We start from the raw sequence: 55,138 nt of genomic DNA, 5'->3' as shown, positions 1-55,138 counted from the left end.
CGCTCTCTGCCGCGCGCACGCTCTCTGCCGCGCGCACGCTCTCTGCCGCTGCGCACGCTCTCTGCCGCGCGCACGCTCTCTGCCGCGCGCACGCTCTCTGCCGTGCCCACGCTCTCTGCCGTGCGCACGCTCTCTGCCGTGCGCACGCTCTCTGCCGTGCGCACGCTCTCTGCCGCGCGCACGCTCTCTGCCGTGCCAACGCTCTCTGCCGTGCGCACGCTCTCTGCCGTGCCAACGCTCTCTGCCGTGCGCACGCTCTCTGCCGTGCGCACGCTCTCTGCCGTGCCCACGCTCTCTGCCGTGCGCACGCTCTCTGCCGCTGCGCACGCTCTCTGCCGTGCCCACGCTCTCTGCCGTGCGCACGCTCTCTGCCGTGCCCACGCTCTCTGCCGTGCCACGCTCTCTGCCGTGCGCACGCTCTCTGCCGTGCGCACGCTCTCTGCCGTGCCCACGCTCTCTGCCGCTGCGCACGCTCTCTGCCGTGCGCCACGCTCTCTGCCGTGCGCACGCTCTCTGCCGTGCGCACGCTCTCTGCCGTGCGCACGCTCTCTGCCGTGCGCACGCTCTCTGCCGTGCGCCACGCTCTCTGCCGTGCCAACGCTCTCTGCCGTGCGCCACGCTCTCTGCCGCTGCGCACGCTCTCTGCCGTGCCCACGCTCTCTGCCGCGCGCACGCTCTCTGCCGTGCGCCACGCTCTCTGCCGGCGCCCACGCTCTCTGCCGTGCCCACGCTCTCTGCCGCTGCCACGCTCTCTGCCGCGCCACGCTCTCTGCGGCACGCTCTCTGCCGTGCGCACGCTCTCTGCCGTGCGCACGCTCTCTGCCGCTGCGCACGCTCTCTGCCGCGCCCACGCTCTCTGCCGTGCGCACGCTCTCTGCCGTGCGCACGCTCTCTGCCGTGCGCACGCTCTCTGCCGTGCCAACGCTCTCTGCCGTGCGCCACGCTCTCTGCCGTGCGCACGCTCTCTGCCGTGCCACGCTCTCTGCCGTGCCCACGCTCTCTGCCGTGCCACGCTCTCTGCCGCGCGCACGCTCTCTGCCGTGCGCCACGCTCTCCACTCTCTGCGTGCCAACGCTCTCTGCCGTGCGCACGCTCTCTGCCGTGCCAACGCTCTCTGCCGTGCGCACGCTCTCTGCCGTGCCCACGCTCTCTGCCGTGCGCACGCTCTCTGCCGTGCGCACGCTCTCTGCCGTGCGCACGCTCTCTGCCGTGCCCACGCTCTCTGCCGCTGCGCACGCTCTCTGCCGTGCGCACGCTCTCTGCCGTGCGCACGCTCTCTGCCGTGCCCACGCTCTCTGCCGTGCGCACGCTCTCTGCCGCGCCCACGCTCTCTGCCGCTGCGCACGCTCTCTGCCGTCGCGCACGCTCTCTGCCGTGCGCACGCTCTCTGCCGTGCCACGCTCTCTGCCGCGCGCACGCTCTCTGCCGCTGCGCACGCTCTCTGCCGTGCCCACGCTCTCTGCCGTGCGCACGCTCTCTGCCGCTGCGCACGCTCTCTGCCGTGCTCAACGCTCTCTGCCGTGCGCACGCTCTCTGCCGTGCGCACGCTCTCTGCCGTGCGCACGCTCTCTGCCGTGCGCACGCTCTCTGCCGTGCCAACGCTCTCTGCCGTGCGCACGCTCTCTGCCGTGCGCACGCTCTCTGCCGTCGCGCACGCTCTCTGCCGCGCGCACGCTCTCTGCCGCTCGCACGCTCTCTGCCGTGCGCACGCTCTCTGCCGTGCCCACGCTCTCTGCCGTGCCACGCTCTCTGCCGTGCCAACGCTCTCTGCCGTGCGCAACGCTCTGCCGTGCGCACGCTCTCTGCCGTGCCCACGCTCTCTGCCGTGCCCACGCTCTCTGCCGTGCACGCTCTCTGCCGTGCCCACGCTCTCTGCCGTGCCCACGCTCTCTGCCGTGCGCAACGCTCTCTGCCGTGCCCAACGCTCTCTGCCGTGCGCACGCTCTCTGCCGTGCGCACGCTCTCTGCCGTGCCCACGCTCTCTGCCGTGCCAACGCTCTCTGCCGCGCGCACGCTCTCTGCCGTGCCCACGCTCTCTGCCGTGCGCACGCTCTCTGCCGTGCCCACGCTCTCTGCGTGCCCACGCTCTCTGCCGTGCCAACGCTCTCTGCCGTGCGCACGCTCTCTGCCGTGCCAACGCTCTCTGCCGTGCGCACGCTCTCTGCCGTGCGCACGCTCTCTGCCGTGCCCACGCTCTCTGCCGTGCCCACGCTCTCTGCCGTGCCCACGCTCTCTGCCGTGCCAACGCTCTCTGCCGTGCCAACGCTCTCTGCCGTGCGCACGCTCTCTGCCGTGCCACGCTCTCTGCCGTGCGCACGCTCTCTGCCGTGCCCACGCTCTCTGCCGTGCCCACGCTCTCTGCCGTGCCAACGCTCTCTGCCGTGCGCACGCTCTCTGCCGTGCCAACGCTCTCTGCCGTGCGCACGCTCTCTGCCGTGCCAACGCTCTCTGCCGTGCCCACGCTCTCTGCCGTGCGCACGCTCTCTGCCGTGCCACGCTCTCTGCCGTGCCAACGCTCTCTGCCGTGCCCACGCTCTCTGCCGTGCGCCACGCTCTCTGCCGTGCCAACGCTCTCTGCGCGGCACGCTCTGCCGTCGCCACGCTCTCTGCCGTGCGCACGCTCTGCCGTGCCAACGCTCTCTGCCGTGCCCACGCTCTCTGCCGTGCCAACGCTCTCTGCCGTGCGCACGCTCTCTGCCGTGCCCACGCTCTCTGCCGTGCGCACGCTCTCTGCCGTGCGCACGCTCTCTGCCGTGCGCACGCTCTCTGCCGTGCGCACGCTCTCTGCCGCTGCGCACGCTCTCTGCCGTGCGCACGCTCTCTGCCGCGCGCACGCTCTCTGCCGTGCCAACGCTCTCTGCCGTGCGCACGCTCTCTCTGCCGTGCGCACGCTCTCTGCCGTGCGCACGCTCTCTGCCGTGCGCACGCTCTCTGCCGTGCCACGCTCTCTGCCGTGCGCACGCTCTCTGCCGTGCGCACGCTCTCTGCCGCTGCGCACGCTCTCTGCCGTGCCACGCTCTCTGCCGCGCACGCTCTCTGCCGTGCCCACGCTCTCTGCCGTGCCACGCTCTCTGCCGTGCCAACGCTCTCTGCCGCGCGCACGCTCTCTGCCGTGCCACAGCTCTCTGCCGTGCGCACGCTCTCTGCCGTGCGCACGCTCTCTGCCGTGCCAACGCTCTGCCGTGCGCACGCTCTCTGCCGTGCCACGCTCTCTGCCGTGCGCACGCTCTCTGCCGTGCGCACGCTCTCTGCCGTGCCAACGCTCTCTGCCGTGCGCACGCTCTCTGCCGTGCCAACGCTCTCTGCCGTGCGCACGCTCTCTGCCGTGCCACGCTCTCTGCCGTGCGCACGCTCTCTGCCGTGCGCACGCTCTCTGCCGTGCCCACGCTCTCTGCCGTGCGCACGCTCTCTGCCGTGCCAACGCTCTCTGCCGTGCGCACGCTCTCTGCCGTGCCACGCTCTCTGCCGTGCCCACGCTCTCTGCCGTGCGCACGCTCTCTGCCGTGCCACGCTCTCTGCCGTGCGCCACGCTCTCTGCCGCCTGCGCTCTGCTGCGCACGCTCTCTGCCGTGCGCAACGCTCTCTGCCGTGCCCACGCTCTCTGCCGTGCCCACGCTCTCTGCCGTGCGCACGCTCTCTGCCGTGCCAACGCTCTCTGCCGTGCGCACGCTCTCTGCCGCGCACGCTCTCTGCCGTGCCACGCTCTCTGCGTGCCCAACGCTCTCTGCCGTGCCCACGCTCTCTGCCGTGCCCACGCTCTCTGCCGTGCCCACGCTCTCTGCCGTGCGCACGCTCTCTGCCGTGCCAACGCTCTCTGCCGTGCGCACGCTCTCTGCCGTGCGCACGCTCTCTGCCGTGCGCACGCTCTCTGCCGTGCCCACGCTCTCTGCCGGGCGCACGCTCTCTGCCGAGCGCACGCTCTCTGCCGTGCCCACGCTCTCTGCCGTGCCACGCTCTCTCTGCCGTGCGCACGCTCTCTGCCGTGCCCACGCTCTCTGCCGTGCGCACGCTCTCTGCCGTGCCACGCTCTCTGCCGTGCGCACGCTCTCTGCCGTGCCCACGCTCTCTGCCGTGCGCACGCTCTCTGCCGTGCGCACGCTCTCTGCCGTGCGCACGCTCTCTGCCGTGCGCACGCTCTCTGCCGCTGCGCACGCTCTCTGCCGGGCGCACGCTCTCTGCCGTGCGCACGCTCTCTGCCGTGCGCACGCTCTCTGCCGTGCCAACGCTCTCTGCCGTGCCAACGCTCTCTGCGTGCGCACGCTCTCTGCCGTGCCCACGCTCTCTGCCGTGCCACGCTCTCTGCCGTGCGCACGCTCTCTGCCGTGCCACGCTCTCTGCCGTGCACGCTCTCTGCCGTGCGCACGCTCTCTGCCGTGCCAACGCTCTCTGCCGTGCGCACGCTCTCTGCGTGCGCACGCTCTCTGCCGTCTCTGCCGTGCCACGCTCTCTGCCGTGCCCACGCTCTCTGCGTGCGCACGCTCTCTGCCGTGCCAACGCTCTCTGCCGTGCGCACGCTCTCTGCCGTGCGCACGCTCTCTGCCGTGCGCCACGCTCTCTGCCGTGCGCACGCTCTCTGCCGTGCCACGCTCTCTGCGTGCGCACGCTCTCTGCCGTGCGCACGCTCTCTGCCGTGCGCACGCTCTCTGCCGTGCCACGCTCTCTGCGTGCGCACGCTCTCTGCCGTGCGCACGCTCTCTGCCGTGCGCACGCTCTCTGCGTGCGCACGCTCTCTGCCGTGCCCACGCTCTCTGCCGTGCGCACGCTCTCTGCCGTGCCAACGCTCTCTGCCGTGCGCACAGCTCTCTGCCGTGCGCACGCTCTCTGCCGTGCGCACGCTCTCTGCCGTGCCCACGCTCTCTGCCGTGCGCACGCTCTCTGCCGTGCGCACGCTCTCTGCCGTGCGCCACGCTCTCTGCCGTGCGCACGCTCTCTGCCGTGCCCACGCTCTCTGCCGTGCGCACGCTCTCTGCCGTGCCACGCTCTCTGCGTGCCACGCTCTGCCGTGCGCCACGCTCTCTGCCGTGCCACGCTCTCTGCCGTGCACCGCTCTCTGCCGTGCGCACGCTCTCTGCCGTGCGCACGCTCTCTGCCGTGCCCACGCTCTCTGCCGTGCGCACGCTCTCTGCCGTGCCAACGCTCTCTGCCGTGCGCCACGCTCTCTGCCGTGCGCACGCTCTCTGCCGTGCCCACGCTCTCTGCCGTGCGCAACGCTCTCTGCCGTGCGCACGCTCTCTGCCGTGCGCCACGCTCTCTGCCGTGCCCACGCTCTCTGCCGTGCGCACGCTCTCTGCCGTGCGCACGCTCTCTGCCGTGCCAACGCTCTCTGCCGTGCGCACGCTCTCTGCCGTGCCCACGCTCTCTGCCGTGCCACGCTCTCTGCCGTGCCACGCTCTCTGCCGTGCGCACGCTCTCTGCCGTGCGCACGCTCTCTGCCGTGCCAACGCTCTCTGCCGTGCGCACAGCTCTCTGCCGTGCCAACGCTCTCTGCCGTGCCACGCTCTCTGCCGGCCAACGCTCTCTGCCGTGCCACGCTCTCTGCCGTGCGCACGCTCTCTGCCGTGCCACGCTCTCTGCCGTGCGCACGCTCTCTGCCGTGCCCAACGCTCTCTGCCGTGCCACGCTCTCTGCCGTGCCACGCTCTCTCTGCCGTGCCACGCTCTCTGCCGTGCGCACGCTCTCTGCCGTGCCCACGCTCTCTGCGTGCCACGCTCTCTGCGTGCCCACGCTCTCTGCCGTGCGCACGCTCTCTGCCGTGCCAACGCTTGCGGCACGCTCTCTGCCGTGCGCACGCTCTCTGCCGTGCCCACGCTCTCTGCCGTGCCCACGCTCTCTGCCGTGCGCACGCTCTCTGCCGTGCCCACGCTCTCTGCCGGTGCCCACGCTCTCTGCCGTGCCACGCTCTCTGCCGTGCCCACGCTCTCTGCCGTGCGCACGCTCTCTGCCGTGCCAACGCTCTCTGCCGTGCGCACCTGCCGCCACTCTCTGCCGTGCCCACGCTCTCTGCCGTGCCCACGCTCTCTGCCGTGCCCACGCTCTCTGCCGTGCGCACGCTCTCTGCCGTGCCCACGCTCTCTGCCGTGCCCACGCTCTCTGCCGTGCCCACGCTCTCTGCCGTGCGCACGCTCTCTGCCGTGCCAACGCTCTCTCTGCCGTGCGCACGCTCTCTGCCGTGCCCACGCTCTCTGCCGTGCCCACGCTCTCTGCCGTGCCCACGCTCTCTGCCGTGCGCACGCTCTCTGCCGTGCGCACGCTCTCTGCCGTGCCAACGCTCTCTGCCGTGCCCACGCTCTCTGCCGCGCGACGCTCTCTGCCGCGCGCACGCTCTCTGCCGTGCCAACGCTCTCTGCCGTGTGCACGCTCTGCCGTGCCAACGCTCTCTGCCGTGCCCACGCTCTCTGCCGTGCCCACGCTCTCTGCCGTGCCAACGCTCTCTGCCGTGCCAACGCTCTCTGCCGTGCCAACGCTCTCTGCCGTGCGCACGCTCTCTGCCGTGCCAACGCTCTCTGCCGTGCCACGCTCTCTGCCGTGCCCACGCTCTCTGCCGTGCGCACGCTCTCTGCCGCGCGCACGCTCTCTGCCGCGCCCACGCTCTCTGCCGCGCGCACGCTCTCTGCCGTGCGCACGCTCTCTGCCGTGCCACGCTCTCTGCCGTGCGCACGCTCTCTGCCGTGCGCACGCTCTCTGCCGTGCGCACGCTCTCTGCCGTGCGCACGCTCTCTGCCGTGCGCACGCTCTCTGCCGTGCCAACGCTCTCTGCCGTGCCAACGCTCTCTGCCGTGCCAACGCTCTCTGCCGTGCGCACGCTCTCTGCCGTGCGCACGCTCTCTGCCGTGCCCACGCTCTCTGCCGTGCGCACGCTCTCTGCCGTGCCAACGCTCTCTGCCGCGCGCACGCTCTCTGCCGCGCGCACGCTCTCTGCCGCGCGCACGCTCTCTGCCGTGCCCACGCTCTCTGCCGCGCCCACGCTCTCTGCCGTGCCAACGCTCTCTGCCGTGCGCACGCTCTCTGCCGTGCGCACGCTCTCTGCCGTGCGCACGCTCTCTGCCGTGCCCACGCTCTCTGCCGCGCGCACGCTCTCTGCCGCGCGCACGCTCTCTGCCGTGCCCACGCTCTCTGCCGTGCCCACGCTCTCTGCCGTGCGCACGCTCTCTGCCGTGCCCACGCTCTCTGCCGTGCGCACGCTCTCTGCCGTGCCAACGCTCTCTGCCGTGCGCACGCTCTCTGCCGTGCCCACGCTCTCTGCCGTGCCCACGCTCTCTGCCGTGCGCACGCTCTCTGCCGTGCGCACGCTCTCTGCCGTGCCAACGCTCTCTGCCGTGCCAACGCTCTCTGCCGTGCGCACGCTCTCTGCCGTGCCCACGCTCTCTGCCGTGCGCACGCTCTCTGCCGTGCCAACGCTCTCTGCCGTGCCAACGCTCTCTGCCGTGCGCACGCTCTCTGCCGTGCCCACGCTCTCTGCCGTGCGCACGCTCTCTGCCGTGCGCACGCTCTCTGCCGTGCGCACGCTCTCTGCCGTGCCCACGCTCTCTGCCGTGCGCACGCTCTCTGCCGTGCCCACGCTCTCTGCCGTGCGCACGCTCTCTGCCGTGCCCACGCTCTCTGCCGTGCGCACGCTCTCTGCCGTGCCCACGCTCTCTGCCGTGCGCACGCTCTCTGCCGTGCCAACGCTCTCTGCCGTGCGCACGCTCTCTGCCGTGCCAACGCTCTCTGCCGTGCGCACGCTCTCTGCCGTGCCAACGCTCTCTGCCGTGCGCACGCTCTCTGCCGTGCGCACGCTCTCTGCCGTGCCCACGCTCTCTGCCGTGCGCACGCTCTCTGCCGTGCGCACGCTCTCTGCCGTGCGCACGCTCTCTGCCGTGCGCACGCTCTCTGCCGTGCCCACGCTCTCTGCCGTGCCCACGCTCTCTGCCGTGCCCACGCTCTCTGCCGTGCGCACGCTCTCTGCCGTGCAACGCTCTCTGCCGTGCGCACGCTCTCTGCCGTGCGCACGCTCTCTGCCGTGCGCACGCTCTCTGCCGTGCCACGCTCTCTGCCGTGCCAACGCTCTCTGCCGTGCGCACGCTCTCTGCCGTGCCACGCTCTCTGCCGTGCGCACGCTCTCTGCCGTGCCAACGCTCTCTGCCGTGCGCACGCTCTCTGCCGTGCCAACGCTCTCTGCCGTGCGCACGCTCTCTGCCGTGCGCACGCTCTCTGCCGTGCCAACGCTCTCTGCCGTGCCAACGCTCTCTGCCGTGCGCACGCTCTCTGCCGTGCCAACGCTCTCTGCCGTGCGCACGCTCTCTGCCGTGCGCACGCTCTCTGCCGTGCCACGCTCTCTGCCGTGCGCACGCTCTCTGCCGTGCCCACGCTCTCTGCCGTGCCAACGCTCTCTGCCGTGCGCACGGTCTCTGCCGTGCGCACGCTCTCTGCCGTGCCCACGCTCTCTGCCGTGCGCACGCTCTCTGCCGTGCGCACGCTCTCTGCCGTGCGCACGCTCTCTGCCGTGCGCACGCTCTCTGCCGTGCCCACGCTCTCTGCCGTGCCCACGCTCTCTGCCGTGCCCACGCTCTCTGCCGTGCCCACGCTCTCTGCCGTGCGCACGCTCTCTGCCGTGCCAACGCTCTCTGCCGTGCGCACGCTCTCTGCCGTGCGCACGCTCTCTGCCGTGCCCACGCTCTCTGCCGTGCGCACGCTCTCTGCCGTGCCAACGCTCTCTGCCGCGCGCACGCTCTCTGCCGCGCGCACGCTCTCTGCCGTGCCCACGCTCTCTGCCGTGCGCACGCTCTCTGCCGTGCCCACGCTCTCTACCGTGCCCACGCTCTCTGCCGTGCGCTCTCTGCGTGCGCACGCTCTCTGCCGGTGCGCACAGCTCTCTGCCCGTGCCCACGCTCTCTGCCAGTGCGCACGCTCTCTGCCGTGCGCACGCTCTCTGCCGTGCCAACGCTCTCTGCCCGTCGCCCGCCAGCCGCTGCCAAGCACTCTGCCGTGCCGCACTGCTCTCTCTGCCGTGCCAACGCTCTCTGCCGTGCGCAACGCTCTCTGCCGTGCGCACGCTCTCTGCCGTGCGCACGCTCCTCTGCCGTGCTGGCCCACGCTCTCTGCCGTGCGCACGCTCTCTGCGTGCGCACGCTCTCTGCCGTGCGCACGCTCTCTGCCGTGCGCAACGCTCTCTGCCGTGCGCACGCTCTCTGCCGTGCCCAACGCTCTCTGCCGTGCGCACGCTCTCTGCCGGCACGCTCTCTGCCGTGCGCACGCTCTCTGCCGTGCGCACGCTCTCTGCCGTGCGCACGCTCTCTGCCGTGCCAACGCTCTCTGCCGTGCGCACGCTCTCTGCCGTGCGCACGCTCTCTGCCGTGCGCACGCTCTCTGCCGTGCGCACGCTCTCTGCCGTGCGCACGCTCTCTGCCGTGCCAACGCTCTCTGCCGTGCGCACGCTCTCTGCCGTGCCACGCTCTCTGCCGTGCGCACGCTCTCTGCCGTGCGCACGCTCTCTGCCGTGCCACGCTCTCTGCCGTGCCCACGCTCTCTGCCGTGCGCACGCTCTCTGCCGTGCCAACGCTCTCTGCCGTGCCAACGCTCTCTGCCGTGCGCACGCTCTCTGCCGTGCCAACGCTCTCTGCCGTGCGCACGCTCTCTGCCGTGCCCACGCTCTCTGCCGTGCCAACGCTCTCTGCCGTGCGCACGCTCTCTGCCGTGCGCACGCTCTCTGCCGTGCGCACGCTCTCTGCCGTGCCAACGCTCTCTGCCGTGCCACGCTCTCTGCCGTGCCACGCTCTCTGCCGTGCCAACGCTCTCTGCCGTGCGCACGCTCTCTGCCGTGCCAACGCTCTCTGCCGTGCCAACGCTCTCTGCCGTGCGCAACGCTCTCTGCCGTGCGCACGCTCTCTGCCGTGCCAACGCTCTCTGCCGTGCGCACGCTCTCTGCCGTGCGCACGCTCTCTGCCGTGCCAACGCTCTCTGCCGTGCCAACGCTCTCTGCCGTGCGCACGCTCTCTGCCGTGCGCACGCTCTCTGCCGTGCGCACGCTCTCTGCCGTGCCACGCTCTCTGCCGTGCGCACGCTCTCTGCCCGTGCGCACGCTCTCTGCCGTGCCACGCTCTCTGCCGTGCGCACGCTCTCTGCCGTGCGCACGCTCTCTGCCGTGCGCACGCTCTCTGCCGTGCCCAACGCTCTCTGCCGTGCGCACGCTCTCTGCCGTGCCAAGCTCTCTGCCGTGCGCACGCTCTCTGCCGTGCCAACGCTCTCTGCCGTGCGCACGCTCTCTGCCGTGCCCACGCTCTCTGCCGTGCGCACGCTCTCTGCCGTGTGCACGCTCTGCCGTGCGCACGCTCTCTGCCGTGCCCACGCTCTCTGCCGTGCGCACGCTCTCTGCCGTGCGCACGCTCTCTGCCGTGCCCACGCTCTCTGCCGTGCGCACGCTCTCTGCCGTGCCCAACGCTCTCTGCCGTGCGCACGCTCTCTGCCGTGCCAACGCTCTCTGCCGTGCGCACGCTCTCTGCCGTGCCAACGCTCTCTGCCGTGCGCACGCTCTGCCGTGCCAACGCTCTCTGCCGTGCGCACGCTCTCTGCCGTGCGCACGCTCTCTGCCGTGCGCACGCTCTCTGCCGTGCCCAACGCTCTCTGCCGCGCGCACGCTCTCTGCCGTGCCCAACGCTCTCTGCCGTGCGCACTCTCTCTGCCGCGCGCACGCTCTCTGCCGTGCGCACGCTCTCTGCCGTGCCAACGCTCTCTGCCGTGCCAACGCTCTCTGCCGTGCCAACGCTCTCTGCCGTGCGCACGCTCTCTGCCGTGCCAACGCTCTCTGCCGTGCCCACGCTCTCTGCCGTGACCACGCTCTCTGCCGTGCGCACGCTCTCTGCCGTGCCAACGCTCTCTGCCGTGCCAACGCTCTCTGCCGTGCGCACGCTCTCTGCCGTGCGCACGCTCTCTGCCGTGCGCACGCTCTCTGCCGTGCGCACGCTCTCTGCCGTGTGCGCTCTCTGCCGTGCCAACGCTCTCTGCCGTGCGCACGCTCTCTGCCTGTGCGCACGCTCTCTGCCGTGCCAACGCTCTCTGCCGTGTGCACGCTCTCTGCCGTGCGCACGCTCTCTGCCGTGCGCACGCTCTCTGCCGTGCGCACGCGCGTCTGCACTAGATACACTGTCATATGGAGACAGGTATTTCTCATTGACGCGCCATGCGCACTGTAATATAGGCCTTACTCTGTCTTTCATCTTTGCATGTCTTTAACAATCTCGCTCTCTCTGCCGGTCTCTCTCGCTCTCTCTGCCGGTCTCTCTCTCTGCCGGTCTCTCTCGCTCTCTCTGCCGGTCTCTCTCTCTATCTGCCGGTCTCTCTCGCTCTCTCTGCCGGTCTCTCTCTCTCTCTGCCGGTCTCTCTCGCTCTCTCTGCCGGTCTCTCTCTCTCTCTGCCGGTCTCTCTCGCTCTCTCTGCCGGTCTCTCTCTCTCTCTGCCGGTCTCTCTCGCTCTCTCTGTCGGTCTCTCTCGCTCTCTCTGCCGGTCTCTCGCTCTCTCTGCCGGTCTCTCGCTCTCTCTGCCGGTCTCTCGCTCTCTCTGCCGGTCTCTCGCTCTCTCTGCCGGTCTCTCACTCTCTCTGCCGGTCTCTCGCTCTCTCTGCCGGTCTCTCTCGCTCTCTCTGCCGGTCTCTCTCGCTCTCTCTGCCGGTCTCTCTCGCTCTCTCTGCCGGTCTCTCGCTCTCTCTGCCGGTCTCTCTCGCTCTCTCTGCCGGTCTCTCTCTCTCTCTGCCGGTCTCTCTCGCTCTCTCTGCCGGTCTCTCGCTCTCTCTGCCGGTCTCTCGCTCTCTCTGCGGTCTCTCGCTCGCTCTGCCGGTCTCTCGCTCTCTCTGCCGGTCTCTCTCGCTCTCTCTGCCGGTCTCTCTCTCTCTCTCTGCCGGTCTCTCTCGCTCTCTCTGCCGGTCTCTCTCTCTCTCTGCCGGTCTCTCTCGCTCTCTCTGCCGGTCTCTCTCGCTCTCTCTGCCGGTCTCTCGCTCTCTCTGCCGGTCTCTCGCTCTCTCTGCCGGTCTCTCTCTCTCTCTGCCGGTCTCTCTCTCTCTCTGCCGGTCTCTCTCGCTCTCTCTGCCGGTCTCTCGCTCTCTCTGCCGGTCTCTCGCTCTCTCTGCCGGTCTCTCTCGCTCTCTCTGCCGGTCTCTCTCGCTCTCTCTGCCGGTCTCTCTCGCTCTCTCTGCCGGTCTCTCTCGCTCTCTCTGCCGGTCTCTCGCTCTGTCTGCCGGTCTCTCGCTCTCTCTGCCGGTCTCTCGCTCTCTCTGCCGGTCTCTCTCTCTCTCTGCCGGTCTCTCTCGCTCTCTCTGCCGGTCTCTCTCTCTCTCTGCCGGTCTCTCTCGCTCTCTCTGCCGGTCTTTCTCGCTCTCTCTGCCGGTCTCTCGCTCTCTCTGCCGGTCTCTCGCTCTCTCTGCCGGTCTCTCGCTCTCTCTGCCGGTCTCTCGCTCTCTCTGCCGGTCTCTCGCTCTCTCTGCCGGTCTCTCTCGCTCTCTCTGCCGGTCTCTCTTGCTCTCTCTGCCGGTCTCTCTCGCTCTCTCTGCCGGTCTCTCTCGCTCTCTCTACCGGTCTCTCGCTCTCTCTGCCGGTCTCTCTCGCTCTCTCTGCCGTCTCTCTCGCTCTCTCTGCCGGTCTCTCGCTCTCTCTGCGGTCTCTCGCTCTCTCTGCCGGTCTCTCGCTCTCTCTGCCGGTCTCTCGCTCTCTCTGCCGGTCTCTCGCTCTCTCTGCCGGTCTCTCGCTCTCTCTGCCGGTCTCTCGCTCTCTCTGCCGGTCTCTCTCGCTCTCTCTGCCGGTCTCTCTCGCTCTCTCTGCCGGTCTCTCGCTCTCTCTGCCGGTCTCTCGCTCTCTCTGCCGGTCTCTCTCTCTCTCTGCCGGTCTCTCTCGCTCTCTCTGCCGGTCTCTTTCGCGCTCTCTGCCGGTCTCTCTCGCTCTCTCTGCCGGTCTCTCGCTCTCTCTGCCGGTCTCTCGCTCTCTCTGCCGGTCTCTCGCTCTCTCTGCCGGTCTCTCTCTCTCTCTGCCGGTCTCTGTCGCTCTCTCTGCCGGTCTCTCTCTCTCTCTGCCGGTCTCTCTCGCTCTCTCTGCCGGTCTCTCTCGCTCTCTCTGCCGGTCTCTCGCTCTCTCTGCCGGTCTCTCGCTCTGTCTGCCGGTCTCTCGCTCTCTCTGCCGGTCTCTCGCTCTCTCTGCCGGTCTCTCGCTCTCTCTGCCGGTCTCTCTCTCTCTCTGCCGGTCTCTCTCGCTCTCTCTGCCGGTCTCTCTCTCTCTCTGCCGGTCTCTCTCGCTCTCTCTGCCGGTCTCTCTCGCTCTCTCTGCCGGTCTCTCTCGCTCTCTCTGCCGGTCTCTCGCTCTCTCTGCCGGTCTCTCGCTCTCTCTGCCGGTCTCTCGCTCTCTCTGCCGGTCTCTCGCTCTCTCTGCCGGTCTCTCTCGCTCTCTCTGCCGGTCTCTCTCGCTCTCTCTGCCGGTCTCGCTCGCTCTCTCTGCCGGTCTCTCTCGCTCTCTCTGCCGGTCTCTCTGCCGGTCTCTCGCTCTCTCTGCCGGTCTCTCGCTCTCTCTGCCGGTCTCTCGCTCTCTCTGCCGGTCTCTCGCTCTCTCTGCCGGTCTCTCGCTCTCTCTGCCGGTCTCTCGCTCTCTCTGCCGGTCTCTCGCTCTCTCTGCCGGTCTCTCTCTCTCTCTGCCGGTCTCTCTCGCTCTCTCTGCCGGTCTCTCTCTCTCTCTGCCGGTCTCTCTCGCTCTCTCTGCCGGTCTCTCTCGCTCTCTCTGCCGGTCTCTCGCTCTCTCTGCCGGTCTCTCGCTCTGTCTGCCGGTCTCTCGCTCTCTCTGCCGGTCTCTCGCTCTCTCTGCCGGTCTCTCGCTCTCTCTGCCGGTCTCTCGCTCTCTCTGCCGGTCTCTCGCTCTCTCTGCCGGTCTCTCTCTCTCTCTGCCGGTCTCTCTCGCTCTCTCTGCCGGTCTCTCTCTCTCTCTGCCGGTCTCTCTCGCTCTCTCTGCCGGTCTCTCTCGCTCTCTCTGCCGGTCTCTCTCGCTCTCTCTGCCGGTCTCTCGCTCTCTCTGCCGGTCTCTCGCTCTCTCTGCCGGTCTCTCGCTCTCTCTGCCGGTCTCTCGCTCTCTCTGCCGGTCTCTCTCGCTCTCTCTGCCGGTCTCTCTCGCTCTCTCTGCCGGTCTCTCTCGCTCTCTCTGCCGGTCTCTCTCGCTCTCTCTGCCGGTCTCTCTCGCTCTCTCTGCCGGTCTCTCTCGCTCTCTCTGCCGGTCTCTCTCGCTCTCTCTGCCGGTCTCTCTCGCTCTCTCTGCCGGTCTCTCTCGCTCTCTCTGCCGGTCTCTCGCTCTCTCTGCCGGTCTCTCTCGCTCTCTCTGCCGGTCTCTCGCTCTCTCTGCCGGTCTCTCGCTCTCTCTGCCGGTCTCTCGCTCTCTCTGCCGGTCTCTCGCTCTCTCTGCCGGTGTCACGTAACGGTACTGAGCAGACCCCGCAAATTCGTTAGATCGCCATCGCAAGACACGGAGTGCAGGAAACTGTGTTTATTTGCAGGGAGAATAGAAGCGTACACAGACGCACAGAAAACGCACAGAAAACGCACACTTATCCGCTTTGTGACCCGCCTCCCTCCTGGGAAGGGATTGGGTTTCTCCCCACGGAGCAGCTTGCCCGGAGCTGGTGCCGGGGGAGCCGCATTATCCCTGTGTTTCCGGGTTGGGGAAACAGTCCGTTATGGGGTACAGCAATGTCCTGGGGGCCGCATGGAGAGCGGGCGCACAACAGATAAAACCAGTCCTTGGCGCAGTTACCGGTAGAGGCTGTCCCGCTATCCGGGGACCGACCTCCACTGGTTAGTTGGTGCAATTGGTAAAGGTCTCAGCTCTCTGTGGCAGCAGGAGGAATTATTCAAAGAGACTTGGTTTCTTGTCCCAGGAGGGAACCAGCGCGTATGGAACCGGCCCCTCACACAGACGGGATTTGTTCCCATAGTCCAGTCAGAGTCCTGACCCAGGAACTTAGTCTCCCGGAAGAGACCCCCAGTACACCCCGCGCGGTATGCAGACCCAGTCCCCTCAGGAACCGGGTGCAGAGACAGTCTGCGGCAGGCTGAGCTGTTCTAAGACACACAGGAACCGGGTGCAGAGACAGACTGCGGCAGGCTGATCTGTTCTAAGACACACAGGAACCGGGTGCAGAGACAGACTGCGGCAGGCTGATCTGTTCTAAGACACACAGGAACCGGGTGCAGAGACAGACTGCGGCAGGCTGAGCTGTTCTAAGACACACAGGAACCGGGTGCAGAGACAGACTGCGACAGGCTGAGCTGTTCTAAGACACACAGGAACCGGGTGCAGAGACAGACTGCGGCAGGCTGAGCTGTTCTAAGACACACAGGAACCGGGTGCAGAGACAGACTGCGGCAGGCTGAGCTGTTCTAAGACACACAGGAACCGGGTGCAGAGACAGACTGCGGCAGGCTGATCTGTTCTAAGACACACAGGAACCGGGTGCAGAGACAGACTGCGGCAGGCTGATCTGTTCTAAGACACACAGGAACCGGGTGCAGAGACAGACTGCGGCAGGCTGATCTGTTCTAAGACACACAGGAACCGGGTGCAGAGACAGACTGCGGCAGGCTGAGCTGTTCTAAGACACACGGGAACCGGGTGCAGAGACAGACTGCGACAGGCTGAGCTGTTCTAAGACACACGGGAACCGGGTGCAGAGACAGACTGCGGCAGGCTGAGCTGTTCTAAGACACACAGGAACCGGGTGCAGAGACAGACTGCGGCAGGCTGAGCTGTTCTAAGACACACAGGAACCGGGTGCAGAGACAGACTGCGGCAGGCTGAGCTGTTCTAAGACACACAGGAACCGGGTGCAGAGACAGACTGCGGCAGGCTGAGCTGTTCTAAGACACACAGGAACCGGGTGCAGAGACAGACTGCGGCAGGCTGAGCTGTTCTAAGACACACGGGAACCGGGTGCAGAGACAGACTGCGACAGGCTGAGCTGTTCTAAGACACACGGGAACCGGGTGCAGAGACAGACTGCGGCAGGCTGAGCTGTTCTAAGACACACAGGAACCGGGTGCAGAGACAGACTGCGGCAGGCTGAGCTGTTCTAAGACACACAGGAACCGGGTGCAGAGACAGACTGCGGCAGGCTGAGCTGTTCTAAGACACACAGGAACCGGGTGCAGAGACAGACTGCGGCAGGCTGAGCTGTTCTAAGACACACAGGAACCGGGTGCAGAGACAGACTGCGACAGGCTGAGCTGTTCTAAGACACACAGGAACCGGGTGCAGAGACAGACTGCGGCAGGCTGAGCTGTTCTAAGACACACGGGAACCGGGTGCAGAGACAGACTGCGACAGGCTGAGCTGTTCTAAGACACACGGGAACCGGGTGCAGAGACAGACTGCGGCAGGCTGAGCTGTTCTAAGACACACAGGAACCGGGTGCAGAGACAGACTGCGGCAGGCTGAGCTGTTCTAAGACACACAGGAACCGGGTGCAGAGACAGACTGCGGCAGGCTGAGCTGTTCTAAGACACACAGGAACGGGTGCAGAGACAGACTGCGGCAGGCTGAGCTGTTCTAAGACACACAGGAACCGGGTGCAGAGACAGACTGCGACAGGCTGAGCTGTTCTAAGACACACAGGAACCGGGTGCAGAGACAGACTGCGGCAGGCTGAGCTGTTCTAAGACACACAGGAACCGGGTGCAGAGACAGACTGCGGCAGGCTGAGCTGTTCTAAGACAACACAGGAACCGGGTGCAGAGACAGACTGCGGCAGGCTGAGCTGTTCTAAGACACACAGGAACCGGGTGCAGAGACAGACTGCGGCAGGCTGAGCTGTTCTAAGACACACAGGAACCGGGTGCAGAGACAGACTGCGGCAGGCTGATCTGTTCTAAGACACACAGGAACCGGGTGCAGAGACAGACTGCGACAGGCTGAGCTGTTCTAAGACACACAGGAACCGGGTGCAGAGACAGACTGCGGCAGGCTGAGCTGTTCTAAGACACACAGGAACCGGGTGCAGAGACAGACTGCGGCAGGCTGAGCTGTTCTAAGACACACAGGAACCGGGTGCAGAGACAGACTGCGACAGGCTGAGCTGTTCTAAGACACACAGGAACCGGGTGCAGAGACAGACTGCGGCAGGCTGAGCTGTTCTAAGACACACAGGAACCGGGTGCAGAGACAGACTGCGGCAGGCTGAGCTGTTCTAAGACACACAGGAACCGGGTGCAGAGACAGACTGCGGCAGGCTGAGCTGTTCTAAGACACACAGGAACCGGGTGCAGAGACAGACTGCGGCAGGCTGAGCTGTTCTAAGACACACAGGAACCGGGTGCAGAGACAGACTGCGGCAGGCTGATCTGTTCTAAGACACACAGGAACCGGGTGCAGAGACAGACTGCGACAGGCTGAGCTGTTCTAAGACACACAGGAACCGGGTGCAGAGACAGACTCTGCGGCAGGCTGAGCTGTTCTAAGACACACAGGAACCGGGTGCAGAGACAGACTGCGGCAGGCTGAGCTGTTCTAAGACACACAGGAACCGGGTGCAGAGACAGACTGCGACAGGCTGATCTGTTCTAAGACACACAGGAACCGGGTGCAGAGACAGACTGCGGCAGGCTGAGCTGTTCTAAGACACACAGGAACCGGGTGCAGAGACAGACTGCGGCAGGCTGAGCTGTTCTAAGACACAGGAACCGGGTGCAGAGACAGACTGCGGCAGGAGGCTGATCTGTTCTAAGACACACAGGAACCGGGTGCAGAGACAGACTGCGGCAGGCTGATCTGTTCTAAGACACACAGGAACCGGGTGCAGAGACAGACTGCGGCAGGCTGAGCTGTTCTAAGACACACAGGAACCGGGTGCAGAGACAGACTGCGGCAGGCTGAGCTGTTCTAAGACACACAGGAACCGGGTGCAGAGACAGACTGCGGCAGGCTGAGCTGTTCTAAGGACACACAGGAACCGGGTGCAGAGACAGACTGCGGCAGGCTGAGCTGTTCTAAGACACACAGGAACCGGGTGCAGAGACAGACTGCGGCAGGCTGAGCTGTTCTAAGACACACAGGAACCGGGTGCAGAGACAGACTGCGGCAGGCTGAGCTGTTCTAAGACACACAGGAACCGGGTGCAGAGACAGACTGCGGCAGGCTGAGCTGTTCTAAGACACACAGGAACCGGGTGCAGAGACAGACTGCGGCAGGCTGAGCTGTTCTAAGACACACAGGAACCGGGTGCAGAGACAGACTGCGGCAGGCTGATCTGTTCTAAGACACACAGGAACCGGTGCGCAGAGACAGACTGCGGCAGGCTGAGCTGTTCTAAGACACACAGGAACCGGGTGCAGAGACAGACTGCGGCAGGCTGATCTGTTCTAAGACACACAGGAACCGGGTGCAGAGACAGACTGCGGCAGGCTGAGCTGTTCTAAGACACACAGGAACCGGGTGCAGAGACAGACTGCGGCAGGCTGAGCTGTTCTAAGACACACAGGAACCGGGTGCAGAGACAGACTGCGGCAGGCTGAGCTGTTCTAAGACACACGGGAACCGGGTGCAGAGACAGACTGCGGCAGGCTGAGCTGTTCTAAGACACACAGGAACCGGGTGCAGAGACAGACTGCGGCAGGCTGAGCTGTTCTAAGACACACAGGAACCGGGTGCAGAGACAGACTGCGGCAGGCCTGAGCTGTTCTAAGACACAGAGGAACCGGGTGCAGAGACAGACTGCGGCAGGCTGAGCTGTTCTAAGACACACAGGAACCGGGTGCAGAGACAGACTGCGGCAGGCTGAGCTGTTCTAAGACACACAGGAACCGGGTTGCAGAGACAGACTGCGGCAGGCTGAGCTGTTCTAAGACACACAGGAACCGGGGTGCAGAGACAGACTGCGGCAGGCTGAGCTGTTCTAAGACACACAGGAACCGGGTGCAGAGACAGACTGCCGGCAGGCTGAGCTGTTTCTAAGACACACAGGAACCGGGTGCAGAGACAGACTGCGGCAGGCTGAGCTGTTCTAAGACACACAGGAACCGGGTGCAGAGACAGACTGCGGCAGGCTGAGCTGTTCTAAGACACACAGGAACCGGGGTGCAGAGACAGACTGCGGCAGGCTGAGCTGTTCTAAGACACACAGGAACCGGGGTGCAGAGACAGACTGCGGCAGGCTGAGCTGTTCTAAGACACACAGGAACCGGGTGCAGAGACAGGCTGCGGCAGGCTGAGCTGTTCTAAGACACACAGGAACCGGGTGCAGAGACAGACTGCGGCAGGCTGAGCTGTTCTAAGACACACAGGAACCGGGTGCAGAGACAGACTGCCGGCAGGCTGAGCTGTTCTAAGACACACAGGAACCGGGTGCAGAGACAGGCTGCGGCAGGCTGAGCTGTTCTAAGACACACAGGAACCGGGTGCAGAGACAGGCTGCGGCAGGCTGAGCTGTTCTAAGACACACAGGAACAGTTTGGGCCTTTCACTTATACCTCAAACTTCAGAGAGAGGCCAGAATGTCTGCGCGCATCAAAGGGTTTTTTCTGGCCGCCTTTGAACCGAGTTAGGCGCGAACTGCTGACACTTTTAATCCCTTGGAGTGTGAAACAGGTTCTGTGAGACTGGGGCCGCCTTAACAAGTGTTAGATTACACCCAAGTGGTTTCCAGGCTGACAGGCCGGGAGGGGTGAGAAGTAGCCCCCTTACACAAGAGTCCTCTCAATTTAGATGACTCCCTTTGATGGGCCCCCCACTGGCTTCATTGGACAGGCAGCAGAGGCATTAGTATGGAAGGAAGGGTCGTCACCTGGCCAGCTGTTCCTTCATTAGGCTGACCTCAGGGTGCCAGTACATGTGCACGTTCCTGCAGCCCCAGCGATGGGTGCAGAAGGCTGCAGGACATCGGGACGTGGCAAACGCGTCATGGTCGCATCACGAAGCTGGTTCGCCCTCATTGGCTGACCAGCTCATGTGACTGCAGCCTAAAACACCTATCTACTTGTCGGGCCAAAATGTAGCAGCGTCGAAGCGCTACAGCAACGCAGGGCACTTTAGATACTACCATAGGAACACAGGTAAGAGTCCCGATCTCAGCGCTGCACGTAAGCGCACGCACGTCGCAACGCCGGCACCCTGAGCACTAGCCTTGGGAATGTCGGAATAAAACTTCCAATGTCCCCTTTTTTTTTACTGGGGTGAACCCCGACCCGCTAAAGGATTAGGATTCGTGGGATAGGCTGTCCTACTGGCTCACAGGGTCCACTATCGGCGGACCCCTGCGTGGAGTTTCTAGGACCTCCGGAACCGAAGTTATGGCAATTTAGCAGATTGGGACATTTCAAAGGCAAGGATATGACACTGATTCTTTCCAGCAAAATAATCATTTTTCAATTACCAGGAAGAGGTTCCCTGAGACTCTGGATTTCCCGCCACAAAGTTTCACCCCTTCTAGCAAGGTATGGCGGTACCGGAAACTAGTTGCTAGCCCCAGCGGTTCCGGAGCTATAACCCAAACAGGCTGCTTAGGGAATGGGACACACTGTAGGAGTGCTCTAGTACCAGGCTGGTAATAATAGATTAAATCCAGAACCATAGGCAAGGTCAATCAATATCCAGCACTGAGAATGAGTATATCCATAAGGCAAGTGGAATAAACCACCCACTCTCAGTTTCATTGGGAATGTCTCTTCTACCTGGATTACTTAGGGAATGGGTCCAATCCCACTTAGCCCACAAACAGTACAATACAAACACATAGGAAGGGACAGGGACATACATTCACAGGGGGAACACAGCGATAATGCGTTTATACACATGTTCCCATGTCGTGGGCCGTATCTTCAGGGTGCAACCCTGAGATATCACAGCACCCCACGTCACAGCCCGTCTCTCTCTCTGGCGGTCTCTCTCTTTGGCGGTCTCTCTGGCTTTCTCTCTCTGGCACTCTCTCTGACGGTCTCTCTCTCTCTTGCAGTCTCTCTCTCGCTCTATTGCAGACGGTCTCTCTCTTGCAGACGGTCTCTCTCTCTTGCAGACGGTCTCTCTCTTGCAGACGGTCTCTCTCTCTTGCAGACGGTCTCGCTCTCTTGCAGACGGTCTCGCTCTCTTGCAGACGGTCTCGCTCTCTTGCAGACGGTCTCACTCTCTTGCAGACGGTCTGGTCTCGCTCTCTTGCAGACGGTCTCGCTCTCTTGCAGACGGTCTCGCTCTCTTGCAGACGGTCTCGCTCTCTTGCAGATGGTGTCTCTCTCTTGCAGACAATCTCTCTCGCTCTCTTGCAGACGGTCTCTCTCTCTTGCAGATGGTCTCTCTCTCTCTTGCAGACAGTCTCTCTCTCTCTTGCAGATGGTCTCTCTCTCTTGCAGACAGTCTCTCTCTCACGCTCTCTTGCAGACGGTCTCTCTTGCAGTCTCTCTCTCTTGCAGACAGTCTCTCTCGCACTCTTGCAGACAGTCTCTCTCTCTTGCAGACAGTCTCTCTCTCTTGCAGACAGTCTCTATCTCGCTCTCTTGCAGACAGTCTCTCTCTCGCTCTCTTGCAGACAGTCTCTCTCTTGCAGACAGACTCTCTCTCTCTTGCAGACAGTCTCTCTCTCGCTCTCTTGCAGACAGTCTCTCTCTTGCAAACAGTCTCTCTCTCTCTCTCTCTCTCTTGCAGACAGTCTCTCTCTCTCTTGCAGACAGTCTCTCTCTCTCTCTCTTGCAGACAGTCTCACTCTCGCTCTCTTGCAGACAGTCTCTCTCTCGCTCTCTTGCAGACGGTCTCTCTCTCTCTTGCAGACAGTCTCTCTCTCTTGCAGACACTCTCTCTTGCAGACAGTCTCTCTCTCTCTCTCTTGCAGACGGTCTCTCTCTCTCTCTCTTGCAGACGGTCTCTCTCTCTTGCAGACAGTCTCTCTCTCTCTCTTGCAGACGGTCTCTCTCTCTCTTGCAGACAGTCTCTCTCTCTTGCAGACAGTCTCTCTCTCTCTCTCTCTTGCAGACGGTCTTTTCTCCACCTCTGGGCTCTGGATTATATGATGGGATTTTCCACCTTGTGCTCCAGCAACTGAACCAGGTGACGGGGAGGTGACGCTCTGCGGGGGGAGGTGACGCTCTGCGGGGGAGGTGACGCTCTGCGGGGGGAGGTGACGCTCTGCGGGGGGGTGACGCTCTGCGGGGGGAGGTGACGCTCTGCGGGGGAGGTGACGCTCTGCGGGGGGAGGTGACGCTCTGCGGGGGGGGTGACGCTCTGCGGGGGGGTGACGCTCTGCGGGGGGTGACGCTCTGCAGGGGGGGTGACGCTCTGTGCGGGGGGAGGTGACGCTCTGCGGGGGGAAGTGACGCTCTGTGCGGGGGGAGATGGTCTGTGCGGAGGGGGTAAACGCTCTGAAGGGGGAGATGCGGGGGAAGACGCTCTGCGGGGGGAGACGCTCTGCAGGTAGGGGACCCAGAGGAGACACTTTGCGTGGGGAGACATACTGAGGAAGATATGGCGGGGAGATGCTCTGCGGTGGGAGACACTTTGCGTGGGGAGACATACTGAGGAAGATACGGCGGGGAAATGCTCTGCGGTGGGAGACACTTTGCGTGGGGAGACATACTGAGGAAGATACGGCGGGGAGATGCTCTGCGGTGGGAGACACTTTGCGTGGGGAGACATACTGAGGAAGATACGGCGGGGAGATGCTCTGCGGTGGGAGACACTTTGCGTGGAGAGACATACTGAGGAAGATACGGCGGGGAGATGCTCTGCGGTGGGAGACACTTTGCGTGGAGAGACATACTGAGGAAGATACGGCGGGGAGATGCTCTGTGGTGGGAGACGCTTTGCAGGGAGAGGAGGAGACAATGCCGGCGGTTGGAGAGGAGGAGATGCTCTGCGAGGGGAGGAGATGCTCTGCGAGGGGAGAGGAGGAGATGCTCTACAAGGGGAGAGGAGGAGATGCTCTGCGAGGGGAGAGGAGGAGATGCTCTGCAACCGTCTCAACCAGTGATGGATCCAGGAGTATGGGATGAGCACCTGGAGGATGACCCCAGAGAGGCTGTAGCAGTGACCTCCTGAGCACATGGAGGACGACCCCAGAGAGACCGTAGCAGTGACCTCCTGAGCACCTGGAGGACGACCGCAGAGAGGCAGTAGCAGTGACCTCCTGAGCACCTGGAGGACGACCCCAGAGAGGCCGTAGCAGTGACCTCCTGAGCACCTGGAGGACGACCCCAGAGAGGCCGTAGCAGTGACCTCCTAAGCACCTGGAGGACGACCCCAGAGAGGCCGTAGCAGTGACTTCCTGAGCACCTGGAGGACGACCCCAGAGAGGCCGTAGCAGTGACCTCCTGAGCACCTGGAGGACGACCCCAGAGAGGCCGTAGCAGTGACCTCCTGAGCACCTGGAGGACGACCCCAGAGAGGCCGTAGCAGTGACCTCTTGAGCACCCGGAGGACGACCCCAGAGAGGCCGTAGCAGTGACCTCCTGAGCACCTGGAGGACGACCCCCAGAGAGGCCGTAGCAGTGACCTCCTGAGCACCTGGAGGATGACCCCAGAGAGGCCGTAGCAGTGACCTCCTGAGCACCTGGTGGATGACCCCAGATAGGCAGTAGCAGTGAGCACCTGGTGGATGACCCCAGAGAGGCCGTAGCAGTGACCTCCTGAGCACCTGGAGGACGACCCCAGAGAGGCCGTAGCAGTGACCTCCTGAGCACCTGGTGGATGACCCCAGATAGGCAGTAGCAGTGAGCACCTGGTGGATGACCCCAGAGAGGCCGTAGCAGTGACCTCCTGAGCACCTGGAGGACGACCCCAGAGAGGCCGTAGCAGTGACCTCCTGAGCACCTGGAGGACGACCCCAGAGAGGCAGTAGCAGTGACCTCCTGAGCACCTGGAGGACGACCCCAGAGAGGCAGTAGCAGTGACCTCCTGAGCACCTGGTGGATGACCCCAGAGAGGCCGTAGCAGTGACCTCCTGAGCACCTGGTGGATGACTCCAGAGAGGCCGTAGCAGTGACCTCCTGAGCACCTGGAGGATGACCCCAGAGAGGCCGTAGCAGTGACCTCCTGAGCACCTGGAGGACGACCCCAGAGAGGCCGTAGCAGTGACCTCCTGAGCACCTGGAGGACGACCCCAGAGAGGCCGTAGCAGTGACCTCCTGAGCACCTGGGGGATGACCCCAGAGAGGCAGTAGCAGTGACCTCCTGAGCACTTGGTGGATGACCCCAGAGAGGCCGTAGCAGTGACCTCCTGAGCACCTGGAGGATGACCCCAGAGAGACAGTAGCAGTGACCTCCTGAGCACCTGGGGGACGACCCCAGAGAGGCCGTAGCAGTGACCTTCTGAGCACCTGGAGGACGACCCCAGAGAGGCAGTAGCAGTGACCTCCTGAGCACATGGTGGATGACCCCAGAGAGGCCGTAGCAGTGACCTCCTGAGCACCTGGAGGACGACCCCAGAGAGGCCGTAGCAGTGACCTCCTGAGCACCTGGAGAACGACCCCAGAGAGGCCGTAGCAGTGACCTCCTGAGCACCTGGAGGACGACCCCAGAGAGGCAGTAGCAGTGACCTCCTGAGCACCTGGAGGACGACCCCAGAGAGGCAGTAGCAGTGACCTCCTGAGCACCTGGAGAACGACCCCAGAGAGGCAGTAGCAGTGACCTCCTGAGCACCTGGAGGACGACCCCAGAGAGGCAGTAGCAGTGACCTCCTGAGCACCTGGTGGATGACCCCAGAGAAGCCGTAGTAGTGACCTCCTGAGCACCTGGAGGACGACCCCAGAGAGGCCGTAGCAGTGACCTCCTGAGCACCTGGAGGATGACCCCAGAGAGGCCGTAGCAGTGACCTCCTGAGCACCTGGTGGATGACCCCAGATAGGCAGTAGCAGTGAGCACCTGGTGGATGACCCCAGAGAGGCCGTAGTAGTGACCTCCTGAGCACCTGGAGGACGACCCCAGAGAGGCAGTAGCAGTGTCCTCCTGAGCACCTGGAGGACGACCCCAGAGAGGCCGTAGCAGTGACCTCCTGAGCACCTGGAGGACGACCCCAGAGAGGCCGTAGCAGTGACCTCCTGAGCACCTGGAGGACGACCCCAGAGAGGCAGTAGCAGTGACCTCCTGAGCACCTGGTGGATGACCCCAGAGAGGCCGTAGCAGTGTCCTCCTGAGCACCTGGAGGACGACCCCAGAGAGGCAGTAGCAGTGACCTCCTGAGCACCTGGAGGACGACCCCAGAGAGGCAGTAGCAGTGACCTCCTGAGCACCTGGAGGACGACCCCAGAGAGGCCGTAGCAGTGACCTCCTGAGCACCTGGAGGACGACCCCAGAGAGGCAGTAGCAGTGACCTCCTGAGCACCTGGAGGACGACCCCAGAGAGGCCGTAGCAGTGACCTCCTGAGCACCTGGAAGAGCGGATCCGTTGTTCCAGCAAACCACTGGTCCGACGATGGCTGACAGAAAGAGTGTGAGACCACGCGGAGAGCGGAGAAGAGTTTTCAGAGACCTACTCGGGGGAAGATTAACTTGGAACTTTAAATCATGGCAACCGGTGTCATGCGGAGTGACGTCATGCGTACGTCTCCGTGGCAACGGGGTCACGTGACCCCGAGGCGTCATTTCATGCCGCCAAACAAGGTGAGGGTGACGCAAGAGCGAGGGGGAGCAGGCAGGGGGGCACAGCTCAAAAAGTGTGCGCTCCCCTGCTTTAGATATTGGTTTATATAGATAGATAAATACAGTTATTATTGTTGGTTATTTTAGTTTATGTTCTATGGGAAGTGTTTGAGAAGAGGAGGAAATGTAGTGTATTGGGTACTTCCTGGTCACTGTCATGCGATGCTGTGATATCACCACTCTGCTTCCTGGGTCAGAGGTCAGAGTGAGAACTATGCAGAGTAACATCTGGGATTAGACAGACAGCCGAGACTATAAAGAAGGATAATTAAACACCCACAAGGTAGTGTGTTATTGTGAAGCAGAAACACTTAGACATAACAGACACAGTGTGCGGTTGGGGGGACACACAGTGTGCGGTTGGGGGGGGGGACAGTGTGCAGTTGGGGGGGGGACAGTGTGCGGTTGGGGGGGGGACAGTGTGCGGTTGGGGGGGGGACAGTGTGCGGTTGGGGGGGGAGACACAATGTGCGGTTGGGGGGGGGGACACAGTGTGCGGTTGGGGGGGGACACAGTGTGCGGTTGGGGGGGGACACAGTGTGCGGTTGGGGGGACACAGTGTGCGGTTGGGGGACACACAGTGTGCGGATGGGGGGGGACACAGTGTGCGGTTGGGGGGGCACAGTGTGCGGTTGGGGCGAGACAAAGTGTGCGGTTGGGGGGGGACACAGTGTGCGGTTGGGGGGAGGGACAACGTGTGCGGTTGGGGGGGGGACACAGTGTGCGGTTGGGGGGGACACAGTGTGCGGTTGGGGGGGGGACACAGTGTGCGGTTGGGGGGGACACAGTGTGCGGTTGGGGGAGGACACAGTGTGCGGTTGGGGGGACACAGTGTGCGGTTTGGGGGCGGGACACAGTGTGCAGTTGGGGGGGACACAGTGTGCAGTTGGGGGGGGACACAGTGTGCGGTTGGGGGCGGGACACAGTGTGCGGTTGGGGGGGGACACAGTGTGCGGTTGGGGGGGGACACAGTGTGTGGTTGGGGGGGGACACAGTGTGCGGTTGGGGGGGGACACAGTGTGCGGTTGGGGGGGATACAGTGTGCGGTTGGAGGGGGCACAGTGTGCGGTTGGGGGGCGGGACACAGTGTGCGGTTGGGAGGACACAGTGTGCGGTTGGGGGCGGGACACAGTGTGCAGTTGGGGGGGGGACAGTGTGCAGTTGGGGGGGGACACAGTGTGCGGTTGGGGGGGGACACAGTGTGCGGTTGGGGGAGGACACAGTGTGCGGTTGGGGGCGGGACACAGTGTGCAGTTGGGGGGGACACAGTGTGCAGTTGGGGGGGGACACAGTGTGCGGTTGGGGCGGGACACAGTGTGCGGTTGGGGGGCGGGACACAGTGTGCGGTTGGGGGGAGGGACAGTGTGCGGTTGGGGGGGGGGACAGTGTGCGGTTGGGGGGCGGGACACAGTGTGCGGTTGGGGGGGGCACAGTGTGCGGTTGGGGGGGGCACAGTGTGCGGTTGGGGGGGCACAGTGTGCGGTTGGGGGGCGGGACACAGTGTGCGGTTGGGGGGGGCACAGTGTGCGGTTGGGGGGGGCACAGTGTGCGGTTGGGGGGCACAGTGTGCGGTTGGGGGGGGCACAGTGTGCGGTTGGGGGGCGGGACACAGTGTGCGGTTGGGGGGGGACACAGTGTGCGGTTGGGGGGGGACACAGTGTGCGGTTGGGGGGCGGGACACAGTGTGCGGTTGGGGGGGGACACAGTGTGCGGTTGGGGGGGATACAGTGTGCGGTTGGAGGGGGCACAGTGTGCGGTTGGGGGGCGGAACACAGTGTGCGGTTGGGGGGGGGACACAGTGTGCGGTTGGGGGGGGGACACAGTGTGCGGTTGGGGGGGGGACACAGTGTGCGGTTGGGGGGGGGACACAGTGTGCGGTTGGGGGGCGGAACACAGTGTGCGGTTGGGGGGCGGGACACAGTGTGCGGTTGGGGGGCGGGACACAGTGTGCGGTTGGGGGGGGACACAGTGTGCGGTTGGGGGGGGACACAGTGTGCGGTTGGGGGGGGGACAGTGTGCGGTTGGGGGGGATACAGTGTGCGGTTGGAGGGGGCACAGTGTGCGGTTGGGGGGCGGGACACAGTGTGCGGTTGGGGGGACGACACAGTGTGCGTTTGGGGGGGGACACAGTGTGCGGTTGGGGGGGGCACAGTGTGCGGTTGGGGGGGACACAGTGTGCAGTTGGGGGGGGAACACAGTGTGCGGTTGGGGGGGGAACACAGTGTGCGGTTGGGGGGGGACACAGTGTGCGGTTGGGGGGGGACACAGTGTGCGGTTGGGGGGGGACACAGTGTGCGGTTGGGGGGGCACAGTGTGCGGTTGGGGGGACACAGTGTGCGGTTGGGGGGGGGGGACACAGTGTGCGGTTGGGGGGGGCACAGTGTGCGGTTGGGGGGGGCACAGTGTGCGGTTGGGGGGGGCACAGTGTGCGGTTGGGGGGACACAGTGTGCGGTTGGGGGGGGTACACAGTGTGCGGTTGGGGGGGGCACAGTGTGCGGTTGGGGGGGGGGGACACAGTGTGCGGTTGGGGGGGGCACAGTGTGCGGTTGGGGGGGAGGACAGTGTGCATCTGTAGTTGGCGTGTGTTGGTGCGTCTGCGCGGGTCTCACATGTTTGCTCCTCTGTTCTCCCAGGATGAGACATTCTCTCTGGCGGTCTCAGGAGAGATTCCCCGGCTGTGGCATCGTGTGTGCATGATGCTGCGCGTGTCCCATCAAAGAGCACAACGGGAGGGAGACACGCCGCGGGAGGGAGACACGCCGCGGGAGGGAGACACGCCGCGGGAGGGAGACACGCCGCGGGAGGGAGACACGCCACGGGAGGGAGACACGCCGCCAGACTGTGCAGAGCCGAACTGGGGACTACTGTCTGGGCGGGGTCAGTCACAGAGGGGCGGGGTCAGTCACACAGGGGCGGAGTCAGTCACACAGGGGCGGAGTCAGTCACACAGGGGCGGAGTCAGTCACACAGGGGCGGAGTCAGTCACACAGGGCGGGGTCAGTCACACAGGGGCGGAGTCAGTCACACAGGGCGGGGTCAGTCACACAGGGGCGGAGTCAGTCACACAGGGGCGGAGTCAGTCACACAGGGGCGGAGTCAGTCACACAGGGGCGGAGTCAGTCACACAGGGGCGGGGTCACATAGGGGCGGAGTCAGTCACACGGGGCGGAGTCAGTCACACGGGGGCGGGGTCAGTCACACGGGGGCAGGGGCAGTCACACAGGGGCGGAGTCAGTCACACGGGGCGGAGTCAGTCACACGGGGGCGGAGTCAGTCACACGGGGGCGGAGTCAGTCACACGGGGGCGGGGTCAGTCACACAGGGGTGGGGTCAGTCACACGGGGGCGGAGTCAGTCACACGGGGGCGGAGTCAGTCACACGGGGCGGAGTCAGTCACACGGGGGCGGAGTCAGTCACACAGGGGCGGAGTCAGGGTGGGGTCAGTCACACGGGCGGAGTCAGTCACACAGGGGCGGAGTCAGGGCGGGGTCGGTCACACAGGGGCGGGGTCGGTCACACAGGGTGGAGTCGGTCACACAGGGGCGGAGTCGGTCACACAGGGGCGGGGTCGGTCACACAGGGGCGGGGTCGGTCACACAGGGGCGGGGTCGGTCACACAGGGGCGGGGTCGGTCACACAGGGGCGGGGGCGGTCACACAGGGGCGGGGTCGGTCACACAGGGGCGGGGGCGGTCACACAGGGGCGGGGTCGGTCACACAGGGGCGGAGTCAGTCACACAGGGGCGGAGTCAGTCACACAGGGGCGGAGTCAGTCACACAGGGGCGGAGTCAGTCACACAGGGGCGGAGTCAGTCACACAGGGCGGGGTCAGTCACACAGGGGCGGAGTCAGTCACACAGGGCGGGGTCAGTCACACAGGGGCGGGGTCAGTCACACAGGGGCGGGGTCAGTCACACAGGGGCGGGGTCAGTCACACAGGGGCGGAGTCAGTCACACAGGGGCGGAGTCAGTCACACAGGGGCGGGGTCACATAGGGGCGGAGTCAGTCACACGGGGGCGGAGTCAGTCACACGGGGGCGGGGTCAGTCACACGGGGGCGGAGTCAGTCACACGGGGGCGGAGTCAGTCACACGGGGGCGGAGTCAGTCGCACGGGGGCGGAGTCAGTCACACGGGGGCGGGGTCAGTCACACGGGGACGGAGTCAGTCACACGGGGGCGGAGTCAGGGCGGGGTCAGTCACACGGGCGGAGTCAGGGCGGGGTCGGTCACACAGGGGCGGAGTCGGTCACACAGGGGCGGGGGCGGTCACACAGGGTCGGAGTCGGTCACACAGGGGCGGAGTCGGTCACACAGGGGCGGGGTCGGTCACACGGGGGCGGGGTCGGTCACACGGGGGCGGGGTCGGTCACACGGGGGCAAGGTCGGTCACACGGGGGCGGGGGCGGTCACACGGGGGCGGGGTCAGTCACACGGGGGCGGGGTCAGTCACACGGGGGCGGAGTCAGTCACACGGGGCGGAGTCAGTCACACGGGGGCGGAGTCAGTCACACGGGAGCGGAGTCAGTCACACGGGGGCGGGGGTCAGTCACACGGGGGCGGGGGTCAGTCACACGGGGGCGGGGGTCAGTCACACGGGGGCGGGGGTCAGTCACACGGGGGCGGGGGTCAGTCACACGGGGGCGGGGGTCAGTCACACGGGGGCGGGTGTCAGTCACACGGGGCGGAGTCAGTCACACGGGGGCGGAGTCAGTCACACAAGGGGGCGGAGTCAGTCACACAAGGGGGCGGAGTCAGTCACACAAGGGGGCGGAGTCAGTCACACAAAGGGGCGGAGTCAGTCACACAAAGGGGCGGAGTCAGTCACACACGGGGGCGGAGTCAGTCACACACGGGGCGGAGTCAGTTGCACGGGGGCGGAGTCAGTCGCACGGGGTGGGGGTCAGTCGCACGGGGCGGGGGTCAATCGCACGGGTTAGTCACACGAGGCAGCAGTGGGGTCAGTCACACAGGGACAGGGTCAGTCACACGGGTTAGTCACACGGGGCAGCAGTGGGGTCAGTCACACAGGGAGGGGGTCAGTCACACGGGTTAGTCACACGGGGCAGCAGTGGGGTCAGTCACACAGGGACGGGGTCAGTCACACCGGGCGGGGGTTAGTCACACGGGTCAGTCACACAGGGAGGGGGCGGGGTTAGTCACACAGGGAGGGGGCGGGGTTAGTCACACAGGGAGGGGGCGGGGTTAGTCACACAGGGAGGGGGCGGGGTCAGTCACACAGGGAGGGGGCGGGGTTAGTCACACAGGGAGGGGGCGGGGTCAGTCACACAGGGAGGGGGCGGGGTCAGTCACACAGGGAGGGGGCGGGGTCAGTCACACAGGGAGGGGGCGGGGTCAGTCACACCGGGCGGGGGTTAGTCACATGGGTCAGTCACACAGGGAGGGGGCGGGGTCAGTCACACCGGGCGGGGGTTAGTCACACGGGTCAGTCACACGGGTTAGTCACACGGGGCAGCAGTGGGGTCAGTCACACAGGGAGGGGGTGGGGTCAGTCACACAGGGAGGGGGCGGGGTTAGTCACACAGGGAGGGGGCGGGGTCAGTCACACAGGGAGGGGGCGGGGTCAGTCACACAGGGAGGGGGCGGGGTCAGTCACACAGGGAGGGGGCGGGGTCAGTCACACCGGGCGGGGGTTAGTCACACGGGTCAGTCACACAGGGAGGGGGCGGGGTCAGTCACACCGGGCGGGGGTTAGTCACACGGGTCAGTCACACGGGTTAGTCACACGGGGCAGCAGTGGGGTCAGTCACACAGGGAGGGGGCGGGGTCAGTCACACCGGGCGGGGGTTAGTCACACGGGTCAGTCACACAGGGAGGGGGCGGGGTCAGTCACACCGGGCGGGGGTTAGTCACACGGGTCAGTCACACAGGGAGGGGGCGGGGTCAGTCACACCGGGCGGGGGTTAGTCACACGGGTCAGTCACACGGGTTAGTCACACGGGGCAGCAGTGGGGTCAGTCACACAGGGAGGGGGCGGGGTCAGTCACACAGGGAGGGGGCGGGGTTAGTCACACAGGAAGGGGGCGGGGTTAGTCACACAGGGAGGGGGCGGGGTTAGTCACACAGGGAGGGGGCGGGGTTAGTCACACAGGGAGGGGGCGGGGTTAGTCACACAGGGAGGGGGCGGGGTTAGTCACACAGGGAGGGGGCGGGGTCAGTCACACAGGGAGGGGGCGGGGTCAGTCACACAGGGAGGGGGCGGGGTCAGTCACACCGGGCGGGGGTTAGTCACACGGGTCAGTCACACAGGGAGGGGGCGGGGTCAGTCACACCGGGCGGGGGTTAGTCACACGGGTCAGTCACACGGGTTAGTCACACGGGGCAGCAGTGGGGTCAGTCACACAGGGAGGGGGCGGGGTCAGTCACACAGGGAGGGGGCGGGGTTAGTCACACAGGGAGGGGGCGGGGTCAGTCACACAGGGAGGGGGCGGGGTTAGTCACACAGGGAGGGGGCGGGGTCAGTCACACAGGGAGGGGGCGGGGTCAGTCACACAGGGAGGGGGCGGGGTTAGTCACACAGGGAGGGGGCGGGGTCAGTCACACAGGGAGGGGGCGGGGTTAGTCACACAGGGAGGGGGTCAGTCACACGGGTTAGTCACACAGGGAGGGGGCGGGGTTAGTCACACAGGGAGGGGGCGGGGTCAGTCACACAGGGAGGGGGCGGGGTCAGTCACACAGGGAGGGGGCGGGGTTAGTCACACAGGGAGGGGGCGGGGTTAGTCACACAGGGAGGGGGCGGGGTCAGTCACACAGGGAGGGGGCGGGGTCAGTCACACAGGGAGGGGGCGGGGTCAGTCACACCGGGCGGGGGTTAGTCACATGGGTCAGTCACACAGGGAGGGGGCGTAGTCTTTTGAGTTCTTTGCTGTTGTGCTGATGATACATTAACTGTCCTAGGGGTCGTGACCTTCCTTGACCTGGCTCTGGTAACCTCTGTGCGGGATCCTGATCACTTCCTGTCTCTTCTGGGAAACCCTGATGGCATCGTCATGGCAACCATGAGCCACCTGCTGAACACCAACTTCCTGGGTCACATGACAGCGGCGTAAGTGACCTCACAAGATGCAGTGACGCGCCGTGACGCCCCCTGCTTCCTCACTCCCCAACGCCGTGACGCCCCCTGCTTCCTCACTCCCCAACGCCGTGACGCCCCCTGCTTCCTCACTCCCCAACGCCGTGACGCCCCCTGCTTCCTCACTCCCCAACGCCGTGACGCCCCCTGCTTCCTCACTCCCCAACGCCGTGACGCCCCCTGCTTCCTCACTCCCCAACGCCGTGACGCCCCCTGCTTCCTCACTCACCAACGCCGTGACGCCCCCTGCTTCCTCACTCCCCAACGCCGTGACGCCCCCTGCTTCCTCACTCCCCAACGCCGTGACGCCCCCTGCTTCCTCACTCCCCAACGCCGTGACGCCCCCTGCTTCCTCACTCCCCAACGCCGTGACACCCCCTGCTTCCTCACTCCCCAACGCCGTGACGCCCCCTGCTTCCTCACTCCCCAACGCCGTGACGCCCCCTTCTTCCTCACTCCCCAACGCCGTGACGCCCCCTTCTTCCTCACTACCCAACGCCGTGACGCCCCCTGCTTCCTCACTCCCCAACGCCGTGACGCCCCCTGCTTCCTCACTCCCCAACGCCGTGACGCCCCCTGCTTCCTCACTCCCCAACGCCGTAACGCCCCCTGCTTCCTCACTCCCCAACGCCGTGACGCCCCCTGCTTCCTCACTCCGATGGGATGGGGGTGGATGGATGAGTGATGGGAGCAGTGTAGGTGAGAGTGATAGGATGGGGGTGGATGAGAGTGATGGGAGCAGTGTAGGTGAGAGTGATGGGATGGGGGTGGATGGATGAGTGATGGGAGCAGTGTAGGTGAGAGTGATGGGATGGGGGTGGATGGATGAGAGTGATGGGAGCAGTGTAGGTGAGAGTGATGGGATGGGGGAGGATGGATGAGTGATGGGAGCAGTGTAGGTGAGAGTGATGGGATGGGATGGGGGTGGATGGATGAGAGTGATGGGATGGGGGTGGATGGATGAGCGTGATGGGACGGGAGCAGTGTAGGTGAGAGTGATGGGGGAGGATGGATGAGTGATGGGAGCAGTGTAGGTGAGAGTGATGGGATGAGGGGTGGATGGATGAGTTATGAGAGCAGTGTAGGTGAGTGATGGGATGGGGGTGGATGGATGAGAGTGATGGGATGGGGCTGGATGGATGAGAGTGATGGGAGCAGTGTAGGTGAGAGTGATGGGATGGGGGTGGATGGATGAGTGATGGGAGCAGTGTAGGTGAGAGTGATGGGATGGGGGTGGATGGATGAGAGTGATGGGAGCAGTGTAGGTGAGAGTGATGGATGGGGGTGGATGGATGAGAGTGATGGGAGCAGTGTAGGTGAGAGTGATGGGATGGGGGTGGATGGATGAGAGTGATGGGAGCAGTGTAGGTGAGAGTGATGGGATGGGGGTGGATGGAAGAGTGATGGGAGCAGTGTAGGTGAGAGTGATGGGATGAGGGGTGGATGGATGAGTGATGGGAGCAGTGTAGGTGAGAGTGATGGGATGGGAGTGGATGGATGAGAGTGATGGGAGCAGTGTAGGTGAGAGTGATGGGATGGGGGTGGATGGATGAGAGTGATGAGAGCAGTGTAGGTGAGAGTGATGGGATGGGGGTGGATGGATGAGTGATGGGAGCAGTGTAGGTGAGAGTGATTGGATGAGGGGGTTGAAGGATGGATGAGTGATGGGAGCAGTGTAGGTGAGAGTGATTGGATGAGGGGGTTGAAGGATGAGTGAGTGATGGGAGAAGTGTAGGAGAGCAGTGTACGTGAGAGTATCCACCTCTCATCCTATCACTCTCACCTACACTGCTTCCATCACTCTCATCCATCCACCCCCATCCCATCACTCTCACCTACACTGCTCTCATCACTCATCCATCCACCCCTCATCCCATCACTCTCATCCATCCACCCCCATCCCATCACTCACCTACACTGCTCTCATCACTCATCCATCCACCCCCATCCCATCACTCTCACCTACACTGCTCCCATCACTCATCCATCCACCTCTCATCCCATCACTCTCACCTACACTGCTCTCATCACTCATCCATCCACCCCTCATCCCATCACTCTCACCTACACTGCTCTCATCACTCATCCATCCACCCCTCATCCCATCACTCTCACCTACACTGCTCCCATCACTCTCATCCATCCACCCCCATCCCATCGATCTCACCTACACCTCTCCCATCACTCTCATCCACCCCCATCCCATCACTCTCACCTACACTGCTCTCATCACTCATCCATCCACCCCCATCACTCATCCATCCACCCCCCTCACTCATCCATCCACCCCTCATCCCATCACTCTCACCTACACTGCTCCCATCACTCTCATCCATCCACCCCCATCCCATCACTCTCACCTACACTGCTCTCATCACTCATCCATCCACCCCTCATCCCATCACTCTCACCTACACTGCTCCCATCACTCCTCCATCCATCACTCATCCAATTACTCTCACCTACACTGTTCCTATCACTCATTCATCCACCCTCATCCCATCGATCTCACCTACACTTCTCCAGTCTCTCATCCATCCACCCCTCATTCCATCACTCTCATCCATCCACCCCTCATCCCATCACTCATCCATCCGCCACTCACCCATCACTCTCACCTACACTGCTCCCATCACTCTCATCCATCCACCCCATCCCATCACTCTCACATACACTGCTCTCATCACTCATCCATCCACCCCCATCCCATCACTCTCACCTACACTGCTCCCATCACTCTCATCCATCCACCCCCATCCCATTACTCTCACCTACACTGCTCCCATCACTCTCATCCATCCACCCCCATCCCATCACTCTCACCTACACTGCTCCCATCACTCTCATCCATCCGCCACTCACCCAACACTCTCACCTACACTGCTCCCATCACTCCTCCATCCATCACTCATCCAATTTATCTCACCTACACTGTTCCTACCACTCATCCATCCGCCACTCACCCATCACTCTCACCTACACTGCTCCCATCACTCTCATCCATCCACCCCTCATTCCATCACTCTCATCCATCCACCCCTCATTCCATCACTCTCACCTACACTGCTCCCATCACTCCTCCATCAATCACTCATCCAATTACTCTCACCTACACTGTTCCTATCACTCATTCATCCACCCTCATCCCATCGATCTCACCTACACTGCTCCAGTCTCTCATCCATCTACCCCTCATTCCATCACTCTCATCCATCCACCCCTCATTCCATCACTCTCATCCATCCACCCCTCATCCCATCACTCATCCATCCACCCCTCATCCCATCACTCATCCATCCGCCACTCACCCATCACTCTCACCTACACTGCTCCCATCACTTTCATCCATCCACCCCTCATTCCATCACTCATCCATCCGCCACTCACCCATCACTCTCACCTACACTGCTCCCATCACTCTCATCCATCCACCCCTCATCCCATCACTCATCCATCCGCCACTCACCCATCACTCTCACCTACACTGCTCCCATCACTCTCATCCATCCACCCCATCCCATCACTCTCACATACACTGCTCTCATCACTCATCCATCCACCCCCATCCCATCACTCTCACCTACACTGCTCCCATCACTCTCATCCATCCACCCCCATCCCATTACTCTCACCTACACTGCTCCCATCACTCTCATCCATCCACCCCCATCCCATCACTCTCACCTACACTGCTCCCATCACTCTCATCCATCCGCCACTCACCCAACACTCTCACCTACACTGCTCCCATCACTCCTCCATCCATCACTCATCCAATTTATCTCACCTACACTGTTCCTACCACTCATCCATCCGCCACTCACCCATCACTCTCACCTACACTGCTCCCATCACTCTCATCCATCCACCCCTCATTCCATCACTCTCATCCATCCACCCGTCATCCCATCACTCTCACCTACACTGCTCCCATCACTCCTCCATCAATCACTCATCCAATTACTCTCACCTACACTGTTCCTATCACTCATTCATCCACCCTCATCCCATCGATCTCACCTACACTGCTCCAGTCTCTCATCCATCTACCCCTCATTCCATCACTCTCATCCATCCACCCCTCATTCCATCACTCTCATCCATCCACCCCTCATCCCATCACTCATCCATCCACCCCTCATCCCATCACTCATCCATCCACCCCTCATCCCATCACTCATCCATCCGCCACTCACCCATCACTCTCACCTACACTGCTCCCATCACTTTCATCCATCCACCCCTCATTCCATCACTCTCATCCATCCACCCCTCATTCCATCACTCTCATCCATCCACCCGTCATCCCATCACCCTCACCTACACTGCTCCCATCACTCTCATCCATCCACCCCTCATTCCATCACTCTCATCCATCCACACCCATCCCATCACTCTCACCTACACTGCTCCCATCACTCCTCCATTAATTACTCTCACCTACACTGTTCCTATCACTCATTCATCCACCCTCATCCCATCGATCTCACCTACACTGCTCCAGTCTCTCATCCATCCACCCCTCATTCCATCACTCTCATCCATCCACCACTCACCCATCACTCTCACCTACACTGCTCCCATCACTCTCATCCATCCACCCCTCATCCCATCACTCATCCATCCGCCACTCACCCATCACTCTCACCTACACTGCTCCCATCACTCTCATCCATCCACCCCCATCCCATCACTCTCACCTACACTGCTCTCATCACTCATCCATCCACCCCCATCCCATCACTCTCACCTACACTGCTCCCATCACTCTCATCCATCCACCCCCATCCCATCACTCTCACCTACACTGCTCCCATCACTCTCATCCATCCGCCACTCACCCATCACTCTCACCTACACTGCTCCCATCACTCCTCCATCCATCACTCATCCAATTACTCTCACCTACACTGTTCCTACCACTCATCCATCCGCCACTCACCCATCACTCTCACCTACACTGCTCCCATCACTCATCCATCCGCCACTCACCCATCACTCTCACCTACACTGCTCCCATCACTCATCCATCCACCCCCATCCCATCACTCTCACCTACACTGCTCCCATCACTCTCATCCATCCACCCCTAATTCCATCACTCTCATCCATCCACCCCTCATCCCATCACTCTCACCTACACTGCTCCCATCACTCTCATCCATCCACCCCTCATTCCATCACTCTCATCCATCCACCCCTCATCCCATCACTCTCACCTACACTGCTCCCATCACTCATCCATCCACCCCATCCCATCACTCTCACCTACACTGCTCCCATCACTCATCCATCCACCCCCATCCCATCACTCTCACCTACACTGCTCCCATCACTCATCCATCCTCTTCTCATCCCATCACTCTCACCTACACTGCTCTCATCACTCATCCATCCACCCCTCATCCCATCACTCTCACCTACACTGCTCTCATCACTCATCCATCCACCCCTCATCCCATCACTCTCACCTACACTGCTCCCATCACTCTCATCCATCCACCCCCATCCCATCGATCTCACCTACACCTCTCCCATCACTCTCATCCACCCCCATCCCATCACTCTCACCTACACTGCTCTCATCACTCATCCATCCACCCCCATCACTCATCCATCCACCCCCCTCACTCATCCATCCACCCCTCATCCCATCACTCTCACCTACACTGCTCCCATCACTCTCATCCATCCACCCCCATCCCATCACTCTCACCTACACTGCTCTCATCACTCATCCATCCACCCCTCATCCCATCACTCTCACCTACACTGCTCCCATCACTCCTCCATCCATCACTCATCCAATTACTCTCACCTACACTGTTCCTATCACTCATTCATCCACCCTCATCCCATCGATCTCACCTACACTTCTCCAGTCTCTCATCCATCCACCCCTCATTCCATCACTCCTCTCACCTACACTGCTCCCATCACTCTCATCCATCCACCCCATCCCATCACTCTCACATACACTGCTCTCATCACTCATCCATCCACCCCCATCCCATCACTCTCACCTACACTGCTCCCATCACTCTCATCCATCCACCCCCATCCCATTACTCTCACCTACACTGCTCCCATCACTCTCATCCATCCACCCCCATCCCATCACTCTCACCTACACTGCTCCCATCACTCTCATCCATCCGCCACTCACCCAACACTCTCACCTACACTGCTCCCATCACTCCTCCATCCATCACTCATCCAATTTATCTCACCTACACTGTTCCTACCACTCATCCATCCGCCACTCACCCATCACTCTCACCTACACTGCTCCCATCACTCTCATCCATCCACCCCTCATTCCATCACTCTCATCCATCCACCCCTCATTCCATCACTCTCATCCATCCACCCGTCATCCCATCACTCTCACCTACACTGCTCCCATCACTCCTCCATCAATCACTCATCCAATTACTCTCACCTACACTGTTCCTATCACTCATTCATCCACCCTCATCCCATCGATCTCACCTACACTGCTCCAGTCTCTCATCCATCTACCCCTCATTCCATCACTCTCATCCATCCACCCCTCATTCCATCACTCTCATCCATCCACCCCTCATCCCATCACTCATCCATCCACCCCTCATCCCATCACTCATCCATCCACCCCTCATCCCATCACTCATCCATCCGCCACTCACCCATCACTCTCACCTACACTGCTCCCATCACTTTCATCCATCCACCCCTCATTCCATCACTCTCATCCATCCACCCCTCATTCCATCACTCTCATCCATCCACCCGTCATCCCATCACCCTCACCTACACTGCTTACATCACTCTCATCCATCCACCCCTCATTCCATCACTCTCATCCATCCACACCCATCCCATCACTCTCACCTACACTGCTCCCATCACTCCTCCATTAATTACTCTCACCTACACTGTTCCTATCACTCATTCATCCACCCTCATCCCATCGATCTCACCTACACTGCTCCAGTCTCTCATCCATCCACCCCTCATTCCATCACTCTCATCCATCCACCACTCACCCATCACTCTCACCTACACTGCTCCCATCACTCTCATCCATCCACCCCTCATCCCATCACTCATCCATCCGCCACTCACCCATCACTCTCACCTACACTGCTCCCATCACTCTCATCCATCCACCCCCATCCCATCACTCTCACCTACACTGCTCTCATCACTCATCCATCCACCCCCATCCCATCACTCTCACCTACACTGCTCCCATCACTCTCATCCATCCACCCCCATCCCATCACTCTCACCTACACTGCTCCCATCACTCTCATCCATCCGCCACTCACCCATCACTCTCACCTACACTGCTCCCATCACTCCTCCATCCATCACTCATCCAATTACTCTCACCTACACTGTTCCTACCACTCATCCATCCGCCACTCACCCATCACTCTCACCTACACTGCTCCCATCACTCATCCATCCGCCACTCACCCATCACTCTCACCTACACTGCTCCCATCACTCATCCATCCACCCCCATCCCATCACTCTCACCTACACTGCTCCCATCACTCTCATCCATCCACCCCTAATTCCATCACTCTCATCCATCCACCCCTCATCCCATCACTCTCACCCATCCACCCCTAATTCCATCACTCTCATCCATCCACCCCTCATCCCATCACTCTCACCTACACTGCTCCCATCACTCTCATCCATCCACCCCTCATTCCATCACTCTCATCCATCCACCCCTCATCCCATCACTCTCACCTACACTGCTCCCATCACTCATCCATCCACCCCATCCCATCACTCTCACCTACACTGCTCCCATCACTCATCCATCCACCCCCATCCCATCACTCTCACCTACACTGCTCCCATCACTCATCCATCCTCTTCTCATCCCATCACTCTCACCTACACTGCTCCCATCACTCTCATCCATCCACCCCCATCCCATCACTCTCACCTTCACTGCTCCCATCACTCATCCATCCTCTTCTCATCCCATCACTCTCACCTACACTGCTCCCATCACTCTCATCCATCCACCCCCATCCCATCACTCTCATCCATCCACCCCCATCCCATCACTCTCACCTACACTGCTCCCATCACTCTCATCCATCCACCCCCATCCCATCACTCTCACCTACACTGCTCCCATCACTGTCATCCATCCACCCCCATCCCATCACTCTCATCCATCCACCCCCATCCCATCACTCTCACCTACACTGCTCCCACCACTCTCATCCACCCCCATCCCATCACTCTCATCCATCCACCCCCATCCCATCACTCTCACCTACACTGCTCCCATCACTCTCATCCATCCACCCCCATCCCATCACTCTCACCTACACTGCTCCCATCACTGTCATCCATCCACCCCCATCCCATCACTCTCATCCATCCACCCCCATTCCATCACTCTCACCTACACTGCTCCCATCACTCTCATCCACCCCCATCCCATCACTCTCATCCATCCACCCCCATCCCATCACTTTCACCTACACTGCTCCCATCACTCTCATCCATCCACCCCTCATTCCATCACTCTCATCCATCCACCCCCATCCCATCACTCTCACCTACACTGCTCCCATCACTCTCATCCATCCACCCCTCATTCCATCACTCTCATCCATCCACCCCTCATCCCATCACTCTCACCTACACTGCTCCCATCACTCATCCATCCACCCCCATCCCATCACTCTCACCTACACTGCTCCCATCACTCTCATCCATCCACACCCATCCCATCACTCTCACCTACACTGCTCCCATCACTCTCATCCATCCACCCCCATCCCATCACTCTCACCTATACTGCTCCCATCACTCTCATCCATCCACCCCCATCCCATCACTCTCACCTACACTGCTCCCATCACTCATCCATCCACCCCCATCCCATCACTCTCACCTACACTGCTCCCATCACTCATCCATCCTCCCCATCCCATCACTCTCACCTACACTGCTCCCATCACTCATCCATCCACTTCTCATCCCATCGATCTCACCTACACTGCTCCCATCACTCATCCATCCTCCCCATCCCATCACTCTCACCTACACTGCTCCCATCACTCATCCATCCACTTCTCATCCCATCACTCTCACCTACAGTGCTCCCATCACTCTCATCCATCCACCCCTCATTCCATCACTCTCATCCATCCACCCCCATCCCATCACTCTCACCTACACTGCTCCCATCACTCTCATCCATCCACCCCCATCCCATCACTCTCATCCATCCACCCCCATCCCATCACTCTCACCTACACTGCTACCATCACTCATCCATCCACCCCTCATCCCATCACTCTCACCTACACTGCTCCCATCACTCCTCTATCCATCACTCACCCAATTACTCTCACCAACACTGTTCCTACCACTCATCCATCCGCCACTTACCCATCACTCTCACCTACACTGCTCCCATCACTCTCATCCATCCACCCCTCATCCCATCACTCTCACCTACACTGCTCCCATCACTCATCCATCCACCCCCATCCCATCACTCTCACCTACACTGCTCCCATCACTCATCCATCCACCCCCATCCCATCACTCTCACCTACACTGCTCCCATCACTCACCCATCCACTTCTCATCCCATCACTCTCACCTACACTGCTCCCATCACTCATCCATCCAGCCCCATCCCATCACTCTCACCTACACTGCTCCCATCACTCATCCATTGACCCCCATCCCATCACTCTCATCCATCCACCCCCATCCCATCACTCTCACCTACACTGCTCCCATCACTCATCCATCCACTTCTCATCCCATCACTCTCACCTACACTGCTCCCATCACTCTCATCCATCCACCCCCATCCCATCACTCTCATCCATCCACCCCCATCCCATCACTCTCACCTACACTGCTCCCATCACTCTCATCCACCCCCATCCCATCACTCTCATCCACCCCCATCCCATCACTTTCACCTACACTGCTCCCATCACTCTCATCCATCCACCCCCATCCCATCACTTTCACCTACACTACTCCCATCACTCATCCATCCACTCCCATCCCATCACTCTCACCTACACTGCTCCCATTACTCATCCATCCACCCCCATCCCATCACTCTCACCTACACTGCTCCCATCACTCATCCATCCAGCCCCATCCCATCACTCTCACCTACACTGCTCCCATCACTCTCATCCATCCGCCACTCACCTATCACTCTCACCTACACTGCTCCCATCACTCTCATCCATCCACTCCCATCCCATCACTCTCATTTACACTGCTCTCATCACTCATCCATCCACTTCTCATCCCATTACTCTCACCTACACTGCTCCCATCACTCTCATCCATCCACCCCTCATTCCAGCACTCTCATCCATCCACCCCCATCCCATCACTCTCACCTACACTGCTCCCATCACTCTCATCCACCCCCATCCCATCACTCTCATCCATCCACCCCCATCCCATCACTCTCACCTACACTGCTCCCATCACTCTCATCCATCCACCCCCATCCCATCACTCTCACCTACACTGCTCCCGTCACTATCATCCACCCCCATCCCATCACTCTCACCTACACTGCTCCCAACACTCTCATCCATCCACCCCCATCCCATCACTCTCACCTACACTGCTCCCAACACTCTCATCCATCCACCCCCATCCCATCACTCTCACCTACACTGCTCCCATCACTCTCATCCATCCACCCGCATCCCATCACTCTCACCTACACTGCTCCCATCACTATCATCCACCCCCATCCCATCACTCTCACCTACACTGCTCCCATCACTATCATCCACCCCCATCCCATCACTCTCACCTACACTGCTCCCATCACTATCATCCACCCCCATCCCATCACTCTCACCTACACTGCTCCCATCACTCATCCATCCACCCCATCCCATCACTCTCACCTACACTGCTCCCATCACTCATCCACCCCCATCCCATCACTCTCACCTACTGTACACTGCTCCCATCACTCTCATCCATCCACCCCCATCCCATCACTCTCACCTACACTGCTCCCATCACTCCCATCCATCCACCCCCATCCCATCACTCTCACCTACACTGCTCCCATCACTCTCATCCATCCACCCCCATCCCATCACTCTCACCTACACTGCTCCCATCACTCTCACCTACGCTGCTCCCATCACTCTCATCCACCCACCCCTCATCCCATCACTCTCACCTACACTGCTCCCATCACTCTCATCCACCCCCATCCCATCACTCTCACCTACACTGCTCCCATCACTCTCATCCACCCCCATCCCATCACACATCCATCCACCCATCATCCCATCACTCTCACCTACACTGCTCCCATCACTCTCATCCATCCACCCTCATTCCATCACTCTCATCCATCCACCCCTCATCCCATCACTCTCACCTACACCGCTCCCATCACTCTCATCCATCCACCCCCATCCCATCACTCTCACCTACACTGCTCCCATCACTCTCATCCATCCACCCCCATCCCATCACTCTCACCTACACTACTCCCATCACTCTCATCCATCCAGCCCCATCCCATCACTCTCACCTACACTGCTCCCATCACTCATCCATCCACTTCTCATCCCATCACTCTCACCTACACTGCTCACATCACTCTCATCCATCCACCCCATCCCATCACTCTCACCTACACTGCTCCCATCACTCTCATCCATCCACCCCCATCCCATCACTCTCACCTACACTGCTCCCATCACTCTCATCCACCCCCATCCCATCACTCTCACCTACACTGCTCCCATCACTCTCATCCATCCACCCCCATCCCATCACTCTCATCCATCCACCCCCATCCCATCACTCTCACCTACACTGCTCCCATCACTCTCATCCACCCCCATCGCATCACTCTCACCTACACTGCTCCCATCACTCTCATCCATCCACCCCTCATTCCATCACTCTCATCCATCCACCCCCATCCCATCACTCTCACCTACACTGCTCCCACCACTCTCATCCACCCCCATCCCATCACTCTCACCTACACTACTCCCATCACTCATCCATCCACCCCCATCCCATCACTCTCACCTACACTGCTCCCATTACTCATCCATCCACCCCCATCCCATCACTCTCACCTACACTGCTCCCATCACTCTCATCCATCCACCCCCATCCCATCACTCTCACCTACACTGCTCCCATCACTCATCCATCCACCCCCATCCCATCACTCTCACCTACACTGCCCCCATCACTCTCATCCATCCAGCCCCATCCCATCACTCTCACCTACACTGCTCCCATCACTCTCATCCATCCATCCCCATCCCATCACTCTCACCTACACTGCTCCCATCACTCTCATCCATCCACCCCCATCCCATCACTCTCACCTACACTGCTCCCATCACTCTCATCCATCCGCCACTCACCTATCACTCTCACCTACACTGCTCCCATCACTCTCATCCATCCACCCCCATCCCATCACTCTCACCTACACTGCTCCCATCACTCTCATCCATCCACCCCCATCCCATCACTCTCACCTACACTGCTCCCATCACTCTCATCCATCCGCCACTCACCTATCACTCTCACCTATACTGCTCCCATCACTCTCATCTATCCACCCCCATCCCATCACTCTCACCTACACTGCTCCCATCACTCTCATCCATCCACCCCCATCCCATCACTCTCACCTACACTGCTCCCATCACTCTCATCCATCCGCCACTCACCTATCACTCTCACCTACACTGCTCCCATCACTCTCATCCATCCACCCCCATCCCATCACTCTCACCTACACTGCTCCCATCACTCTCATCCATCCACCCCCATCCCATCACTCTCACCTACACTGCTCCCATCACTCTCACCTACACTGCTCCCATCACTATCATCCACCCCCATCCCATCACTCTCACCTACACTGCTCCCATCACTCTCACCTACACTGCTCCCATCACTCATCCATCCACCCCCATCCCATCACTCTCACCTACACTGCTCCCATCACTCATCCATCCACCCCCATCCCATCACTCTCACCTACACTGCTCCCATCACTCTCATCCATCCACCCCCATCCCATCACTCTCACCTACACTACTCCCATCACTCATCCATCCAGCCCCATCCCATCACTCTCACCTACACTGCTCCCATCACTCATCCATCCACTTCTCATCCCATCACTCTCACCTACACTGCTCACATCACTCTCATCCATCCACCCCATCCCATCACTCTCACCTACACTGCTCCCATCACTCTCATCCATCCACCCCCATCCCATCACTCTCACCTACACTGCTCCCATCACTCTCATCCACCCCCATCCCATCACTCTCATCCGTCCACCCCCATCCCATCACTTTCACCTACACTGCTCCCATCACTCTCATCCATCCACCCCCATCCCATCACTCTCACCTACACTACTCCCATCACTCATCCATCCACCCCCATCCCATCACTCTCACCTACACTGCTCCCATCACTCTCATCCATCCACCCCCATCCCATCACTCTCACCTACACTGCTCCCATCACTCATCCATCCACCCCCATCCCATCACTCTCACCTACACTGCTCCCATCACTCTCATCCATCCACCCCCATCCCATCACTCTCACCTACACTGCTCCCATCACTCTCATCCATCCACCCCCATCCCATCACTCTCACCTACACTGCTCCCATCACTCTCACCTACACTGCTCCCATCACTATCATCCACCCCCATCCCATCACTCTCACCTACACTGCTCCCATCACTCTCACCTACACTGCTCCCATCACTCTCATCCATCCACCCCCATCCCATCACTCTCACCTACACTGCTCCCATCACTCTCATCCATCCACCCCATCCCATCACTCTCACCTACACTGCTCCCATCACTCTCATCAACCCATCCCCATCCCATCACTCTCACCTACACTGCTCCCATCACTCTCATCCATCCACCCCCATCCCATCACTCTCATCCATCCACCCCCATCCCATCACTCTCACCTACACTGCTCCCATCACTCTCATCCACCCCCATCCCATCACTCTCACCTACACTGCTCCCATCACTCTCATCCATCCACCCCATCCCATCACTCTCACCTACACTGCTCCCATCACTCTCATCCACCCATCCCCATCCCATCACTCTCACCTACACTGCTCCCATTACTCATCCATCCACCCCCATCCCATCACTCTCACCTACACTGCTCCCATCACTCTCATCCATCCACCCCCATCCCATCACTCTCACCTACACTGCTCCCATCACTCTCATCCATCCACCCCCATCCCATCACTCTCACCTACACTGCTCCCATCACTCTCACCTACACTGCTCCCATCACTCTCATCCATCCACCCCCATCCCATCACTCTCACCTACACTGCTCCCATCACTCTCATCCATCCACCCCCATCCCATCACTCTCACCTACACTGCTCCCATCACTCTCATCCATCCACCCCCATCCCATCACTCTCACCTACACTGCTCCCATCACTCTCATCCATCCACCCCATCCCATCACTTTCACCTAAACTGCTCCCATCACTCTCATCCATCCACCCCCATCCCATCACTCTCACCTACACTGCTCCCATCACTCTCATCCATCCACCCCTCATTCCATCACTCTCACCTACACTGCTCCCATCACTCTCATCCATCCACCCCATCCCATCACTCTTATCCATCCACTTCTCATCCCATCACTCTCACCTACACTGCTCCCATCACTCATCCATCCACCCCCATCCCATCACTCTCACCTACACTGCTCCCATCACTCTCATCCACCCCCATCCTATCACTCTCACCTACACTGCTCCCATCACTCTCATCCATCCACCCCCATTCCATCACTCTCATCCATCCACCCCCATCCCATCACTCTCACCTACACTGCTCCCATCACTCTCATCCACCCCCATCCCATCACTCTCATCCATCCACCCCCATCCCATCACTCTCACCTACACTGCTCCCATCACTCTCATCCATCCACCCCCATCCCATCACTCTCACCTACACTGCTCCCATCACTCTCATCCATCCACCCCCATCCCATCACTCTCACCTACACTGTTCCCATCACTCCTCCATCCACCCCCATCCCATCACTCTCACCTACACTGCTCCCATCACTCTCATCCATCCACCCCCATCCCATCACTCTCACCTACACTGCTCCCATCACTCTCATCCATCCACCCCCATCCCATCACTCTCACCTACACTGCTCCCATTACTCATCCATCCACCCCCATCCCATCACTCTCACCTACACTGCTCCCATCACTCTCATCCACCCCCATCCCATCACTCTCACCTACACTGCTCCCATTACTCATCCATCCACCCCCATCCCATCACTCTCACCTACACTGCTCCCATCACTCTCATCCACCCCCATCCCATCACTCTCACCTACACTGCTCCCTTCACTCTCATCCATCCACCCCTCATCCCATCACTCTCATCCATCCACCCCCATCCCATCACTCTCACCTACACTGCTCCCATCACTCATCCATCCACCCCATCCCATCACTCTCACCTACACTGCTCCCATCACTCATCCACCCCCATCCCATCACTCTCACCTACTGTACACTGCTCCCATCACTCTCATCCATCCACCCCCATCCCATCACTCTCACCTACACTGCTCCCATCACTCCCATCCATCCACCCCCATCCCATCACTCTCACCTACACTGCTCCCATCACTCTCATCCATCCACCCCCATCCCATCACTCTCACCTACACTGCTCCCATCACTCTCACCTACGCTGCTCCCATCACTCTCATCCACCCACCCCTCATCCCATCACTCTCACCTACACTGCTCCCATCACTCTCATCCACCCCCATCCCATCACTCTCACCTACACTGCTCCCATCACTCTCATCCACCCCCATCCCATCACACATCCATCCACCCATCATCCCATCACTCTCACCTACACTGCTCCCATCACTCTCATCCATCCACCCTCATTCCATCACTCTCATCCATCCACCCCTCATCCCATCACTCTCACCTACACCGCTCCCATCACTCTCATCCATCCACCCCCATCCCATCACTCTCACCTACACTGCTCCCATCACTCTCATCCATCCACCCCCATCCCATCACTCTCACCTACACTACTCCCATCACTCTCATCCATCCAGCCCCATCCCATCACTCTCACCTACACTGCTCCCATCACTCATCCATCCACTTCTCATCCCATCACTCTCACCTACACTGCTCACATCACTCTCATCCATCCACCCCATCCCATCACTCTCACCTACACTGCTCCCATCACTCTCACCTACACTGCTCCCATCACTCTCACCTACACTGCTCCCATCACTCTCATCCATCCACCCCCATCCCATCACTCTCACCTACACTACTCCCATCACTCTCATCCACCCCCATCCCATCACTCTCACCTACACTGCTCCCATCACTCTCATCCACCCCCATCCCATCACTCTCACCTACACTGCTCCCATCACTCTCATCCATCCACCCCCATCGCATCACTCTCACCTACACTACTCCCATCACTCATCCATCCACCCCCATCCCATCACTCTCACCTACACTGCTCCCATCACTCATCCATCCACCCCCATCCCATCACTCTCACCTATACTGCTCCCATCACTCTCATCCATCCACCCCCATCCCATCACTCTCACCTACACTGCTCCCATCACTCTCATCCATCCACCCCTCATTCCATCACTCTCATCCATCCACCCCCATCCCATCACTCTCACCTACACTGCTCCCACCACTCTCATCCACCCCCATCCCATCACTCTCACCTACACTACTCCCATCACTCATCCATCCACCCCCATCCCATCACTCTCACCTACACTGCTCCCATTACTCATCCATCCACCCCCATCCCATCACTCTCACCTACACTGCTCCCATCACTCTCATCCATCCACCCCCATCCCATCACTCTCACCTACACTGCTCCCATCACTCATCCATCCACCCCCATCCCATCACTCTCACCTACACTGCTCCCATCACTCTCATCCATCCAGCCCCATCCCATCACTCTCACCTACACTGCTCCCATCACTCTCATCCATCCATCCCCATCCCATCACTCTCACCTACACTGCTCCCATCACTCTCATCCATCCACCCCCATCCCATCACTCTCACCTACACTGCTCCCATCACTCTCATCCATCCGCCACTCACCTATCACTCTCACCTACACTGCTCCCATCACTCTCATCCATCCACCCCCATCCCATCACTCTCACCTACACTGCTCCCATCACTCTCATCCATCCGCCACTCACCTATCACTCTCACCTACACTGCTCCCATCACTCTCATCTATCCACCCCCATCCCATCACTCTCACCTACACTGCTCCCATCACTCTCATCCATCCACCCCCATCCCATCACTCTCACCTACACTGCTCCCATCACTCTCACCTACACTGCTCCCATCACTATCATCCACCCCCATCCCATCACTCTCACCTACACTGCTCCCATCACTCTCACCTACACTGCTCCCATCACTCATCCATCCACCCCCATCCCATCACTCTCACCTACACTGCTCCCATCACTCATCCATCCACCCCCATCCCATCACTCTCACCTACACTGCTCCCATCACTCTCATCCATCCACCCCCATCCCATCACTCTCACCTACACTACTCCCATCACTCATCCATCCAGCCCCATCCCATCACTCTCACCTACACTGCTCCCATCACTCATCCATCCACTTCTCATCCCATCACTCTCACCTACACTGCTCACATCACTCTCATCCATCCACCCCATCCCATCACTCTCACCTACACTGCTCCCATCACTCTCATCCATCCACCCCCATCCCATCACTCTCACCTACACTGCTCCCATCACTCTCATCCATCCACCCCATCCCATCACTCTCACCTACACTGCTCCCATCACTCTCATCAACCCATCCCCATCCCATCACTCTCACCTACACTGCTCCCATCACTCTCATCCATCCACCCCCATCCCATCACTCTCATCCATCCACCCCCATCCCATCACTCTCACCTACACTGCTCCCATCACTCTCATCCACCCCCATCCCATCACTCTCACCTACACTGCTCCCATCACTCTCATCCATCCACCCCATCCCATCACTCTCACCTACACTGCTCCCATCACTCTCATCCATCCACCCCATCCCATCACTCTCACCTACACTGCTCCCATCACTCTCATCCACCCATCCCCATCCCATCACTCTCACCTACACTGCTCCCATTACTCATCCATCCACCCCCATCCCATCACTCTCACCTACACTGCTCCCATCACTCTCATCCATCCACCCCCATCCCATCACTCTCACCTACACTGCTCCCATCACTCTCATCCATCCACCCCCATCCCATCACTCTCACCTACACTGCTCCCATCACTCTCACCTACACTGCTCCCATCACTCTCATCCATCCACCCCCATCCCATCACTCTCACCTACACTGCTCCCATCACTCTCATCCATCCACCCCCATCCCATCACTCTCACCTACACTGCTCCCATCACTCTCATCCATCCACCCCCATCCCATCACTCTCACCTACACTGCTCCCATCACTCTCATCCATCCACCTCCATCCCATCACTCTCACCTACACTGCTCCCATCACTCGCATCCATCCACCCCCATCCCATCACTCTCACCTACACTGCTCCCATCACTCATCCATCCACCCCATCCCATCACTTTCACCTAAACTGCTCCCATCACTCTCATCCATCCACCCCCATCCCATCACTCTCACCTACACTGCTCCCATCACTCTCATCCATCCACCCCTCATTCCATCACTCTCACCTACACTGCTCCCATCACTCTCATCCATCCACCCCATCCCATCACTCTTATCCATCCACTTCTCATCCATCACTCTCACCTACACTGCTCCCATCACTCATCCATCCACCCCCATCCCATCACTCTCACCTACACTGCTCCCATCACTCTCATCCACCCCCATCCTATCACTCTCACCTACACTGCTCCCATCACTCTCATCCATCCACCCCCATTCCATCACTCTCATCCATCCACCCCCATCCCATCACTCTCACCTACACTGCTCCCATCACTCTCATCCACCCCCATCCCATCACTCTCATCCATCCACCCCCATCCCATCACTCTCACCTACACTGCTCCCATCACTCTCATCCATCCACCCCCATCCCATCACTCTCACCTACACTGCTCCCATCACTCTCATCCATCCACCCCCATCCCATCACTCTCACCTACACTGTTCCCATCACTCCTCCATCCACCCCCATCCCATCACTCTCACCTACACTGCTCCCATCACTCTCATCCATCCACCCCCATCCCATCACTCTCACCTACACTGCTCCCATCACTCTCATCCATCCACCCCCATCCCATCACTCTCACCTACACTGCTCCCATTACTCATCCATCCACCCCCATCCCATCACTCTCACCTACACTGCTCCCATCACTCTCATCCACCCCCATCCCATCACTCTCACCTACACTGCTCCCATTACTCATCCATCCACCCCCATCCCATCACTCTCACCTACACTGCTCCCATCACTCTCATCCACCCCCATCCCATCACTCTCACCTACACTGCTCCCTTCACTCTCATCCATCCACCCCTCATCCCATCACTCTCATCCATCCACCCCCATCCCATCACTCTCACCTACACTGCTCCCATCACTCATCCATCCACTTCTCATCCCATCACTCTCACCTACACTGCTCCCATCACTCTCATCCATCCACCCCCATCCCATCGCTCTCACCTACACTGCTCTCATCACTCTCATCCATCCACCCCTCATCCCATCACTCTCACCTACACTGCTCCCGTCACTCATCCATCCACTTCTCATCCCATCACTCTCACCTACACTGCTCCCATCACTCTCATCCATCCACCCCCATCCCATCACTCTCACCTACACTGCTCCCATCACACCTGCATCCACCCCATCCCATCACTCTCATCCATCCACCCCCATCCCATCACTCTCACCTACACTGCTCCCATCACTCTCATCCATCCACCCCCATCCCATCACTCTCACCTACACTGCTCCCATCACTCATCCATCCACCCCCATCCCATCACTCTCACCTACACTGCTCCCATCACTCTCATCCATCCACCCCCATCCCATCACTCTCACCTACACTGCTCCCATCACTCATCCATCCACCCCCATCCCATCACTCTCACCTACACTGCTCCCATCCCATCACGCTCATCCATCCACCCCCATCCCATCACTCTCATCCATCCACCCCCATCCCATCACTCTCACCTACACTGCTCCCATCACTCATCCATCCGCCACTCACCCATCCACCCCTCATCGCCTTCTCTCTCCCTCCCTTTCCACCGTCTCTCTTCCCATCTTCTCTCTCTCTGACCCTTCTCTCTGCCCTCTCATTCTCTCCTATACTTTTGCCTTGATACATAAACCCCTGGTGTGTCTCTCCCACAGCTGCCGTCTCGCAGGATGGGATGTTTCACAGACTGTCTATAATGTGGTGCATCTCGTCTGTCAGCTGCTGTGTGTCCCACTCTCTCTCGAGACCCCTAGGGAAACAATGACGGACATCCTAATGTCTCTAAAACAGCATGAGACTGTTACAGCTCTGCTGCAGGTGCTGGCAGTATCTCCTCACAATCTCTTCTCCAACTCCCGTCTCGCTCTCTCTCTCTTCCCGTCTCGCTCTCTCTCTCTCCCCGTCTCGCTCTCTCTCTCCCCGTCTCGCTCTCTCTCTCCCCGTCTCGCTCTCTCTCTCCCCGTCTCGCTCTCTCTCCCGTCCCGCTCTCTCTCCCCGTCTCGCTCTCTCTCTCCTCGTCTCGCTCTCTCTCACCCCGTCTCGCTCTCTCTCTCCCCGTCTCGCTGTCTCTCTCCCAGTCTCGCTCTCTCTCTCCCCGTCTCGCTCTCTCTCTCCCCGTCTCGCTCTCTCCCTGTCTCGCTCTCTGTCTCCCCCTCTCGCTCTCTGTCTTCCTTTCTCGTTCTCTCTCCACCCCTCTCGCTCGCTCTCCACCCCTCTCACTCCACCCTCTCGCTCTCTCTCCACCCTCTCGCGCTCTCTCCACCCTCTCGCGCTCTCTCCCTGTCTCGCGCTCTCTCCCCGTCTCGCGCTCTCTCCCCGTCTCGCTCTCTCCCCCGTCTCGCTCTCTCCCCCGTCTCGCTCTCTCCCCGTCTCGCTCTCTCCCCCCGTCTCGCTCTCTCCCCCCGTCTCGCTCTCTCCCCCCGTCTCGCTCTCTCCCCCCGTCTCGCTCTCTGCACCTCTGCACCTCTCGCTCTCTTCACCTCTCGCTCTCTGCCCCTCTCCACCTCTCGTTCTCTGCCCCTCTCTCGCTCTCTCCACCTCTCTCCCCCGTCTTGCTCTCTCACCCTCTCCTCCGTCTCGCTCTCTCCCCCTCTCGCTCTCTTTCTCCCCCTTTCGCTCTCTCTCTCCGTCTCGCCCTCTCTCCCGTCTCGCCCTCTCTCCCCGTTTCGCTCTCTCCCCCCGTCTCGCTCTCTCCCCCCGTTTCGCTCTCACCCTCTCTCCCCGCCTCGCTCTCTCCCTCTCTCTCTCTCCCTCTCCCCTCACTCCCCCTTCTCCCCACTCCCCCCTCTCTCCCCCCTCTCTCCTCCCTTCTCCCCCCCTCTCCCCCCCCCTCCCACCCCTTCTCCCCCCCTCTCCCCCCTCCCACCCCTTCTCCCCCCTCCTCCCCCCCGCTTCTCCCCCCTCGTCACCCCCTCCTCCCCCCTTCTCCTCCCCTCCTCCCCCCCTTCTCTCCCCCTCCTCCCCCCCTTTCCCCCCCCCTCCCCTTCTCCACCCCCCCTCCCCTCCCCCCGCCCTCTCCCCCCTACCCCTGCTTCTTTCTTCTCATGCTGTCATTGCTTTCTCTCCACAGACTTGCTCTCTGCTCCCGCAGTCTCACACAGAGCTGCCTGTCTCTCTCCTGTGCCGCCTCGCTCTCATGCAGCCTGACTTTCTAGCCGAGCTCTCTCATGCAGCGGTCTCTTCAGATGATATAGCAGTCTGGTTGGGCAGAGCCCTGCACTCTGGGGGAGACCGTCTCACCTGTGACCTGCTGTCTCTTCTCAGTCACCTGATCCGGGTGTCTCGATCTCACCTGCCGCTGCTGCAGAGGATTATGGGAGAGTGGGAGGAGCTTCTCGCCCGGCTTCTCCAGGCCCCGGGCTCCGAGCTGAAGGCTGCAGCGTGCACTCTCGCAGGGAACCTTGCGCGTCTTGGGGAGTCACTCTCGCAAGATGCATTGAAGCAGCTGCTGGACTGTCTCTCAGACAGAGACACAAGAGTGCGACGCTCGGCAGCCTTTGCTGTGGGAAACTCTGCATTT

At 61.2% G+C, this 55,138-nt stretch overlaps 1 protein-coding gene across 1 annotated transcript; it reads left to right on the top strand.

Annotated features, from left to right (window-relative positions):
* Positions 1-21,878: 21,878 nt before the first annotated feature.
* On the top strand, positions 21,879-55,132 carry LOC142477133 (serine/threonine-protein kinase 36-like; the record flags this gene model as incomplete). Its single annotated transcript, XM_075582184.1, has 5 exons — positions 21,879-22,016; positions 28,236-28,479; positions 32,518-32,665; positions 53,274-53,436; positions 54,689-55,132. Coding segments are annotated over exons 2-5 (939 nt in total), but the record flags the coding sequence as incomplete, so codon positions are not given.
* Between the last annotated feature and the right edge of the window lie 6 nt (positions 55,133-55,138).

This window comes from Ascaphus truei, unplaced genomic scaffold (genome assembly GCF_040206685.1).
Source record: "Ascaphus truei isolate aAscTru1 unplaced genomic scaffold, aAscTru1.hap1 HAP1_SCAFFOLD_1979, whole genome shotgun sequence".
Taxonomy (NCBI): domain Eukaryota; kingdom Metazoa; phylum Chordata; class Amphibia; order Anura; family Ascaphidae; genus Ascaphus; species Ascaphus truei.
The sequence above is the reverse complement of the archived record's forward strand: the minus strand, read 5'-3'. Positions and strand labels throughout refer to the sequence as shown.